Source organism: Frieseomelitta varia, unplaced genomic scaffold, assembly GCF_011392965.1.
Source record: "Frieseomelitta varia isolate USP_RPSP 00005682 unplaced genomic scaffold, Fvar_1.2 scaffold_365, whole genome shotgun sequence".
NCBI classification, from domain to species: Eukaryota; Metazoa; Arthropoda; class Insecta; order Hymenoptera; family Apidae; genus Frieseomelitta; species Frieseomelitta varia.
The window spans coordinates 189,857-261,945 of record NW_025110107.1 but is presented as its reverse complement, the minus strand read 5'-3'; the positions used below and the strand labels follow the sequence as shown (position 1 = coordinate 261,945).

The window sequence follows — 72,089 nt, the reverse complement described above, 5'->3', positions numbered from 1 at the left end:
ACCGATATTTGCTCCGATGTTATCGTACTATAACCGCTATATGGGAAATCGGTTTTAACACCGGTACAAGACGGTCATATCGGCATTTTCGTACGTATTTTATCGGTATCTGATGTCTACAACGGTAAAAATACTGAAATATATACCGGTACGGTACTGCTTTACCGACGAAAACACATGTTTCATTTTCTACGTACAGTGACTCTTGTTAATATTCGGACATCGTGCTATTCAAAATGTTGTTGTGGATTTCGATTGTTTATAATAGTAAATTTGAATTGATTTTTTGAATAATATAATAGAACATTCGTTATAGTTTATAGTAACGTAAATTTTATTTTTTTATTGCACATACTTTTCTTAATGTCAAACAATAAACTGAACTAAGTCGAAATGTAGCGTGGCAAAAATATTCGGACATTTGAAAAACTATAATATTTGAACCTGAAAATTGTTATACAACATAAANATACGTGTACAAGCGTCATCAAATTTACTATCGGCAGCTTTATGAAAACATTTGATCATTGTCTCCGTTTCCTTTTCTAATGTATTAATATTTTATTTACCGGTATTATACCGAAATACATCTACCGACCTAATATCGTTTTGATAGCATCATACCGGTATTCGCACCATTTCGGTTTCATCGAACGTAATCGAATACTAACCTAAAAATACCGATATTTTACCGGTATCCGTAATACCGATTCTGTGTCAAACAATCAACCAACCAAAGATCCTCTCTCTCTCTCTCTCTCTCTCTCTCTCTCTCTCTCTCTCTCTCTCTCTCTCTCTCTCTCTCTCTCTCTTTTCGTTCGTTCACGTTCCACCCTTTTCCCAGCTACTCGAACCCACTTCTCTGCCTACTACCCCTTTCTGTCGCGCCCCCCTCTCGCCGTTTTTGTCTCTCCTTTGGGCTTTCATCGACTCCGCCAAGCGAACGACTTCGCCGCTTTTATCGGCTCTCGTCCTTTCTTTTTTTCTTCTTCTCTCGTTTCTTTGGCGGGCGAGGGGAAGGGGCGAAGAGGGTAGTTTGTCGGGGTGACTTTGTCGTTTAATGGGCTGTTTAAGTGATATGTGAAATATCCGGCGCTGTTAATAATCGGCGACCAAGTGGCCAAGATGGTTAATGGACGTTACACGTTCCCCGTCAAGTGGGATCGCGTTGTGAAATTTTTCGTTCTGAAACTGAATTATTTTCAATCTTGCAATCAGTCAACGCGGTTGATTCCTCGAAGTCGAGCGTTCAACGATTATATATAGGGTGGGTCAAAAATTCTCATTAAAGGCCAAAAGTTTCTTCCCACCTATCTTTTTCTTTCAATCCTCTACACTCGTACCTGAATTTAGCTAACAGTTACAACTATAAAATTCTTTTATAATTGCCGATAACTATAACGAACGTAGGTACGGTGTTGTATGATATATGCGAGAGGAATAATAAAAGGCAGTTGACCACTCATTATCATCGATAATATAATCATCGAATTATTGTTCGAATCAACATTTCATTCAAACAGGATGATTGTTTCCAATGCTACATCATTTGATTTGAAGTGATACTTCACTCACTTATTTGGTAAATAAATTGCTGGTAAATGTTCCCGAGGACAAACAGTTAAAACATCAAAATATAAGAAAAAAAAACTAATTTTATTAACTTTATCAAATGTAAGTTCAAACACGATTTTGTTTTCTTTTTTTTTTTTGTGTGTTTAATCTGCAAAAAGAAAAAAGTTTTTTAAATACATAATAAAAAGAAATTACGGATTTATTTCAGTAGGAATTTTTGGCCCACCCTATATCAGCGAGTATTCAGCATTTCTTGCTCAATTTCGATATTAATCCAGTTAATTCCCTGCTATTTACGCTAAAGAGGGAGCTTTAAAATCTCCATCATTTCACGGAATTTTTCCATTTTTAATTAACCAGACGGAACTTACCGTGCGCGGCCACGCCACCTTAAGCCTTCTAGCAGCGTCGAGGTCGAAAAGCACTCCCAAGAGTACAGGCATCAAGTATATAATTAATCATACCGCCCGGCGAGTTTACAGTCGCAATAATTAAATTCCTAATTTCATTAACATATTACACCACCCTTTTCTCCTCTGTTTTATTCTCCAACGCCAGATCTACGTAATCCATCCGCAAATTGAACACTTCCCTCTCGGAAAATCTACGAAATTTAACTCTTCGATGCTTCGAAGTTTGTCGAATCGTTTTATATCGTCTTCCACGCCTTTTCAATTCGATTTCGAGTCGAGTTGAACTGGAACGCGCGCCAAATTTCATCATCTCTCGTCCTTTGTCACTGTTTCACTCGAGGCTGTTCGCGCAACAAACGAACCCCTGCGAATGTTCACTTCCAACACACAACTCAACTGCTCCGGCAAGTAAGATTCTCGGCCGCGTGTAGCCACGCAAGATTATAAACCCCAAGATCAACTCGATCCAACACCGCTCCACGGTGGTGTAACGACGCCCCAAGTGGAGACAACGAAGATTACAGTGTCCAAACAACAGCGGCGACGATCGTTTCGCCCCCCCTGTCCCTCCCCCTCGACGAATTTTCCTGTTAACCCTTTCCTTCCAGCTTAACTTAACCTCGGTAAACTTCGCCGAACGAAAGTTTTCACTTCTCTCCAGTGGTCTGCCAGTGAAACCGTGGAACATCCTTGCTTTACCGATTTTAATTCCGTTTGTTATTAATTAATTCCGCGCTATTGGTTTCGGCGCCAGTACCACCAGTGCAGTATCGGACAAAGAAAGACTGTCCTTTGTTTTTAGTTATCTTACGAAGGGAATATTACAAAAATTTTCTTAGTACAGTACCAAAGAGAAATATATTAAGTGTAAAGGCAGTGTGCATATATCATTCTTTATTAGTCCAACTAGTCTATGTATAGTATAAAGTTAGGTTATAAAGCGTGCAATGCTAGATGTAAGGGAAAAAGTAATAAGAGGAAACACTTGACAACTAAGGGAATTAAAAGGGAAAACAGAATGTAAAGAATAATGTAAGGTACTGAGGTCTATTTCTAGGCTGAAATAAAGATTCATTTATTCATACAAAAATTTTCTTTCAATATTGCAAGAGTTTTTTTCTTTTTAATATTACAGAAGATGTGATAAAAGTATAATTAAAATTATTTTGTGCGACGAAAGTTACTTTTCATTTTTCAGATAAGCAAATAATTTTGTTGTACTATATTTAGATAATTACCAGAAGGTAACAGTATATCTAAATGGCTCTGTTTTTGTACATTATCAACAAACTTATATCAAGCTTGAATATTTTGTGCTGCTTGTCGCGCAGTATCGGACGAGTTTAAAAAAAAATATTCTTTACGATTAAAAATAATTATTACAATTGTTTGAAAATGCTGCTCGCGATAAAATGACTGCTTGGCAGAGTTTTCTTAGCTCCAAGAAAATCATTTTTCTACTTGTGATATTTTTGTTGAACATTTGAGTAACAGTTTCGATCCACTTAAATATCTTTTTATTAATATTGTTAATTATGTAAACTTTAGAATCTAATTTTTATTTGAGTAGATATTATTTATTCGAATTATCTATCCTTACGATAAAATTTCAGGTCATTCTTGCTGCGATCGGGTCATTTTTCTTTTTTCTTAAAGTCTGATTTTTGCCAAGAAATGATCAAAAAGTTATAATTGAGAAACTTGGAGCACGACTTATACTTGTACGACTCTTCTCCTTAAATTACAATTACTTTTTGCAACTATTCTTGCTTCGTAGTTCTCCGCGATATTTGAGGCAATTTCTTCCAGTTTGCACGTTTTGTGCTTCCATTGTCGAACTGCTATAGCTGTGCGGACGTGTACGGTATCGTAAGATGGCAGATCTCTTTGTATCTCTGCTAGAAATTAATTACTTTTCGCCCGTCACTTTCAGCGCGATACATGTATATTATACAGGACCGTATACGCCAAAGCGAACTTCTTACTCGATGCCCATATATGCGCCAACAAGTGCTCAAAGGGTTAAAAAGTGTACGATAAAAGTCATTAAAGCGCCGGATTACATTACGTTGAAGTAACATTTCACTTTGCTCTTTGGAGCGCGCTCGCTTGCTCGGAGTAGCTTCAGTTCGCGTTTCCGCGCGGGAATTTCGATAATTTCGACTGACGGGAACGTCTTTATTTGGATTGTCAATAATTCTCGGCCACGATATTACGGACACCAACAGCAGGTAAAAAAAGATCGGGCCGTCGAATGGCGCTTGTCCGCAGCATTTCTCATTGGCTGTCGTCCCGTCAGCCGTTTTTTAATTATTTCGTAGCTCTTTCAATTAAGGTAACCGGAGAATTTCCTACGGCCGCTATCTCGTACACTCGTTTCACATCGATATAATTCCCTGCCTCGAATCTGAGATTATCGATTTTTAAATATATATATATATATATTCCTTCGCTTATTCGAGTTAACCGTACTTCGCAAATTGACATTTCCTGTTGATATTAAAAAAATTCCCTCAATTACGAGCAACGCAAGTCGAAGTTTGCACGCGTTTCGCCAAGTTTCGCCAACTTCGACTCGTCAACAGACTCGACCAGTTCCTCTTCCGATCCTGCGCGAAAGAGAAGGAAGAAGAAGAAGAAGAAGAAGAAGAAGAAGAAGAAGAAGAAGAAGAAGAAAAAAGACGAGATTGAGTTTGCCACTGACTGGGCAACGGAACAAGAAGAAAACTGGCGCACTTTGATAGCTCGCGTTGCAGACTCTTTTCACTGGCGGCCCCTGCCCGCGAAAAAGATCCTTTCTTCTTCAAGCTGGCCCTCTTCAGCGACCGCGAAAGCCGGAGATAAGTAGATAGCCCACTCGTGGTAATTACACGCTTCTCTCCCCGGTGGGCTCGGCCACATTTTATACTCTTTTTCTGCAAACACCGCTAATCCCAAAAGTGGGCAGTCGGCTGACGGCCGAGCGACTGGAACCGTCTCGTTTCGCGCATTCGATTAACCGATCGTCGTTCCCCGGGAGGGGAGAAAATATTCCTACGAGACGAGAATCATTATACCAAGCTGGCAGACGAAAAGACACCTTGCAAAATTACTGGGTTCTCTACGATAAATGCAAGCCAAGTCACGTTGTGCAATTTTCATTTCCATTGATTTCAACAAGAATGATACAATTTCACGTGAACGAAACCTACCTTTTTTTTCTTTTTTCAGTAAAACATCAAAATTTTTATTAATTTTCAATTGAATTTATCTTCAAACACGGTTTCTCTCGTTGCGTTTTAAAAATGATTTCTGTCAAACGTTCACCGGAGTCAGAGCGTTCGCAAATTTACGCTCGTTTCTTTTTTTTTTTTTTTTTTTAGAGGGATGTGATTTTTGACTCGTCCTGTAGTTTGTCACAGAGAGTCATTGTGTGTGCCTGCATCGGCAAATACAATAAAATCCTTTAAATAAATTTGTTGATTTACGAATTTAAAAATTAGTGATACACCGGGGGGGGGGGGGGGGGAGAAAGAAATTGAAATTCCACAGTTAATAGCAGAAACATTGAAGCAGCCTAAAAACAGTTGTTTTCTAGAATCATTGTAACTGTGGTGTATGAGAAAACTCGAAAAAATCTCAATCCTCGTAGAGGAGATAGCTCTTCTCGCCGCGAGCAGATTTTTCCCAGTGTTCTACTAGAAGAACAAGCAAACACAATTGCGACCATCGTCCTGCCTTTAGTTCCAAGTCTCGACGATTACGCACTCGATACTCACGCGCCTATTTTCAAGAGAGGACGTTATTTATATTGAGGAGCGTCGCCGCCGATGATCTTGATTCGAGCTACAAATTGTCCTTGCAAGGAACGGAACTGCAATCGCTCCCGTATTGTCGCACAATGCGCGTTCAGCGCTGAATGGGTATCAATGACAGTATCAGGGACCACAATTATCATATCTGTCTCCGTGAATGCTCGCTTCCGATACGACAATGGCGGATTGAATGTAATTGGAAGACGTCGCTGGATAGCGCTGCTCTGAATGATCGGGATCGAAAATGACGGTTCTTAGTTTCAGTAGTAGAGTTTGTTATTTAACGAATGAGGGAGAAATAATTCACGCGGATGCAGAAGCTTGGCGCGCACGCAAAAACACAAAATTAATTAAGATTTAATTAACCTTTCCGGCCAGTTGAAATCTCGATAATAAAAATGACGCGAGGCACCGGCAAGGACAAGCTTGGCGGCGAATAGTCAGCTTGTAAGCAAGCCACCGCGCGAGCGACGCGGAATTTAGCCGTCGACGTGGAATACCGTTCGCTAATTCACGCTAATCTAATTTGCTCGGAGTTGAAGTAGCGAAAGGTACGAACCGCGGATAAATAGTTGAACGCGTCGAGAAACGAGGAGAGAGAGAGAGAGAGAGAGAAGGTAAAGAGGTGTTTGCCAGGATTGAAACGCGCGCACGGGAATTTCCCAAAGTTCCATCAACTTTTTAGGAACTTTAATTATCAGTTACTAATTGCTTCGCATACTTTTCACGCTTCTCTACGTTTCCCCATCTTTTTTGCTCGCGCTGCGTTCACATTTCACTTTTCTCCGCCGTTTCGACGCGTGCGATCTACTTGAAATCTCGAGATTTCAAGCTCGAAGTGCATTTTGTCCGACGACTTTTTGTTACGGAGGACTCGTAGCTCGGAAACAAAAAANAAAAAAAAAAAAAAAAGAAAAAAATGGAGAAAAGAGAAAGAGGAAAGATGAAGCGGTGAATTTTACCTTTGTAATTCGTAGCCGCGTTAAAACGACAACGCGAGCTCAAGGCTCTGGCGGGCTGTGGCGGACCTTGTGCATTTTTCAAGCGGAACGTCGAGACTCCATTTACCGAGCTCCACAAATCTCGACGCCGGGCACCGTCGGTTATCGGGCGAAATTTTTTCGCGCGCGGATTCTAGTCCGGCTCATAAAGTCGTTCAATGGAATCCCGATGCAATCACGCTCGCCCCGGCGTAGGTTGCCGTCCCTTTCTCTAGAGGAGATCGCCGCGCTTCGCCTCGCCGCGCCGCTGCAGGCTAGAAGCGCCAAGCCATTTACCCAGGAAATGCAATAATTGCAAATTGTAACGGGACGGTGCTTCGAGCACCCGTGCCATTATCGCTATATCAACCATCCTCCGAACCCCACTCTCTCTCCTCCTCGTCATTCTTTCTCCCTCTCTAAATCCCTCCCTTAGCCACGTGTCTTTTCCCGGTTTCCTCTTGGAACCGCGTGCTGACGAAACACCTGCAACTCTCAAAATTCTCCAATTATCTCTCCTCTCGCGCGGGAACCGGCGTCGTTGCCACGCAGGGTTAACCTTTCGCGCTTAACCGGAAATGTGTCCGCGTGAAAGCGTTCCGGTGTAGGGGACAGTCACGCTGGCCTTTTTTGAGAGAAATTCGGAGTGACGTACGAATGCTTTCATTCATTGTTTTTTTTAAATAATGCCGAATCGATAACCTCTTGCGCTGGAATGACGTGTTTTTTTTTTTTTTTTTTTTTATTTTTTTGAAAAGTGGCAAAAAGGGAATCTTGAATATTTAACACCGCGTGCGTGCTAACAGCGACTTTATGCCGTGGATGTATATTGCGTAATTTTGCGTATTAGGTTTGTAACATTTGATTTGTTGTAGCTGTAGCATCAGCGTGAGTCTAAATAATTGAATGATAAAACTAACTGTTGACGTTATTCGAAATGCAAACATTACATCCACGCATCCAGAATCATAAAGTCGCTGTTAGAACGCACCCGTTCTGCGGTGTTAAATGATTAAGAAACTTTGTCATTTTCTAAAAGAACTATTTAAGTTGACGACTTGTGATTCCTTGGAATAGTTTCACCTTCGTGATGAGTAGAATACAATGCAAGAAAAAGAAATTTTTTGAGCTTGAAATTCAAGGTCAATTTTGCAACAGATATTTCCATCAAATCGAAGATATAGAAATTCATCTATGACAGCCACGGATGAACTTTTTTTCCATGCTGTGCAAATATTTATTGACTCGTGAAAAGTATTTCCCTTTTAACGCACGATTGATCGCCCAGTGACTTTGAAACACTTTGTGTAGTATTAATTTTCGTAAAGAATTAGTCTCGAAGCATTCTAAGATTTACGACACACATTTTACTTTCCACAAAAAATTTAATTCAAGACAACAAACTGTACATTTCTCAACGTTAAAAAAAAAAGAAAGAAAGAAAATTGCTGTTTGTTCATGACGAGTATATTCGTCATTCGTAGCCAAGAGGTTAAAACAAGTTGAACAAATAATAGTGTGCCACTTGATTAAATATTTTTGTAGTACGTGGGGTTTACGTAATCGTCGAGCAATTTCTTATTTTACTCTCCGAGGAGTAATCAAGTCTTTATTACTTACCTTTTATTTTTCTTTTTTTTTTTTCTCCGAGCGATAAGAAACGATGCACGACCATGTTGTATCGTTTTCGTTGATTCGTCGAGGCAACTAATTAACGTGGAACCTACTTCACGAGTGCTCGTGTGTTTGCCAACGCGCGCGACTGCACGGCGACAGCTGATAAAATATAAATACGGTCGAACGGTGACACGAAGCGGCCTTAATGTATTTCTCTTGGCCGCGGCGATGAATCTCGGCGAGTTTCCCGTGGAAATAACGCGTGCGATTGTTATGCAACGGGCGTGGCTGGCTGTAAAGATTGAAAAACAAAGGTAGCCTGGTCGGTAATTTGGGCTTCGTTGTTTTCTCGCTTAACAATTCTTTTTTTTTTTTTTTTTTTCACTTGACTCGATGCCTGCTCAAGCCAAAGTCATCCCAGATCAGGTCAATTGGCTCAAATTTAAACGAGTCGTTCGTCACCAGGTGTGAATGAATATTTTTGCAATTTCAAAGGAAAAGGAATTTCTAATCTCGCGAGTTAAATCGATAATTGACGTCGATGTACACTTTCTCTGCTTTGTCCTCGAACAATTAACCTCTTTAGAGTTATTTCCTCGTTTACGTAATCCTCGAGGTAGCCAGCAATTCGGTTTATCGTGAGTCTGAAACTTTTACGATTACTCCCCCCCCCCCCCTCTCTTCCGTTCAAGATTGAAATTTCCTCAAAGAGAAACCGAGCGTCGAGGCGGTCTTCGCGAAACTTCTTCGCGCCAACCTACGATATCCATCGGCAAACCGTGAGAAAATAAAACGCTATTATCGCGGCTCACGATTCCGTCATTAGTATTTTTTTTTTCTTCAAAAAGTAAATACGATCTAAACGACGCGTTTCATTATTTCCAAAGAAATGGAATGTCCAAGTAACTGTTTTTGCAGGGACGATGATCGACGCAGTTACTAACGTCGTTTGCTTATAATAGAATTTCACTATCGACTTTTATTTTAATATCATCTTCACGGACTGCGATATTTTCGCATGTGTATGTTCACCGATCGATGACCGACTAGTTTGTAATTGTATCGCATTTTATTGCAATAAAGGGGGTCTTTTGATAGACTAGATGCGAGGATTCCATTTCCTTCAGCGACGTCTTCCGTAATAAAATTCGTATTTCCCGCGCCTACGCCGGCCCATTCTCTCCTTTATGAACTTCAATAACATTTTATCGTGCTTTCCTGGCATTGACATCTATTTCCTGGCTACTACGTTTTATGTAGTATCGAACAACCACCGACGAAACAATGCGTGAGTAACGAAGATACCTGTTTAGCTTTATCGTGCCTGTCACATTCGAAAATTGTTGAAAAATTTCAGAGCGCGATTTTCTCTTTCTGCGTCGAAAGTTTCAAGCCTCGCTTCGGGACAAAAAGGTAGCACGAATCACGGATCGTATCATGATCCTTCAAATTTTGTCAATGGCGTTGCAAGCCATATATATTATAACATTGCAAAAAAAAAAAAAAAAGAAAACGAACTTTCATCGTTCGTTTTTATATTTATTAAGAAAATGTACCAACTGGATCAGCGAGGTAATAGCAAAAATTATTACGTTATGATATTACGTTTTCAAAATTATTATGTTTGTTGTCCATTAAGTTGAACAGAATATATAATACATCGTGTTATTTAATAATTGATCTTCTCTTATTTTCCACTATTCATGAGCATTAAAATTTTGGCAAAGAACAATATATAGAAACTATATTATATTATTCCACTCTTCCTTGAGACAATTTCAATTCAAATATTTACAAATTGTCCAACTTGACCAATTTTTCCGAAACTTAGTTTCCAATCATTATCAATTTATATCGGAGGAGCAAGAGGATGCTGGAAATAATGAAAAACCAGAGAGGATCGATACATTATTAAATAACTCAATGTATTGTACCGTTTGTACAATTTAATAAACAATAAATAATAATTTTGAAAACGGGCTATCATTTCGTCGATTCAGTTTGATAAATTCTCCTAATAAATGTGAAAACGAACGACAAAATTTCATTCTTTCTTACAAACGTTATATTGCTGCAATGTACGTACACATTCGCAAAATTTGGAGGTTATGTTTCTACTCATGGCACACGTGTGCTATTTCTTTTGTCCAAGAGTGTTACAAACTTTTTCTTGGAAATTAGTTGAGTAGTATTGAATAACTCAATGTACTGTGTAGTTAAATAAACAATAAACGTAATAATTTTGAAAACGTGCTACCATTTCACCGATATATTTTCTTAATAAGTGTGAAAACGAACGACAAAACTTGTTTTCTTCTTACAAACGTTGTAACGCTACAATGTACATACCATTCACAAAATTTGGAGGTTATGTTCCTGTTATGAGACTCTAACAATTGCACGCGTGTGGTATTTCTTTTGTCCAAAAGTGTTACAAACTTTTTCTTGGAAATTAGTCAACTAGTATTGAATAACTCAGTGTATTGTGCAATTAAATCAACAATAAACGCAATAATTTTAGAAACGTGCTACTCCATTTCACCGATATATTTCCTTAATAAGTGTGAAAACGAACGACAAAAGTTGTTTTCTTCTTACAAACGTTGTAACGCTACAATGTACATACCATTCACAAAATTTGGAGGTTATGTTCCTGTTGTGAGGCTCTAACAATGGCACGCGTGCGGTATTTCTTTTGTCCAAGAGTGTTACAAACTTTTTCTTGGAAATTAGTCGAGTAGTTAGAAATCGGTAGGCTTCTTAAAGGAAAATTGCGACTGTAAACACATTTTGAGCCAATGTATCGTCGACCGCTGTTTTTGTACAGGACAATCGGGTAACAACAGGCCGTAACGTCGCAGTTTACGAAGGGATCGGTAGTATCGTTCCGCGTCTCGCGTGCGTCGTTTCGTTCCAGTCGAACGGGTAAATTCGCCACGGAAAATTACAGCGCCCATCCACGTGAAATTCTCGACGGTACGTACTTTCGATTTCGGGAGAGTGTAGTGGAAATTATAGAGCAGCTGCGCGACTGTATCGCGAGAGATTTGCAAATCGCCACGCGATCGTTCGTAATCTCGAAACCTCGTGCTTGCCAAGGATATTTTCGATGACTGTGTAGCGGCCGTTGGCGGTCTTTGGAGCAAGATTTGCTGGATATTCGGCGGACTCGTCGAGAAACGAAGGTTAAATCTGAAGTCTCCACCTTGCACGACTACTAGCCGTACTATTCTTCTTCTTTGGTACGGAGTGAGTTTTATTTCAAGCATTTACATATGGAGTAGGTTGATCGGTCACGTAGAACAAAAATTAACTTTGATTGCATCACGAGTTCTTGATATACTCCGCAATGAATAATAATGAAGTGAACTCGTTGGAAAATCGTCGGAAGATTAGAATAGAAGATTAGAATAGAATCGTCGCTGATTTGATGTTTCTTTTTTTAATATCATCGTTTGTTCTACGCTTCATGATTATCAACGTTGATAATTCTATGTTATTTAGGATAGACTTTTCTTTAGAAGCGATTTAAGATTCTACGCGACACGATTGCCAGAATATCTGGTGCGTCTAGAAACGAACCGTATTGATTCGTTTCCCGACTCGTCAGTCATTTTCAGAAACTGCGCGACAAAATTGTCAACCTAATCTACTATCTATCAATCATTTACTTAATCTATATTCTACGTCCTCGATTGTATCACGTGTATATTTCTGTAGACTCTTCGAGATATATCTGTTTTTCTATATAATAGGACATCTGTCCGTCAGAATTCAAATGAAATAAAATAAAATATCTACCTAATCTACAATCTGTCAGTTATCTACTTAGTTTATGATTTATATTCTATGTTCTCATTTGTACACCATCGTGTAATATATTTTTCCTATATAATAGGAGACCTGTCCTTCAAATAAAATAAAATATCTAATCCACAATCTATCAATTATCTACTTAATCTACCAATCTATATTCTATGTCCTCATAATATATTTTTATTGACTCTTCGAGACATATTATCTCTTTTTCTGTATAATAGGGTCGTCAGAATTCAAATGAAATAAAATAAAATATCTACTTAATTTACAATCATCAGTTATCTACTTAGTTTATAATCTATATTCTATATCCTCATTTTCATAGTGTAATATATTTTTCTTATATAATAGGACACTTATTCTTCAAATGAAATAAAATAAAATATCTGTCTAATCCCCAATCTATCAATTATCTACTTAATCTACTAATCTATATTCTACGTCCTCATTTGTATACTATCATAATATGTTTTTGTAGACTCTTCGAGACATATTACTTCTTTTTCTGAATAATAGGGCCGTCAGAATTCAAATGAAAGAAAATAAAATATTTACTTAATTTACAATCTGTTAGTTATCTACTTAGTTTATAATCTATATTCTATGTTCTCATATATTACACCATCGTGTAATATATTTTTCTTATATAATAGGACACCTGTTCTTCAAATGAAATAAAATAAAATATCTACTTAGTCTAATCTATATTTTATGTTCTCATTTGTATACTATCATAATATATTTTTGTTGACTCTTCGAGACATATTACTTCTTTCCCTGAATAATAGGGCCGTCAGAATTCAAATGAAAGAAAATAAAATATTTACTTAATTTACAATCTGTTATCTACTTAGTTTATAATCTATATTCTATGTTCTCATATATTACATCATCGTGTAATATATTTTTCTTATATAATAGGACACCTGTTCTTCAAATGAAATAAAATAAAATATCTACTTAGTCTACTAATCTATATTTTATGTTCTCATTTGTATACTATCATAATATATTTTTGTTGACTCTTCGAGACATATTATCTCTTTTCCTGTATAATAGGGCCGTCAGAATTCAAATGAAATAAAATAGAATATCTACTCAATTCATAATCTATATTCTACGTCCTTGTATATTATCGTGTATATATTTTCATAGACTCTTCGAGACATGTTATTTCTTTTCCTACACAACAGGTTATTTCATTTCCTACGCAAATAAAACAAAATGAAACAAAAATTAAGTTATAGCAGCACGTGATCGAACCGTGTTTTACCGCTGATTGTGAAACCGTATTTCCATCGTTGATTGCAAAAAGCAAGTTCCTGATAGCTGGCGCGTTAGCGAATCACGCGAACAGTTAATTGTCATGAACAGGCGGGCAGGCAGTGTCTTTTTTTTCTTTTTTCTTTCTTTTCGAAAACGCGACGATTAATCCCGACTTAGCTCTAATTGCTGCGAGACAGTAGGATGTAATTAATCCATCGTCGGCGGTAATTCGGTTCTCGGGCAGGATTCTCGTTCGAGCTTTCGATAAATCGCGGCCGCCACTCTTGTGTTTTTTCTTTTTTTTCATCGATCGTCCGAAGACAAGCGAATACCGAACAGACGAACGGCGACGAGGGTATCCTTGTTAAAACCGACACACGCGCTACATGACGTGCATCGTTCCCACGCGCAATAAAATGTCCGAGGATTACGCAATGAAGCTTATGGCCGAGTCCGTCGTGCGCCGCGCAATTTCACATGTCGCGTAAAGTAAACTCCTCTCCCGCTCTCCAATAATGTATCATACTGCGAAAATACTACCCTATTCCATCGTCGCGTATTTTCCTTTTTACCTTTTTTCCTTCTCTGTCTGTCTCTCTCTCTCTCTCTCTCGAGTTTTCTCTTTCTTCATTTTATTTAGGTTTACCTAAAGGGAAAGGGTTGCAACGGTTCGCGTCGAATGTTTGAACATATTTCGAGGGATTGTTCGGAGCTTCGGCGAAATTCAGAGAGATCTTCGGAGAGATCGCGGAGAAACATATTGCGGAAAGTTTGAATCCGCGCGGAAGCTTCTCCTCTCTTTCCCTCTCTCGACGTTTTTACGGAGCAACGGGTGTTCGAAGGATTTAACACGTCGTATTTTCAACGATTCTTCTTTCGGACGAGATCCCGAACGGGCAATTGCCGATCGGTATATTCCTCGAGTCGAGTCGAGTGGCGTCGAAAACAAAAGAATTCACGCTCGATGGAAGTAATGATATTAATAAATATTTCACCATTTCCCCGTGAGCACGTACTCCGATCCTTGCCGATAAACCTTTCGCGTCCTGCCATTAATATTTCTTACAGTATGCTGTTGAACGCTCCTGTGTGACAGCCCGTATTTATCGGCAAGCTTTTTATCAACCCCGTTGCTCACTGTTCGTATACTGTCATTTAGCATACTCGGCCGCGTTATTTATTCTAATATCCGCGCGAGAGTACGAGGCAAACCCAGACGAAAGAGACTGGAAACGCAATAGCAATCAGGATCGTACGAAATTTAGCCAACGAAAGTACAACGAAGCTCGTTGAACCTTATGCTGATAATTATCTTAATTGATAATACTTGTTATTGCTTTACGTTTGACGAGTATTATCAATGTTTTAATAACATTCTACACTGCTTTTGACACTTGATTTTTAAGTACCGTCCTTTGGAAATTTTCCTCTGCTCGCCATCATTAAAATGAAACTCTGGACAAATTTTTATTCATTAAAAAATCGCGTATCTCTTCGCAGTAAATTAACGATCAGGATCGTTAATAATTTACATTGATAATATTCGTATTTTTTTTATTGCTTTACGCTCGAAAATTCAAAGTAAAATATTCTACGCTCTTGACACTTGGTTTTTAATTGCCATTCTTTGCAGATTTTCCAAAGTACGATTAAAACGAAACTTTCCCCAATATTAAATGTAGTGTAGATTTTTATTGGACAAATTATTATTCATTAATATTCAGGAAATTCAGGATCGATAATTTCCATTGATAATATTTGCGTTTCATTGCTTAATGCTCGATGGCTGAAAGTTTCCATCAAATTTTTCCACCTGTCGCGAATGTCCTTGAGTTTTAATCGCCACTCTTTGGAGATTTTCGCTTGCCCAACACCGTTAAAAGTAAAACTTCGTCCAATTTATTAAACGCGGCGTACACTTTGTCATTAAAGTAAGGAAATTTCAAAAGTTGGACGAATATCAGTCGGGATCGTGAGATATCTGTCTAAAAGAGGTTACAGTATCAACGTCCCCGTGGGGCACGAAACCAGACAGAAGAGACCCGCGATTTCTATCGTCGACGATAGTTACCACCGCAACGATAGATCTCGTGAGATCAACGCAGACACGACGAATTCTAAACCGTTTAATCTCGGTGCAACGTGATCTCTGTACTCGAGCAACGCGGTGTTTAATTCCCGCTCGTGCGTTTCGGCGTTTTGGCCTGGCAAATTCGCTGCGGAACGAGAACGATTCCAAAATCAGGAGTAGCGTAAATGTAAAAAACGCCGTGGAGATCGAAACGCGACGTATTTTCGAATCCTCGTAACTATCTTATCTCGACTTGTTTTCGAGAAATTTTTATACGACCGCTGTCAAATGTTACAAAATTCGTCAAACGCGACAAGTGGCTGGTTACGCAGGTCAATTTAGCAAAGTGTGAATGAATAACGAGAGTCTAAAAATGTCAGTTGGAAATAACTTGGGAAGCGAATTAATAGGCGGTATGTAATTAAATACCGGTGAATAATGTATACGATCGTTTTACGAAACCATGCCATTTAAAATAACACTTGAATTATACACGAGAGTGTCTTTGTACAACGGATTAAAAAAGTATCGACACACCTGGCCGTTTTCTTTTTTTCAATATTTTCGTAGAGACAAATGACAACGTTGGCAAAACCTGTTTCCATAGATAGCCTAGCGTATGGAAAAGTAATGCGCACGATAGCAATTTCCAATAATGAGTTGCTCGATAATAGAATCAGCTCGATAATAAAAATTGAAGAGGTAATGACGCACGAGAGAGTGTTTTTTTTTTTTTTCTTTCGGCTCTATCGCATACATATTTGAATATCCATATTGGTATGTCAAATATTTCATCCTTTTGACGCGATAAACATTCCAGTGTTTACGAAAGGATGTATCGCAATTTTTCTACCATTAAACGCGGATCAAGCACTGCAGTTACAAACGTGTCGATACTTTTATACTCGAAATTTCGTACTTTTTTCGTGCGTTTTTTCTACGATATATATCTCATTATTGAACATTCCTACCGTGATACAGATTTACTTTTTGTAGAAACAGATTTTGTTATAATACATCGTTTGCTCTTTTCACGAAGATACAAACGTGCCCGATACTTTCTCCACCCACCGCGTACGTCGAGTGAAATAATTTTACGCTCTTTGACGTCAAAGCTTATCGGGTTATTCGGAATTTTATAATGCGTTGAAAAAAAAAAAAAAAAGAAGAGAGATAGAGAGAAAAAAAGGAAAACTCGAAATTCATAGAAATAACATAGCGACATAATCGTAGGGGAAATTCAGCAAATAATCCGGATGAGCAAACACGTTAATTTCAGCGGTATGAAACGTACCAGTGACGATGCTCTCGCATCGGCGGATTAGTAATTAACGGCGGCGATAAAGTTATCGTTTCTCGAGCGTTGTCAACCCGACGGGCATTAAAGCGACATTCAACGGGAAAAATATTGGAGAGCACTTGGTCTGCAATTATATCGGCTCGCCGTGCTGCTCGTTTCTCTTCGCGATGAGACGTCCAGAGATTATAATTTTTTCGCACTATCGCGCTGTTATCGCGTTGTGTCCAACGATAAGATATTTCTTGTTGTTGAATCGTATTCCCTGTTACCGCCTACGTGTGCTTCATTGATAATCCTTTTAGTATACCTTACAATTTTTTTTTCTACACATATTTATATTTCTATATATTTTTCTTTTATGTATTTCTATATGTTTTCTACACATTTTTCTATATAGAACTCGTAGAAGAAACTGTAGAAACGGAACGTGTAGAAATGTCGGCAAAGCAGATTACTGTCGTTTCTTCTTTTTCCTAGAGACACTTTGTAAAACTACGGCGTCAGTAAAGAACAACCAAAGTGTCCGAACGTTCAATGTATTAAGGTTAAAATGAGACACACTGTGGTATTATAAAATAAGACCTTTATTATTTTAAATAAGACAGAAAACGCGGAGCGATAAGATATGTGTATCTCAAGGAATAAAGAATATTCGTACTAGTTCCTTTTTCAGCCGTGATTCAACGATATCATTAATTGACTTAAGCACGCCAGATACGACGACGCGAAAACGAATTCGTCGAAACGCGTTACGCAACGTTCTCTGCGATAATGTTCCGACGATTCTGATTTCGCATAACAGCAAAAAAAATATGTATATATATATATATATATATAAAATGTATCAATTGCCAATTGCCAATTGCCATTTACAATAGTCAAGAGTCATCTTTCTCTCCATCGAGGATTCCACGATTTTCTTTGGAATTATTGTCCCCAAATTGTCTTGTTAATCACATATTCAATCACCGTGATAGAATTTTCTAAGGGAAGGCTGTTTTTTTCTTGTTTCAGGTGAGTCCACGTGCACTTTGCTTCTCCACGTTAACCGTGTAAAACACCGACGTCGAGCCTTTGAACGTGAGTGACGAAATCAATTCTATTTTCACGCTGTTTCTCGGCACGGCCATTATTGTTATTGAACCAGCCGAGCCGCCCGCGCGTTGCAGCGATATGATAAAACGATGGAAAAAGAAGGAGAAGTAGAACCGGTCCCACACGAGTTCCACGGTGCTCAAGCACCGTCGTCGTTTAAACGGTCGATTTGCATTCAATGTCGGCCGACTCATTCTCCGTATTTAGCGTCATTGATGCGTCGCGTCGGATACGTGGGTGGTTCTCGCGAATTTTCGCCTACGGTCGATCGGCCGCGTTCCACGCTCAGATCGACCGGCCGATCCATTAACCTCGATTTAACCTGTTAAACGGCTGAAAATTTGAAAGGATCGAAGAATCACGCTCAATGAATCACGCTCGTTTAGTTCTAATCTGTATTTTTTATAAAAGCTTGACCTCGTTTATCGCTTGATTATGAATGTAAAGAACTCCCCTGTTGACCTTTTCTAACCCTCGAACGACAAAGTTCCATCTGAGCTGAAAACACCGAGCGAAGTTTGATGTAGTTTGATTAGGTAGGAGAAGAAACAGATACAAAAGTTCCGTAATTGCAAAATTTGAAAATAAACGTATTAAAAGGGAGAGTTGTACCTAAGTGAGAAATATCGAGCGAAGGTTGATGGTAGTTTGGCCAGGTTTGACAAGAAAAAGTACAAAAGTTTCTATGAAAAAAAAAATGACAATCGCGAAATTCGAAAAGGAATGTATTAAGAGATGAAGGGAGAGTTGGAAAATATCAAGCCAAGATTGATGTAGTTTGATTAGGTTTGAGGAAAAGGAGATACAAAATGATAATTGCAAAAAGGAACACATTAAGAGACAAAGGGAGATTTGTGATCTAAACGAGCGAAGGATATAGTTTGATAGTTTGATTAAGTTTGATTAAGTTTGATATAGTTTGATTAAGTTTGTGGAGAAAGAAGGTAAAAATAACAATTACAAAATTCCAAAGGAAACATATTGAAAGGTAAAGGGAGAAAAATACCGAGTAGGGATTGATGTAGTTTGGTCAGGTTTGAAGGAAAGAAGATACAGAATGGTAATTACAGAATTCAGAAAGAAATAAAGGGAAAGTTTTACCTAAATGAGCATATAGTTTGAGAAAAATATCCAAGGTTGATGTCAGTTTGGCTAGGTCTGAGAAAAAACAAAAATGTACGAAAGTTCTGTAAAAGAAGGATGACAGTTACAAGATTGAAGAAGAAACGTATCAAAGGACAAAGTGGAGAATAAATTAACTTAGCGAACGAGGATGTACGAGTGCCGTAGCGACAGGATACGACGCTATGCGGCAGAGTGTGCCATGCGGTGGAACGAGCCATGCAGCAGAGTATTCTGCACGCGCGCGGCCAATGGTTTTTCCTCCGTTCGTTCCTATTTCTGGCCAAGATAAAGAAGTACAAGCAAGGAGAATTAACAGTCCGAGCGACCAGTTAAGTAGTTTTTCTCGTTTAACGGATTAAACGAGCGACTATTTCTCTCGTGTACGAAGCTGCGCTCGCGTACGAATTCGATTGAACGTTGATTTCTCGAGGCATTCGATTTCTCTTCTGGCACTCGGTCGCGCCGATCGCGCAGTTGCAGCCTGGTTTACGGGCTTCGTTTGATCGTAAGTCGTACGGGAGATGATCGGTGCCGGCCAGAGAGTAGGCGAGGAGAATTAAAATGGAAAGAGAGAGGTAGAAGAAAATAAAAACGCCGGGAAGAACGGCGGGATTGATATCATCTCGGACGAAGGACGACCTTGCTGTTCGCCACGTAACTGCTGAGACGTCTCTTTCTCCTCTCGAGGGCGTGTTTTGCCCGCCTAAGGACGAGCGGGGCACGATTTTATCGAGTTAATTTATTAACTCGCGTTCGCCATTCGTGTTCGCCGAGGTATCGTGGCGTGGGAGGCCCACGTTTGCGTTTGATGTTTTAACGAGGATATCTTGTGGGATTTTCTTTCACCAAAGAGGGGAAAAGGGGGCGAAGGAAACGTGGATTCGTAAATTACAGAGGACGCGGAATCGGCTCGATAAGTTGGAACTTCAATTTTGTTTTCTTCGAAAACGGGCTCTGAGTTGTCGATCCTGTTTACAAAACAGAATAACACTGTTTTAATTACTTGTTTTTACTGCACAAAAGGAGAATTGCTTCGACGAAGCTCGCGTGTCCTTTGTGTCCAGTTTTAATTTGTTAAATGGAAAGTTTCATCGCGTTACAAAAAGTGCAGAATAGAGAAACAACGCCGGTTAATTTCGACCGAATTTATGAAATTAAGTAATTAATAATCGTTGTAGCACCACTTTCGGAGGTAGCTGTACCGAATGAACAAACGCGGCCATGTATCTTTCGCGAGCACGCTATTACGGACCTCGATCCGTACAGACACAACGGCTGAAATGAGTAAACTGGCAGACGACGGGAATCCAAGTGTTTCTATTTCGATCTGCGTATCTTTCTAAACTTCGCCACCGAACTTCGCTTCGAATTTCCGCGCTCTCGGTTTCGCCCTTTTGTCCAATTTCTCCTAAACGATTCGATTCGATTTCGCTTGCGCGCGAAAAGCAGCCGGCGGATCGGTAACCGACCGGAGCGGAAATAAAAAAAAAAAAAGAGAAAAGAGAAAAGCCAACGTTGCATTCCCTCCTGCGGACACGCGTAGCACCCATGGCATCCATAGTTCTCGGGGAAAAAGAAAAAAAAAAAAAAAGCTAAAAATCGATTCGAGGCCAGGGCCGTTGGTTGCAAACGCAAGCGAGATTAACCAGGAATCGAGGGAAGGATGACGGCGCCGCGTCCAACGCCGGGTCGCAATTACGAGCTCGTTATGCGAGTCGATACGAATCGCGTTATCGGTTCACCTTGATCCCCTTGTCGCGATAGATTTAATAGTTTCCCTCTGTTAATCTTCGAAAACTGAACCAACGGTGGCGGTGGCGGAAGTTGAGGACGATGATGGGGAGAGGTGGCTGTTCGCGCGGAAGAGAAGATCAGAGAGTGAGAGGGAGAGAGAGAGAGAGAGAGAGAGAGAAAGAGGAGCTGGATCAGGCTGGAAAATCGGGCGTAGGAAGAGGGAGAAGGGGCGGTGATGGACGAAAGGAAGGAGTTAGGGTTAGGGTCAGGAGTTGGGAGTTGGAGGAGCAATAAGGAATTATTGCGGTACGATCGACAAACGGCGAATACGTGGCTGCACTACGGAAGATTCTCGTTGACTTTTCTTCTTTTCTCTCCTCCTTTTCCTCTCCCTCCCACGCCTTTTCATCCTCTCAGTCGCGTTCTTTCTTTTCTGGCAGACCCGCAGACTCGTCAATATGTAATGTTCGCGGCCGCTGCCCCTCCCCCCCTTCCCCCCTCCTGAATATGTTCGTCATACCGCGTTACGTGGAATGGCGGATTCTTTCAAATATCCTGTATATTTCAGTGGATGCTAGACGAACGATGGCGCACCTCTGGCTTTTCCAAAGTCCGAGCGACGTTCGTGCCAATTCCACGGTTCAACGTCAAACATTGACGCGTCGGTCTTAAGCATCTCTCTAAACGCGCTAAACCATTCGCGTTTTCTTTTCTTCGAAATTAATTTCTTAGCTGTGCTGCCGTTTTTACAAATGTGTATCTACATTGTGTCGAATAGCTGTTACAAGGAGATAACACTAGTGTCTTTTTTTTTTTTTTTTTTGAAAAATCAATAATTTTATCATTAATACTTAATTGGTATTATTTACGACAACTTGAGCATTCGTAATTTTCTTGTTAAACAAAAGGGAAAAAATAGAAATTTAATTTGTTCTTTCGGAATGATGTTTGTTAGAGCTAGGTAATGGCACTTGGCACGTCGAGCACCAATATCTAGATTCTTTTCGTATATTATTTTTTGAACACGGCCAACATCTTCGTGTGGGTTTAGTTTTCGACGATGTGCTCGGTACGTAATCCGGGAAATGTTTCCCGATGAAACGTGTAAGTTTCAAGGTAGATTGCCGACCAACTGATACGTGTTGAATTTATATCTTCAGTTGACTGTAATTCAATTGGTTTTTTTTTTTTTTTTAATACATTTCAGCAGGAAATTATTTACACGCGTGAGTTTTCCATTATTCTTCCTTGTATAACAAGTAACGTCTAAAAGATGATTTTTGCAGTATGTGTATCTACCATTAACTTTCACACAATGCAATAATGTTACGCGAGATAAACAAGCGCACATAAACAAGAAAATATTCAGAGATGGAATCAACTCTAGTCTCAAAATGCCTAAAATTTACAAATACTTTTCATTTCCTACGAAGAATTCAATTCAAACAACAAATTCTAATTACATTCTCTAGAAAGTTGCCATTTCTTCGTGACGAGTATGCTCACTCACAGTCAAGAGGTTAAAAGATTACTTAGTCGTACTCACGTATACTTCTCGATATTTCCCAACTGCTTAATTATTTCCACTCAATTCCAGCGTTATGTGAGAGAGAAAAAACAGAAAGAAAACGATCGATCGATCGACGAGGATTTTCAAAAAAAAAAAAAAAAAAAAAAAAAATTACGATAGAGTATCGAAATTCCGAAGATAGATTTGCAAATGATAGAATATTAAGTTCGAGTTTCGCGTGTTTTCGAGTGTTTTCATCCGCTGTACATCATGACACCGGAAGCGGAGGTGCGTCAACGATATTTACCAGGGACGTGCTTGGCAAACGAGTGTTGCAGCAATTAGCAGCCGTTGGACGACCAATCATGAATCGATCTATCTGCATCGGTTACGCCTTATCACCGTTAATCCGATAAAAGGAAGGGCGGACGATCGTTAAACCCTGTCGATATTGGCGCGCGAGGTAATTAAATGAAGATTGTCGTAAATTTGATCAATAGCCGGACGTGGTTGCTTGCAACAACGTCCTGTCCTACGCGAAACCACGTGTTGTATCGGGCAATCTTTCTGGCATTCGAGAGCGCGCGAAAGTTCTTCTACGTGAAAATTATTATCACGTCCGCCGTCGTATTCAACTGCGAGACTTCAATGCGGTTTCAATGGAAATTCTTCCTTTATCTTCGATTTTTCGTTCTTCAACAAATTGGAGCAACGGTGTAGAAAGCGCGAGAGAGGAGAAAATGCATTGTAAGGAGAACGTATTGCGCCATAATAATGTACAAACTGGAGAACGAAAGTTTCATTGTGCTCTATGCAATTTATTATAATTATTTGCAAAAAATACATAGTTTGTAATACTTTTTTTTCGAAAACTACACGGTTAGTTTGCTCGGAGAAATAATTTTTCTTTACCACCTGACGTTATTTTATAGCACTTTTTTTGTTTGAAATACTGCCATAAAGAGAGAGAGAGAGAGAGAGAGAGAGAGAATAATTTAGCGGACGATAAAGTGGCTGGATAAATTAAAAATTTTGATTCTTCGAAAGTGTAGCGAACAAGTTGATAACCGAAGCGCCGTAATCTTTTTATATACGTGCTTCAAAGCGTGGAAATAAAGCCTGTATCTCGAATGATAAAAGCTGTAACTCATATGAAATTTCATTTAGCCGGTCGAACAATGGAACTCCTTTTGAACACGATTATTAATTTGCTGTGTTTAATTAACTGCATACAATGGCGCGATATTGTTTAATCGACAATCATATACGATCGTACGTGGCTTTTAATCTTTAATTACCCGTAGTATATGCATTCAATTTCTATGAGGCAAATTTGAAACATGCCAAACTGGAATGACCATGTATTAAAATTCCATTGTTGTCGAACGTAAATATCAATTATGCAATATTCGACACGAAGACGACATTTATTTGACGACAATTCTATATTTTTCTTATCCTTCTCGTCCGATTAGAATCTGTCGTAAATTTCCCTTTAGAACGCTTTGAAACACTTAACCTCCCTGCTTTGGTCTAACGATATTTCGAATATCCACTTACGTCGAATTTGTATTATTTATATTTGCATAAGTGAGAACGAGGGTTATATAGAGCACTCTTTCAACCGTGTCGGAGTCACAAAAGAAAGGATCGCACGTACTCTTAACGTGACCTGAATTTCGATAAGGCACTGTTACTAGTCAAACACGACTCAAAACGGGTCAATTTTTATTATGTCTTCTCTCTCTCTTTCCCCCTTTTTTTCTTCTTCCTTTTTTTTCTAACATTTTCAATTGTCGAATCGAAGAATTAAAATCGAATAGTTATCGCTCTTGAAAGAACTCATAAAATATATATATATATATATATATACACATATATATCGCCGAAAAGATACAAGAGTTCAATAGTCTTGGTTGCTTCGTAATTTGTAATTCGCGCAACGATTGTATTTTCAGTGTATGTTATTGAAAAATTAGCGCCCGATTGCGGAGATCGAGTTACTCCCCTTAGCAACCCTCTTTAGCCGCGACTGCTGCTGGCAACTGTTCTTAAATAATTCAATACGGACGTGACAGACGACGAGTAATTTCATTCGGATAAGAAGGGAATTTTCTTTAAAGTCCAGATGCTTCTTCCGACCGAATTAAACCGCGATTATCTTCTCAGAAATGACTTCTCGTCGTTGCCGAACGATGATTTCGTATTGTTAATCGCAGCACATTGTGCTGTACTTGTTGTGTTTGAGAAAAAAATCTAATTTCAGTCCGCCTAATGGTCCTATTTTTAGAGCCGGAGGGAAACCCGGTGCCCCGGCGCGCCAGTCAGAGAAATCCGAATTTAAAATCCGAATCAAAATGCCTCGTTCCACGGGACGGGAAGTTAGTCTGGATAATTGAAGCTTCGCGTGTCCGGATCGTCGGAGGTGCTGTTTAGCCGCTCGGAGCAATCGCGTACGATTTGATTGTGCAACTGAAATCGCATTGCGATTTATTTTTACTCGAATCAGTAGACGTCTCTGGAATTTCCTCTTGCTCGCGGGGGAAACTCGGCGAATTGTTCTTCTTCTTCTTCTATTTTTCTTTAATGTTGCATCGACAGCGAGGTCATTAGCGACGACGGTGCCATTAGATATGTGTGTAGTAGTTTATGTTTTTTGAGATATTTTAATACTCTTTGTATGTCATTTTGAGAAGTCAGGTTTATGTTTGCGTTGATTCCGTATTTTTCTGTCTTTGGATTTCTGTGGTGTGGCATTCGTGCAGTATGTGGATTATTGTTAGTGGATGGTTATTGCAATGAGTGCAGGTGGGTGGTGTAGTTTTTTTTTGAGTTTGTGTTCATGTGTCAGCTTGGTATGAACGGTTCTTAGGCGTGAGATAATTATTCCTTCTTTCCTGTTGGTAAGGTTTGGTGTTATTTGCGAATTGTTATTTGCCAGCGTTTGTGACAATGTGAACGAGATAATGATAACGATCGTATTACAAATTAAAAACACTTTGGTGCGTTAGACAGCCAGTTAGTTACATTGAACGTTGATTCCTTTTCAGATCGACGGCTGGTGAAAAGGAAATCGTTGCACCTCGGCGCACAAGTCGCGACGAACTTTTTGGGAAATTAACATGCCAGACACGTGACATCGAACGAATAGCTTTTGTATTGTACAATATTCGAGAACGAATTCTAGAGATACGGCGCACGAAGATTTTTAACTGCTATATTTACTATATGTACGTTTGTGATACGCAACTTTATGCCAAGAATGAAGCTGAAGCATCGGAGGAAATTGAATTGAAACACGTCGAAACGAATGTTCGCGATTAGAAACTGTGAGAGGAACGTTCCGAGTTTTTAAACGATCTCTGGTGGTTACGCATGATGCTTCAAGAGATGGAGATCGCTTTCGACAGAATGGTCAAAAATTTTACAAACACCTCGCACAACAACGAAACCCAGCGATTCATCGACGATTTCGATTATAGCTTCGATCGGCAACAAGTGGAGAAAATAGTGGTGGTCGTGGTGCCGATATTTTTTGGCATGATCGGTATACTCGGGCTCGTTGGGAATTCACTGGTCGTCATCGTGGTCGCCGCGAATCCCGGCATGAGATCGACCACCAACATCCTGATTATCAATCTGGCCGTGGCGGACCTATTGTTCGTCATTTTTTGTATACCATTCACCGCCACTGATTTCGTGCTACCGTTCTGGCCGTTTGGCAACTTTTGGTGCAAGATGGTTCAGTATCTCATCATCGTCACTGCCTACGCCAGTGTTTACACTTTAGTCCTCATGAGCCTCGACAGGTGAGTAAGTTGAAAAATTCTGAGAAAAGGAAAGAGACAATTTTTTTCATTCAAGTGGAAAAATTGAGAGAAGAAAGAATGATGAATGAAAATTATAGTCGCAACTCTCAAAATAACAAAAATTCTTGCGATAGCATAGAAATATAAAATCTACTTGGTCGTGCACATGATTTGATACAAATATTCGGAGGATGATTTTGTGACACATATTGGTCCGTAAATATCGACTGCTGTATTTCCATTTCGAGTGTACATGCAGACTACACTATGTGTCACGTGCGACATGTCTAGAGACGTCATACGTGCAAAAGAATCTCGACTTTCCTCTCGGAATGTACGAGGAATACGTTCGTTTTCTATTTCTCACGAGTGGTTTTTTGCGAGTTACGTTGCGCGATCAGATTTCTGAAATTTTTCAATTTCAATTTCAGCTCGTCTCCTGCGCTACGAATTGCATTTTCGTGGTTTCCAATGATCGTAAAATAAATGTGAATCGAATAATTTCTACGATCGACGGTTTTACTTAAATTGAGATTGACTCAGAGTCAAAAGAAAAAAAAAGAAAAAATTTTGTTTATTTAAACAAAGTAGCAAACAAAGCTATGCAAATTTGTTACAATTTCGCTTCGCACGATTCAATTCACGTAGAATCCACCGATAGATCGCGTAATTCGACTCGTTGGCTTTCGTCCAAGTCAGTTAGCGCATTGATTCGCTTTAGCGTATTACGTGGAAGACATTCTGAGAGATTTACACCAATTGTTAATAAATTCGATCGATGTGTTCATGACGGCGTGACACTTGCATCTCGATTGTTACAGATACTTGGCAGTGGTTCATCCCATTTCCTCGATGTCGTGGAGAACCGAGAACCACGCAATCATCGCCATCTGCATCGCCTGGGCGTTGATTTTCGCGATATCAACTCCTGCATTCTTCGTCCACGGCGAGGTAAATCATTTACAATTTATCTCTCGCATATAAATCTTATATAAACCATAATATCGCTAACAGTGTCCGTATTAATCGTGCACAATTATCGAACATTGAAATTGGAAATACAGTATGATATTCACTTCGTTTTGTTAATTGTCGAAACACGGAAAATTTTATTACGTGATGGTGACCTCTTTTACTTCATTTCGGTTAATTCGTTGTCGATTGCACGAACACCGTTCAATAACCAGATTTCGATGTCATAGTGCGTTCAAATCCGGTTGTTTGTCCGCCATTATAAAATGGATACGATAGTACAGGTCTTTCATTCGGTATTTAGCGGATCAATTTAACTCGAAAGAGGTCGAAAGAGCTGGGGGAAAAAAAGAGAAGTGGCAGGATTAAAATTTACGAGAAGGTAGATTAATCCTTTTCAAACAATAATCCGGCAATGGTATTGGAAAATTGAAGTGATTGGAAGGAGAGTTCGCCGATGCCCCCGATCTATTCGGTAATTTCTTTCCGAGTGTTCTTCTCCGGATAAATTCTTCTAATTAATTTCCGATGAAACGAACGCAATCGCCTGACAACTTGTAATCATATAACAGAACGTTTTACCCTCCGTGGGTATGAAATATTCTTTCGCGAATATTTACGCTTTTCTCGATCTGATTCAGCGAATGATCTGTGTTTTTCATATTGTCCGATACTTTACTTTTTAATCGTATTTCATTCGTGGTTGGAACGTACAACATATCAATAACATTGCATGTTATTTGAATGACATGATAAGGTGTGGATTTATGGGAAATTGGAAGTTGCAAAAATTTTCAAACCAATTTTTTTTTTTATACTTTATATTATTATTTACACGCAGTATTATATAATACACATAAAATATATCAAAATACCTAAGTATCCAAGATCGAATATATAATGGATGAAACAAATTTTTTTTACATTGTATTTCATTATAATCGCAAAGGTTACGTTGTGTTTCTATAATTGTAATTGTTGAAAATATTTTTAGATTCCGCCATGAGCGATGATCCTGTATACGCGTATTCGTGTCATCTTGATTGTGCAAATCTCTGTGCAAATTTCTCCAAACACGCAGCTCGTTATTATCGCGCGTTATGCGATTTTACGCGACTCTACGGAAATGGGGGGAAATGATCATTCTCCTATACGAGTTCGATGATTATAGCTCCACCGCGTTTTAGGTTTATGACGCGTGTGACGCATGCCGTTTCGACGTGGTGGTGAATTGCGAATCACAATGCGTCTCTCGTGCACGATTCAAATTTTCGATCGGATGACGATTTGTCCACCGTGTTAATTAGAATAATTATCTTGCCGTAAAACAATTAAATCGCCCTTTACAATAATAATTACCGATTGTCCTCCCTTCTTTTGTAATTGTATATTATATTTCCGCAATTTGTTTCAATATACTGCATCATTCATAGCCAGCATCTACAGTGAAATAATTATACATAGCAGACGTTGACATTCTAAGTTCTAAGTGACAACTTGTTACATAGAATTCCACACTGCGCATTATATTACATAGTGCACGCACGTTTCGAACATAGTCCCTATCACATAGAGGTAGGATTTAAATGCATTGCATTAACCCTTTGATCGTTAAATATTCCGCGCATGAACGTTTCCCATAGCCACGGACTATAGACGATAGGCGATGGCACTGGTCATTGCTTTGAGTGAGATCTATTATACACGCGTATGTTATAACTATTACTATTACTCGTTACTAAAAATAATCTTTAGTTTCATTGAAAGAAAACGTTCTTTCGACTTCTTTGGATTCCAAATTTCAAAAGGAAAATTTGCGTCGTTTTTTTTATGCCGGCACGATAGGCCTTGTCTATACCGATATCATAATCGCCACACGTTTTAGCGCATTTGAAAGGTTAAAAGCAATTTGCTCACCACAGCGGCGAGAGTATGTCACGTAGAATTCCCAAATTCTGCACCTCATACGACCCGACTATTTGTCCGTGCAAAAAATAAATAAAATATTCAAATAATAAATAAATAAATAAAATATTAAAAGAAGTTTAGTTATAAATTTGTTATAAATTCTTAATATATGAATAAATAAAAAAATATATTATGTTATATATAATTATAAGTGTAAAAGATATATATTATAAATGTTATAAATTATAAATTTAAAAGATATTACCCAACCGTATTCAAAAAATTGACGCCATCCCCTCTCTTAGAATAACGAATTCATCAAAATAATGATAGTATTATTAGTATCAAAAGTTTCATTTCATATTTACAACACACATGTGAATATCATTCGACCGATTTATTTACATTCTTAGGATGTGTATGAATATATTTTGATCAGTCTAATTTAATTATTCAAAGTGGAACGTTGCGAAGATGAAATTATGTCAGTTCTTATATTCATGATTGCGAAAACAGGTTTTCCAATTTTCTACAAAGTTACTTACTATTCAATTATTCATATAGATTGTGAGTTATTATTGACTATGAATCGAAAGATATTATTAACAGGTTGTTCAACTGTTTCATATGTTAGCCGCAATAAAAACTTACACAACCACTAAATGTCATTTAATAATTCATAATTATAAGGTTAAATTACCGTGTTTCGTACACTTCGTTTTATATTACGCGACCACGGCCAATAATTGCTCTCTCGCATATTGCGGACTCGCCTCAGTTTCAGGACATGGACGACTCATCGTCGGAGAATCTGACGGCCTGCCGGATCTTGCCGCAGTACAATTGGCCGTTGTTCCAGATGTCGTTCTTCCTGATGAGCTATCTGCTGCCGCTGATGCTGATATGCTTCTTTTACATTTGCATGCTCATCAGGCTCTGGCGCACGGACCGCGTCAGCGCCGAAAGCCGCCGCGGAAGGAAACGAGTCACCAGGCTGGTCTTCGTCGTCGTTGGCGTCTTCGCCTTCTGTTGGTGCCCTATACAGGTCAGTGTCACGTGATTTCTTTTATAGAGTTTGTGAGATTTTGTCTCGTCAGCGTTCGATATTTGTCTACAGATGCTTGTGACATTTTGTCATTAATTTCGCCACTGACCGATCGTAATTTTAATCGGTCAATTTAAATCCATTTACAGGTATTTTACTTATTTGCGAGTATGTTGCTTGAAAATATTTACGGCTTGACGAGATCAAAGGGTATCGCTGTTTTCTCTACCGCGTGACTCGTCTCGGATGTCAATCGGCAAACGGGTTGTTCAGAGAATCGAACGCGAGGTTCGTTCATTTCACACGATGGAATTTCGCCGGAAAGAATTGATGTGCGTTACCGGCAAAATGTAATTAACTGATGTACTAATGGAGATAGAAAATAAATCGTGGATGGACATTGGTCGCGGCGAAATTCGGCGATTCGACGTGGCTATTTTTACCTTTAATGAGTTTTGAGTCTGATTGGTGAACGAACCTGCCGTTGTGAGATTTCGTTGAATTTGACAGAAACTATTTCACTTTGTTCAAATTTGTTTGTCGAAACGTGAACGAAAAAAATGGGAAAGAAACGAAGTGGTTATAAAAAAATAATTACAGTTCAAATATGTCTGTCGGTTCTTTCTTTTTTTTTTTTTTTTTGTCATAGCGCCGCGTACGAAAATTGAAAATAAGGGAGGAAAAAATTCCATCAGAGTTATAAAAACACATTTAGCCGTGCACAGCTTTACATCGGCAAAATTTGCGTTTGGAATGCAATGATTTTTCGTTTACTTTCTTGTTTCGTAGCGATTGTTCTACGTATATCTCACGACTCTGCAACCACTATATCCATGAAAACTATGTTTATGTTTCGCTGAAAAATGTCCTTTCTCGAAAATGTGTTTGTCAAAACGTAACAGGAATTTGTCGATACGTTGTAGTTGTTAAAACAAATGGAACGTTTATTCATCAAATGAAAAAATATTGTTTTCGTAGAATGTACAAGTGTGCCCTGTTGATTGCAATTTACTTAGCCGATGAATTGACATCGCGTGAAATCATCGGTGACAGAAATTTACAAACAGAACGTTTATAACAATTTTTTTTTCAATTCCTACTTGCCAAAATGTAGGATGGGCCAAAAGTTTTTTTCCCCATCTATTTCTTTTTTTTTTTTTTTTTTTTTTTAACGAAACATCAAAATGCAAGGAAAGAACTAATTTTATTAATTTTAAATTAGATTTAAGTTCAAACATAATTTTTTCATCATGTTTTGAAAATTTCTTGTCCAGTAAATACAAAAGATATGTAATAAAAGAAATTACGGATTTATTTTACGATAGAAAGTGATTTTTGATCCACCCTATAATGTATATTTCATGTTATATTTAACGTTTGTTTCCGTGACGGTAGTTTAGGCGGGGCACGAAATCAACGAGTTGAAATTCGCTCAAAAAGTTGATAAGTTATTATTATCGTTCATTTTGGAACTTTTAGCGAAATAAGCTGTTGCTGGAATTACTTTTTGCCCTGGCAAAAAATAATTGCCCGGAAATTCCCACTGTAAGGCAGATTTTCCGTCGAATTTTCGCGAAAGGTTTCACCCGTTTATTCCGAGCATATTCAATCTGAAATAAACTAACTGAGAACTTTGTTTTGCCTATATTGAGAGTGTTTTTGCTTTAGTCTATTTCAAATATGCGGAGATTATAATAATGTTTTTTCTTTCATGTGTCCTTTGAAAAAGGTGATCCTGGTGACGAAATCGTTGGACGTGTACCCATTGACATCAGCGACGATAATGGTGCAGATAGCGAGTCATATTCTGGCGTACACCAACAGCTGCGTCAATCCTATTCTTTACGCTTTCCTCAGTGACAGCTTTCGAAAGGCTTTTCGGAAAATTATTTACTGCAGACCCCGACCAGATCAAAACAGACAACTGGGACCATTGACGAAAACCACGAGAGCTGCCAGCACCGGTGACATCCTTTAGGTGAGCAAGCATTCTTCTTCCGACATTAATCATTCCTACGCTCTTTCTTTTCTCTTAGCTTTTGAATTTCAACTTTTCAGTATTGATTAAAAAATAAGAACTGTTTGCTGCAGCTGTTTGAGCATTTTTAAATGTACAAGTACATTCAAAAATTAGAGAGTTCTATACTTATAAAAAGAAAATAATATAGTACATATAGTGTATAAAAAAAGTATACTATAGTATAATGTAGAAGTATAGAAATATACTATATAATATACATAATATACGTAGTATAAAAGTATAAAAATATATTATAGTTAATTCTATATGCTTGTTTGTTCTTGATAGATTTTTAAACATGCAAGTACATTCAAAAATTAGCGTTTTATACTTACAAAAAAAATATAATATATAATAAAGTATAGTAAAATATAGTAAAATATTGTATAAATAATGTATATAGTATAATATAGTATAACATAGAAGTGTAAAAATAAACTATAGTTAATTCTATACGCTTTTCTTGATAAAAGTTTTAGTTCTCGGACAGAGTGACAATCAAATTTCAATATTTTCAATTTTCTTTTGCAATTACAAAGTATTCAATAATTGTATGCATATGTGTGTGTGTGTGTGTGTGGGCGCGCGTGTAGTAGGATCATCATTTATAGAAATCTGTTCAACGAATAAAACTATAGTCCAACTATAGTCCAAGTTGGATCTTGAACTCCTGAGCAAACATCCGTCGATTTTGAACATCCTCTCGTTCTCACGTTTTTTCTCGTTTAAAATTCCACGATAGAATTAATTACTTCGTAGGTAATTAACTCTTCATAATGGCCGGGGAGAGTGAAACGCATCCTTTGCCTTAGACGCTTCTCGACCTTCCGGGAAAACCTTCCTTTGTTTTACGGACAAGCCAGGGGCTTTGAAAACACATTTTCTTCTTCTTCCTTTTTCCTTTCTTTTTTTTTTTCTCTCGTCTCTCTTCGCTTCTTTAGGCGCTACTTGTATCGCTGTAGGTGTAGATCTTCAGACCTTGAATATGCAAGGCCGCCGGCTCTCACCCAATTACGCTGGCCTCGCATCCAATTTCCCCATCTATTTTATCAAAAATATACTTTCTCTGGAAGATGAAATGAGCGATTGAAACGTTACGATCACGAAAGTTTATCACGTGCATGCTAAAGTACACCGCAAACATTTTTGCTCGGATATCCGTAAAAATATGCATCGGCAGACTTCGCTTTCTTTCTGTCCTGTCTTGCCCCTCATTCTTGCACTTGTTCCGCGGCAGAAGGAAATCTACGAGTAAAAATACTCGCGCTCTTCCTCAGGGAACTTGGAGTAAAAATATTCACGCTCTCGTTCCACGTGTCAATCGACGAATAAATCTTTCTTTCATCGAGAGAATTTCTTGCCTAATGTCGATCCCCGTGAAAGATTCCTCGCATAGTTGTTAGTAACTTTCAGCTTGACCACCGTCGGGACTTGGTAAAACGCGACAACAGCTTTGTTTCACTCTCTCCTCGCCAAGAGAAATAAACCCGAACGACTTGCCTCGTCCCCTTCTTCTTCTTCTTCTTCTTCTTTTTCTTTTTTTTTTTTTTCACTTAACTCTAGTCGCGCTCGTTCGCGTACAATCTTCATTCCTTAGTGATACTGCGCGACGTAACTTACATCGTAGAAGCCTGGAGGCTGCGAGAGAGAGTGTAGGTATCAGACGGTAAATCAGAGGAGCGTGCGCAACGTTCACGGGAGCGAACAGCTCCCGGTGGTTTTGCGGAATAAGGGTAGGACAGACAGGAGGACGAAACTGGGAATTGGCTGTGGCGTTAACATCCCCCAACGACGTGAACGTTCGGTGGAACGACGGGTCTTCTTATTCGACAAACAACTTCTTCGCTGTTATATTCATTTACGTCATGCCTTTGTTACTCGCCTCTTACCTCTTACCTTATCAGAGTTGATCTCGCGTGTCTTCCTGGCGTCGGTTGAATACCTAGACTCATCATCGTGTGATTTTCACAGCGAGAGAAAATTGGACCGTGCAAAATACTTTAATTCCGCAATTGATTAATTCGAAGTTGCAGAGTTCTTCCTATATTTAGTTCCTCGAGAAGCGCGTAGTTCCCTCGGGGGAAGTGTACTGGACGTCCGCGCTATCGATCTCAGCTTTTTCAAATTAAGGAGACCAGGGAGGGACTTTGTTTTCCATTGGACCGCGGGACGATCATTTATGGGGTATCTGACTTTCGTCAAAGGAGGAAGATATGCTAAATTCCCGCCGACTTAATTAATCTCTGAGAGGAGATACTGGGAACGTGTTCCACGTACTGATAGGGCAGCGAAGGTGAAGAGGAAAATAACCGTCCGTGTTTGACGAGAAATCCCTCACGACGAAGTTCACAGAAAAAGAGATTCATTATCAAGTTTCAAGCCACGGCCCACGGTTTTTCCCTCTCGTTAATTAGATAGAATAATAATAAGCTTCGAGCAAGGACGCTTCAAACTTCTTCTTCTTCTTCTTCTTCTTTGAAATTGGTTTAATTCGCGACTTTTAAAGCGTTCTTGTTTTTTTTTTTTTTTTTTTTTTAAATAGACGTGGCGTTTTACGCGACGAGAGCTGCAGAAGCAAAGCTCGCGAAACGTATCCGTATTATATCAGATAAGAGTATGTAAAATCGGAAATGGGGGAGATTGTGCCTTCCGAGAGATTTCACACGGTGGAGAGATACACGTTTCTCTCCTTTTCTTCCCGCATCCGGTAAAAAACGTCCTTAAGCAGAAAATTCTCAAATATTTGTACCGCGCGGTTGCAGATAACCAGGTGGGTGGAGACTCGTCGGGCGCGAAGTGGAAATGGAAAGGCTGGAAAATCAGATCGCGATTTGCCAAAGCGGCCAGGAAGGAACGAGCCTCGGCCATAAATCAGGATGAGCACAGCCACTCGGAATTAGATTCCGCTTGGAAAATGTGTAAACTGATAGGTGATTATTTTAAAGCGGCGAATTACGTCTCGAATCTCGTATCGAGGCTTCCTCGCGAAGCGATCCGAAAATCGCAAGTATATCTCCGTTCAGTTCTCTCGAGTGTTTTCGATCGAGAGACTGATACTATTTCGTATCAAGAGGATTTCGTTCATCGCAGAATTAACGTATACTTCCCACTTAGTTTTGAAAAAAAATTTTAATATTTTTACATGAATTTTTTATACATTTAAAACTTTATGTGTAATTATAAAAATCACGTATAGATATCGTGTACACCGCGTGTATTCTGTCTGTTAAGATGAAATCAATTTGATGAGAAGACGCTGTAGAATTTGTTATCAAAATAATTTTAAAGTAAATATTACTAGTATTTGGTATCATTGCATAGCATTATATAATTTATATAATTATTATATTTATATAATAATTTATATAATGAGTATTCCGAGTACAGTATTATATAATTTATTATTATTTAGTACCCGAACAAATAACGCTGAGAATATTTGGAATAAAATGTATTGTTTTAAATTAATTTTGACATGGTTAAAAGATTTCCAAAGTTTGTTCAAATAATATCTGAAAAATTAAATTTCCTGCTTCGTTCTGCGATGCATCTTAAACTCTAAACACTTTTTTTAGTTTCATATTATAATTTTAGTTTTTGCACTATTATGAAAATTGCAAGACATACTTCAGAAGCAAAGTCGACTGGTGTTAACCGAACGTTCGTGAACGTGCATTTCTCTTTTTTATCGTTGAATTTTCAAAGAAAGACGCGATTTATATGGAAACAATTTACGCGATTTATATTAAAACAATTTACACTCGAATCTACGTGATTTATGTTATTTAATGCAATTTTAAACGACGCGAACATATGGACATTTTGATTTTCGTTTCATTCGTACTTTGCCACGCGTTTAATGAGATTTCCTTTGAGACCGTTCGACCAAAATCGATACGCCTTGGTTTTCCTCGCACAGCCTCAAAGTCGGAAGATTGATGTAGTCGTTGGCGCACCAAGTACACCGGAGCATTAATAAGATTTTAAAGACGAGGTCGTTTCCACATTTTGTTCATGGAATAATTAAACTTTGGTGCAGCGCGAAGCAACGAGCTGGAAATTTCTCTCTCTCTCTCCCTCTATTGAAATTCGATTTGCCGCGAATATTGCGTTTAAGAAGGATCGAAGGGAAGCAGAATCGAATAAAATTGAAAATGATAGATAAATCGACGTTTCGTACAATCGGATAGCAATTTTTTTTATCCTGAGTTACTATTCGATAGGATTCTCGTCGTCGGAACAAAACGGTTCCATGCGACGTAACAGCATCGGCGTCGAATCGAAACGCTTTTCTCGTATTTTCTATTACTGAATTACGTTTAGTAACGAAGAATCAAAGAAAAAGATTCGTCACGTAACCGAAGCGAGGCGATCGGACCGAGTGAAGAGGGGAGAACGAGACGAGAATAAAGTACAGAGATAGCACGATGACTTTTAGAATGGTAGAAAGATTACTTGCTTGATCATCCTCGGGGTGGAAAAAACTCGCAGTCTATCTGTCCGGGGGTTAAACTCATTTTTCACGTGATTTCGTCAATTTTCATCCAATCTCCGATCTATGAGGATTTTACCTCGCAAACGTTCTCCGTCAGTTTCTGATCGAGCGCCCTGGCATTTAATTTAATATCACAGACAAATACTCTCCCCTTCTTGCGTCGTATCGTGAAACGTCAGTTCGGGCGGTTCAAATTCTTTCCCGGGACGTTCTTCAAAATCATCTTTAAAATAATCTGTTTTCTATCCACGTAACAGTTTGTGCTCGTGTAACGTAATTGTCTTGGACGGATTCCCTTAGGAGAAAAGGAAAGTGGAAATTTCCCTCCGTCATAGATCATTTTGAAAGGGGGGGAAGAAAAAAACGATTATGAGGTACGTGTCATCTGGAAAGATTAATAGAACGCGTCGACACACTATGAATACCTAATTTCTTGATTTCCGAACCGGTAGATCGATTCCTTTCGACCCACGATATTAACGCCGCTCGTATATCACTTGCACCTGAGGAATATCGGAAAACTGAAATACACTGGCGGAAGCAATATCGTTGTTCCTTTATCAGATCTTATTAAACCGTTGTGATTGATCGCGCGAGATGAACAGAAATTGGGGAGGGGGAGAGAGATGGCACGAGTGGCCACGATTTCCCGTGGATCGTCGAGAAGTAGAAGCAGCGTTGCACCACGAGATAGACCAGGTCAAACTTCTGTAATCCTACTTTTGAATCCACGGCTAAGAGATAATAAGCCCTGGCGAAGAGGAACGGAACCAGGGCGAAGGGAGGAGAGAGAGAGAGAGAGAGAGAAAGAGAGAATGGCACTAATTTTAGAAGTACCGTGTTCGTTGCTGGGATCTTGGACTTTTCACGGAAAGGAACGCGAAAGAGAGAGAGAGAGAGAGAGAGAGAGAGAGAGAGAGAGTCCATCTATTCGTTTCCGTCTGATCTTTTTTTATCTGTCGCTGCACTCATTTCCGTTCGAACGAAACGTTTTGGCCGTTTCCACTGCGACGTTTCTTTATTAACTTGTCAATCGCTACAAAAATAAATAATAGTTTGTCGCAGCTTGAAAGCATAAATGAGTAAAATTTACAACTCTCCAATATGAAATTATATTCTCGTCGGAGATTTTTCGTCAGTTTTACGTCGTCGTCACGTTACGTAGGGGAATTCGACAGGCTAGGCGGAATATTAGTCGCTCTCGCTACTTGCGGATACAACAGCGGCATGTTTACGAGGGTGGAGTACACCTGGTGCCTACTTAGCATAGCGCAGTTCTCGTGAAACGTGTACACAGCCTCGCGTATTACGACGAAGTTAGACAGACAGTTAGAAGTCGTACACGCGGTTCTCGGAATTCTAACGTCAAAGTTCGAATCGCGACGCGTTCATCGAAATAATGTTGTAAATACATTCGAACGAAACGGCCAGTGAAAAGTTGAGTATGATCTTTGCTGTTTGTTTCTTTAACTCTTTCGCTACGACAGACGCTGATACGTATAACATACGGCAGAAATTCGTTCGCAACCTACACCGAGAACGACGATATTTTCTCAGAAAGTATAGCGAAATAATCAAAACACTGAATTGCACTGCATTCAACTGATATTATTTGTTCGTTCGTATTTTGTGTTGAATTTTCGTCGTGTGGTATTGATTTTCAGGCGTGTTCTTTCAATGATTTACGTCTCTTCCTCCAAACAAGATTGCTGGTCTTCAGGATAATTTGTCAACGTTGTTGAAAATGTTAAAGATCGTTACTGTCGCCGTCGAAATAAATATACGTGATATAAGAGAAAAGAACTCATGTACTGACTTTTGTGAAAAAAAAACGAAATGCCTTCAAAAATATAATTTTATATATATATAATAAAATTATATTTTTAAACGCATTTTTATTATATTCTTATTTATATTTTTTATTATATTTTATTTATATTATATTTATATTTTATTATATTATATTTTTAATTATATTTTATTATATTTTTAAACGCAATTTTATTATATATATATATATATATATAATAAAATTATATTTTTAAACACATTTCGTTTTTTTCACAAAAATCAATACATAAGTTCTTTTCTCCTATATCCTGTATATTTATTCCTATATTTCTATATTTGTTTATTATATATATATAATTATAAAAAATACCAATTTGAATCTGGCTGATTCGGCGGAAAGGTAACATGTTAACTTTTCATTCTGAACACTAAAACTACCAAAATCACTAAAACTACTAGATTTATAATTTTTTTAGAATAATTTCGTGAACTTACAACGTCGCTTTTTTTTTTAGCGATTCAAATGACTTTTGTAAAATATATATATATAAAATTTCGTATCGTACAAACCTTTTTCCTTTCATTCTAATTCCTTTGATTCAGTTTTTATACTTTGGTCCTCGGTTTTTAGTTTTAGCTTTGAGATCCACGGGCGCTATTAAGTCTATGAGATATTGCTCCATTTTGAAGTCCGAACGGAAGCGAAATCGCTGGAGTCAGGTTGCACGGTGACGTTCAGGGCCGTAATATCGGATATTCTTAGCCGTTCGGGAAAAATTTGTCAGAGGGACGACTCGTGCGTGGCAGAGACAGCACGGATTTGGCTGCAAGCTTTGTTACGTGATACGTGCATCGTTTTATCTTCGCTGGTTTCCTCTCCCAATAAACTTCTAATCGCGCGCGCGCGCCGGACTTTTCAAACGTCACGGCGAATTTCTCTTTGTAGCGCAAATGTTTATGTCATAATAAGCTACACCGTTCGTTAATTCGCCGTTAAGTCGACTCGAAGAATTGCCAGAGATAACGCGAGCCTCGCTGCGTGCCATACTTAATTCCTCTCGGTTTCAAACCCGCGAAGCGAGTCTCCTTCTTCGTCACAAATGAGATTTAAGAGAGATGAAAAATGAAACGAGGAAACGATTTTTTAATCCATTAAATCTCCCCGTTCCCGATCAAAGATTTCCCTTCCGGGGAGGAAGCAGCTTTTCTCTTTCTCGTCTATCGACTTCATTGTTTATCTTTCAACAGGGGCCAAAAAGAGTTTAAGACGGAATTAAAGCGAGAATGAGACGATTTCTGTATCGTGGTCGAGAGGAGGAAGAAGTGAAATTAGTCGATTTAATTAATTTAGTTAAAAAACTTCTGAATTACTCGGCGAGTTAACTTGAATATGTCCCGTCGTTTATTTATTATTACATATATTAGACTCTGTTTCCTTGTGTAACTGGAACGTTTGCCTCGGTGATTCTCGGTCAAAGCCAACGCGACTCAGCGAAGCGTACCGTCGGTAAATCACGGTTGTCCGAAAACGAAAACCACAATTTTTCTCTGCGATCGACAGCTGTTGTTTTATTGCGTTGCGTTTATGACTTAATATAACTTCGACTCGTGCAGTATATCACGCGGTGTCGATAAATTAGCACGAAAATCTGGCCTGGTTCTTTTGTTCACGTGTCCTCGCTCCTTCGTCCGTGTAGTTTCATCTCGTGCTTCGACCACCACAGATAATCCAACCCTCCGATAAATAGTCGGCTAACTACTACGCCTCTTCGTCGTTTCGTTCTCGGCTAAATAATTGCGAAACTTTGCGGAACCTTCGTTTGTATAGTTTCAGCGAGTCGTTACGTCGCATTACGTACACTTAAAATTAGCAGAAATGTTAGAAATTATTTTGTCACGAATGACACGGTGATGTGAATTTAGAAAATAAATGCACGTTTTTCGTTAACGGGACATTGGAAAATAGAAAAATTGACGTAGATACTATCTGTATGAATTTATCGTACTTTTCGTCTCGATGCAAATCTCTGGATCGTAGTTACTTTCGGTGGTTCTCGGTGTTGCTCAAGATGGAGAAATTGTGTGACGGTCCTCACTCTCCCCTCCACTCAAATCGACAGACTACAATGGAGGGGATAGCGCTAGCGGCCAAGAAAGTGGGGGCAAAGGCCCGAGCGGGCCGCCAGTTAGCACACTCTGATGTAAATCATCGTAGAACGCTGTAAGTTTCACGTTCGCGCGTACCTGTCTACTTTCGTTGCTCCTCTAAACTTACCGTCTCCTTCTCGAAATAACTTCCCCCTGTTACAGAGAACATTCCAACTCGACACTCGTGTTTTACGCGTGTATCTGCTCTTCGGATTGTTTTGATCGAACAATTCGATTCGCCTGCCTCGGGAAACAGAGAAGCAGAAATAGAGTTGCAAAGTTACTCGATCGTCCTATCCGCGGCGAGGTATATTTTCGACCACTGTCCACGGGTTCACGACTATTTTTATGTTTGATTTATGTATTTGGTTCGCCAACCAGAAACAAACTGTCGACTCTGTGTCTTCCAAGTAACTCAACAAAACAACATGAAATACTCGAAGCGAGATGACACCGTATTTATAATATATAAACGATGCGGTATTAACTATTTCCATGCAGATCAGTTCCATTCGTAGACGTGTAAATTTACAACTGAACGTATATGAGAAAATTTGAAATTACCACGCTATCGCGCAAGTTGGAATATATAGTCAGCGTGAAACGTGGGCGATAAAAAGTGATCCGTTTGTTGCAACAGCGTCTTTAAATCGCCGATAAAGCTGCACGATTCGATCAATTGCGAATTTGCACGCGTTGCACGCCTTTGTCGAAATTACACGGCCAAACAGGCAGCCCCGTGGTTCAATCAAAACCCGCATCGAGTAATCTGAAATGTGTCGCGAATCGATAATCTCAGCACTAGACGCGACGCTAACCAAAAAAACTTTCAGTATATTTTTTTCTTTTAAAGTGACGGTATTCCATCGACTCGAGTTTTTTTAAAGCGAGAAATTTCAACACGCTCCGAAGGAACTCCATTTTCTTTTTTTTTTTTTTTTTTTGACATATGTATCTGTGTTTTGTTTGATGCACGGTGGACTGTCCTCGCTTTTGCGTTTTCCAAAGAACAATATTGTTAGAGGGTATCGACATGTGCGCAGTATCGATTGCGATCTGTGAAACTACGTATGTGTGCACGTGCGTACCACGACTGATCATTATTTTCTCTTTTCTCACCGTCGTCCGTCAACTTTCCATCAACGGGATCCACGGTGAGCCACTGATCAATGACAAAAGCGCGATTAGCCTCGATTGAGTTTGCTCCCGGCTTGTGTCTTACCGCGCCGATGTTCGAATTTCAGTATAATCGATCACTGCGACGTAGCCAGAGATCTTGTGTCTTCTTTCGTTTTGTATCAGCTTCGATTAGACCTCCGCGTGTCTCCTCTAGAAAGCTTCCCTAATAATAATAACGGGCAAATAATTTTGTTTGGCAATTAAATCGACACTCTGTCACTTACTCCCATCGAGTTTCACAATTACCATAGTCTCGCGCTTCTACGTCTTTTAGCTGATAACCGAAGTTTGCTGTTGGTTTTCAACTTTGGCTCGCGGGCAACTTTCACGAAGCAGCGGGTACGTGTTACGCGGGTAAATTCAAAGTAGAAGTCGTCGTTTCGCAAGCGTTTGATACTCCGGAGCTTTTTGCTCAAAAAAAGAGAGAGACATGAATCTCTAGTTCTTCCTCGTCGAGTGAGTCAGCATTCCATCGTATCCTCTGCTACGCAATATTCCGAGCGCCGGATAAAAAAAACGTTAATGAAAAAGAACAAGGGGGGAAAAAACACATTACGGATGCCCTTAGTTCCAGAATTCTTGGTGAAATGATCGTGAATCGTGTTGCTTAATTTTTTTTCCCTCGCAGCTTCTCCCATGGCAACCGTGTTAACACAGAGATCGTAAGAATGAATTATAACGTGATCCTGCCGTCTGAGCTGGATCTGGAGAACATATTACGCAGTAATACGAAAGTTGCATCTTCTAAAACAAACGTCTCGCTTTTTATGGTTTATTTCTAGTACGACTGCGAATGCATTTTGCTAAATGGAAGCGGAATAATAAACCCGGGGCTCGCGGATGTTCCATTGCATTCTTGAATCTCGGGTCGAACTGGATCTTCTCTCCGTCGATTTCCATGTTTCGTTTTACACGCTTTGCATTGTAAATTGGCCCTTTTGCGTTATAAGTTGACCCTTTTGCCAATCACGCTCACCTTTTTTGCGAGTCAAATTCACCCTTTCACCGAATCGAATTTGCTTTCTGTAGGTTATTGTGATAATAACAAAATTCTGTGTAAATATGTTAAGTGTCAAATACCAGTATATTTAAATATCATACGTGATAAAAATGAAATCCTACGTTTTATCACGTGTATGTAATAATACCTGAACAGGAAACACAAAATGGTTCTACAGGTAAGGATAGTTTTATGTACAATCTATGTGGAGTTGAAAGTATTTCGAAAAGTTATGGGGACCGGACAGTGTGAAATTTTCAAAAAATCGATTTTTTTGTTTTAGAGTAGTTTGAAGTCTTAGAAATGAGATCTTAGTAGTTTGAAATCTTAGAAATGAGATACAAAAGGTTCTAGCCTTTAAAACGACTTGTTTTGAGGTAGTAATAAATAAGTAATAATAATGAGTAATAATAAATCCGTGGATAGAGAATAATTGAATTTGTATCACTGTTTACAACTTTAAGCAGTATTATAAAGTGTAAATCGTGTGATTTAAATATTGCTTTCGGTGAATCGAATATTAGAGGACTTGGATTCAATTTAATTGTGAATTGTAAGAACTGTAAGCCGCGATGAATAAGAAAAAAAAGTAAGTAAAGGATACATATGAAAAATGACGTTCTGAAACTTTAAACGCGTTTCTCTCGAAACTAGGTTTTTAGAAACGGTGTGCAAGATATCTCGGTATCTAACCAATCGATTACTGTGAAACTTGGTGCGTATCTTTAGTGTAACATTTACTAGGGATTGACGATCGAACATTTTTTAATTTTCAACAATTTCGAAAAATATAAACAAAAAAAAAACGTAGAAATTTTTGGCACAAATTCGATACATCAAAAACAAATAGCTGTTATTTTCATAATTTTCACAGAAATGAAAATGTTGGATCGTCAATCCCTAGAGAATATTGCTTACTTTTGAACTTTTCTTGCCTTTTTGTTGCAACTAATCCTGTTTGGCTGGAATCATGCACACCGATAATGATAGGCAATGTAAAAAAAAGTTGTGCTGTTGAAAAGCTAAATAAGAGCCCTCTTTTTTTCTCTTTTAATGTTGCTTTTTATAGTTCATAATGTGTTAGAATAAACCACAAAAGCTCATGACAAATATGTAGTTTTTTTTTTTTACTAGCCCTTTAAAGTATACGTAATTTTTAGTCCCGTCACACTGTCCTGCCCTCTTAAAAGAGAAAAATATTTCTTGCGCGGAATGTAATTTTTGAAAACTTCTGCGTCATTGGAGAACATGGTGTGGCGGAAATGGTAAAGTTTGAATCACTCGCGCGGTGAATTTGATTCGCGAAAGGAATAGCTTTGGTCTGTGAAAGGGTGAATTTTATTTGTAGATGGGTGAAAAGAGTTGATTTGGCGCGCAGAACCTGTATCTCGCAAGGAAATGTACTTTGACAAAGAGGAAGCATCGTCTCCCAGGAAAAGTTACGACAGCTCCGAGCACAGCGGCGAGCTTTTTTTTTTTTCGTGCCGTTTTGTGTCTCGAAATTGTGTTTGTGTTTCTGTTCGAGAAGTTTCGAATTTCACTGACAACGTCGGATCAGTTTTTTCACTTTGACATCCAATGTGATATCCTGTTGGATTGGCAAGTTTCTTACTCGACCAAAGTTTGATCCAATTTCACGTTGCATTGTCGACGTCACCGTCAGGAAACCGAAGGCAGCATTTGTCTTTTAAATTGCTGGCATTGCCAACGGTTAAAGAATGGCTCGAAATCAATTTCGATCGGTCGGATGTTTTCGTTAGTAAAGCCAGGGAGCATGGTTCACAATCGTGATTTCTTAGCCCTCGATCATCAGTCTTCCGACTAGCGCAATAATTCGAGATTTGGTATTTTTTTTTTTTTTAATAAAGTCTCTCGGTGTAACAGAATTTATTAATTTAAATTTACAAATAATAATATAATATATATAGTAATATTAATATATATATATATATAATATTATATATATTAATATTTATTATAATTAATATAATAATAATAATAATAATATTAATATATATAATAATGTATAATTTTATAATAAAATTTAATTGACGAAATTTCGGGAAAAAGACGGAAAGATTTCTTGCATATTTTGAATATATCTCCTTCTTCATCTCGAGTCACGTTCCTCTTTCCGAAAGTGAAAATGTATTCGGTATTTTGATCGCGTACTCCTCCATTCTCTACGTGTGTTAATAAGTTCTTGATGCTTAGAAGGATTTGCAATTCTCTGCCATTAATTCTCCCCAACTATATTATTTGCAGAACGACTCGGTCTGTTCCTAGTAATTAACGTGCAACAGTAGCGGGTTGCTAGTTTCGTTACGACGTAACGCGAATAAATTGAACTTGTGGATTCGTTCGAAGATCGAATATTCGAAGAAGGAAACGGCAGAAATTATGAACGTTTTCTATAAAAAAAAACTTACAGAAAAGATGGACGCGTGGATGCAATGTTTATATTTCGAATAATGTCAACAGTCAGCCTTATTATTTGATAATTTTGATTCACACCGATGCTACAACTGTGATAAATCAAATGTTAGTGAAAGCTAATCCTGAATCGTAAATAATTGAGAAACTTTTTTTAAGGGAATTATAAAGCACGTTGCAATCTTGCAAAAGTTTCATCTTCACGATGAGTAGAATAAAATGCAAAAAAAAAAAAAATATTTTTGACAATTTTGCGACAGCTCCTTTACCATATGGTATTTTCTTCAAATCGAAGGTGTAGAATTCTGTGACAAAATCATGGACAAACTTTTCTTTCCACCCTGTATCTCGGTGGAACCAAACAAGCCAAATGAAATTTTCTTCGAACCTATTTGTTTCTGCATGTATTTTGTCCGTCTGAGAATCTCAAGAAAAGTCTTCTCGATAGACATTCTTCGCGTGGGAGTAATCAAAATAGTCGAAACGAACAATCCACGATTATTCAAAGAAACTTTATGGATTTACAGTCCGTAGATTTTCATCTCTCGTCTCGAGATATCCTCGAAGGATCGTCGTGTGATCAATAATGGTGTTCCGAGACAATCTCGGAATCTCTCCTGACGGGACCATTCTCCTTTCGTTTCCAGAAACGTTTCTGCACGCGGTTACGCAATCAGTCGGAATGATTTTACTATGAACTGGAGGACTGTTCCGAAAGTTTCTGCACCGGGGATCAGAAAATTCTTAAAGTATAAAATTTGATTGCGCGAAAGTCTCCGGAAGACAGAGATTATTCACGGAACGTCGAATTAATCCTTCTCTCTGTTTGACTTTGCGAGAGCAAGTTAGATGAAATATCGTAGGAAATAAAATGTAGATGAAGTTGATTTAGAGAGAGACAGAGGGGGGGGGGAAGGGGAACGACGATGGAAAATATTTCCAGTACCTGAAAGCGACCGTTTGATACATCAGCGTCGTATTGTGATGCCGTTAATGGAATTATGATATTGGTTTTTCACAGTTCGCTGGCTTGCTTCGCGACCTTTCGCTCAACGAAAAATTACTTCCACGCCAAGTTTTGCTGGAGTGGACGTTGAAATTTGATTACGGTTGTTGTAAAAGTCGATGCACGTGTCCTAATGCGCGAGACGTGTCGCTTGTCGATGATAAATCAGATTTCCGCTGCATGAATGAACGGCCAGTAATTCGCGTATTCGGTGTGTCATGCAAATGTCGTTCCCTGGTATCAGCTACTGTCTTTGGCTTTACGCAAATACTGATTTATCTTGTAGCTATGCGTTATCAGTTCTACCGACTTGCATCGCTGTCGAATCCCTTGGCTGATATATATCACTAGCGGATGTAAATTACGAGGTAAAGAGGTGTACGTAAGGTGTTCATGAACATCTCGTAGCGAAAATTTCGCTTCCTAAAACGGTATTCTGGTAATCCGGCTAGAAAAAATTGACTTTTCGATTTTTTTCTAAGGAAACAATGATACATTTTGGTACGCAGTTTTCGCACACAGATTTATTCATACTTAAAGAGTATTTACCATTTTTCTCTTTTAACGAAATTAATGAAAGTTGTGGAAATTATATAGCCTTAGGTAAAGCATGTTTTTAAAAACGGGTTCGAATGACTGACGTGATTCTGGTCCACCTGGTTATTCGAAACTAAAAAAACCAAATTACATCTTAATTAGTATAAATATGGCTATCGTATGAACCACGGAAACAGCGAAATTTCGAAAATTAAAAAATGGCAGCATTTTGAAGTTTAAATATCGATTTTTCTCGTGCTTTTTATCCTTTGAGTGCTAAAAAAAAAATAGAAAAGAACATCAGATTTTGAAATCCGTGGTTCATGCGATAAAGGTACATCCGGCGAAGATCTCCTCCAAATTTCAAGTCAATCGGTCAACTAAAACGTGAGATATCCCGTCAGCCAATTCAAAAGGTATGGATTTGAGAAAAACACGTTTGAAGTTTCTGTTACTCGTTGTACAAAAATATTCATACTTACAATTAGTCGAGCAGTACAAAAAATAAAGTATTATAAAATAATAACAATATAAAAATAAATAATAATAATAATAATATAATGAATAATAATATTATAGATAATATTATATATAATAATAATATAATAATAATAAATAATAATATTATAGAATACAATATTTTTTGAGAAAAACATATTTGAAGTTTTTGTTATACGTTGTACAAAAATATTCATACTTACGTTGCGAGCAGTACACCGTTTCCTTTAAACGTCTATAACTTTGCTAATTTTACGAATTCAAACAAATTCTTTTACATCGACGTTTTCGAAAGCATATACTTTGAGAAAATTAAAAAAAAAAATCGATCTTTTTTAAGCCGGATTACCAGAATACTCCCTTAGATTGTACAAAAATTTTTCAAATGAAATATCGACGAGCTTTGCCCTTTGTTTTGCTAGTTTTTCTTGTTGCAGTAGTGAAGCTGTGCTCGGCAGAAACGTGTGACGAACGAAATTAGCCCTATTCTCCGAGAGTCGAATCATCTCGAATTACTTGCAGCTTTCCAAACGTTCTAAATCTTCATCTGCTAGAGCGTCTTTGTTTAGAGCAAATAGAATTCGGGCGGAGAGTGAATGCCGTAAGGGTAAACGAATTCACGTGGAATTAAGGTTGAACACGGAGAACTGGGGTGACGCTTAATGGAAAGTACTTGTACTTAGCTCGCCCGTAAAGTGAGTCATCGACGACACCTAAAAATAGATTAAAGCGTTCAGCTTGCCTTTCCAACTTCCGGGGAGAGGTTGTTCCTCTAGTTCGAGTCATCATTTTCTCTTTTTTTTTGGAATTCTTAATTTAGAGAAGCTTAATTTAGAGAAGCTTAAAAAGCAAAAAAATCTCTGTTAATTAATTGACGTTCTTTGACGTTAGGTAGCAAGAAATACTAGAGCTGCGAGTGAGAAAAAATAATTAAGAAAAATTACCCAACCCTTGATATTGTTTTTCATCAAGCAAAAAAAAAAAAAAGAAAAAGAAAAGGAAAAAAAAGACAATTGAAAGTACTTTCAGTATTTCGCAAAAGCTTGCAATATCAATCTCTGAAAATGATTTTTAAACCGTTTCCACTCTTTCCCGATTAATTCTCTTCAAATAGCACGGTGTTTTTACATTTACATTTTTTGTTGCGTTGATTTGAACAACAGAACGTTGACACAAGGATCGTGAGACTCGTCTATTTGGGATTAAAAATCACTCTGACCTTTCCAATTGAACGAACGTATTTGTACAGAGTGGAAAGAAAAGTTTGTTCGTGGCTATCACAGATGAATTCTACACCATCGATTTGATGGTGTTTTCATTCCATTTGGTGGCTTCAACAAATTTTTTTTCTTGGATTATACTCATCACGAAAGTGAAACTCATCCAACGAAGAGTTCTCTTGAAAAATGGCAAAATAGTTTCTCAATCATTTAACATCGCGGACGCGTGCATTCTAACAGCGACTATATGGTTCTGGATCAGGTTTCACTGACATTTGATTTATCATAGTTGTAGCACGAGAGTCCAAGTAATCAAAATTAACATTAATTCGATATACAAAAGTTACGTCCACATGTCCAGAACTATAAATTCGCTGTTAGAATTCACGCATTCACAGTGTTGAGTGATTGAAAAACTTTTTTTGCCATTTTTCGATAAAACTATCTGGTTACGACCTATGATTTCTTGGAAAAGTTTTATCTTTGTGATAAGTAAAATGCAGTGCAAGAAAAAAAAATTGTTTCGATCTTGAAATTCTAGATCAAGGTCAATTTGTATTTCCATCAAATCGAAGGTGTAGAATTCATCTATGATAGCCACGGAACAACTTTTCTCTCCACCTTGTACGTACTTGATCGAAATTTATACGAAACACGTGTTACGAATGCTCGTAGCTTTTGTTGACTTGATTGTCACTTCGCTCGACAAGTCCGTTTCAATCGGGTATTAATTAAAAAGAAATGTTTAGGCGCACGGCCGCGAACAACGGCGGCGTTCTCGTGTCATTCGACCGAAACTTTTGCGATGCTTCCACATTATAATTCTGGGTTACGAGGCTCGCCAAAGTAGGCCGAGCCGTGAAACCGGCGGAAAACTTCACTCGTCGAGTAAGAGAGTAGCTGTGTGCCACTCTCTCTTTTACCTTCTCGTATCCTTGCCTCCACTCTTTTCTTCTCTTTTTTTTTTTTCTCCGCGTCTTTGACTCTTCCCTCTAGGCTTGTCTTTCTTGCACTTTTCCCTCACTTTCCCTCGTCGTCATCGATCTGTGTACGCGTCATTGAGTCCCACTCCACTTACAAACTATCAAATACTTCCGTGAACGTACGTACACGGTCGGCGAAAATGGTCGTTTAATCCCTTGGTTGCGCGGACCATAACGAGTGACCGAACCGTATACAATAAACTCGTCGCTTTCTTTTCCTGTTGAACTCGTCGGTATGACATCACTGGATAGAAATTATTAAGAAGTAATAAACTTATCATATGTGTTGCCTAGGTTGAAAATTTATTTACATTATATAATAAAAATATTTTTAAAATTATGATTTTAACATTAATTAATTATTGAAACAATTTTATAATTTATTATTTTATATTTAAAAATTTATTTAAATATATATATATATAAAACATATATATAATTATTAAAAAAAAATTTTTTTTAATTATATAAATTAAGATATAATGATTAAATTAGTAGTATTATTATATAAATTATATTTAATAATATATAATATATATATAAATATAAGGATTTAGGCAAAATAAATATTACCTTTATCTAAATATATTTAAAACTGAGAAAATGTTGCAATTTGGGACAAAAAATTCTTGACGTACGTGGCACGTCATTCTAGAGGTTAATAAAGTAAGAAGAAATTAAGCAAAAATTAATAAATAGCATTCAACAGTAGTACCTTTGAACATAACAGAGTATTTTAAACGGTACTCTAACAAGCAGTTTCAACATTTTGATTCAAGGAAGAATCTAATAGAAGCCATCAGACTTATTACACAAATTCGAAGAAAATAGTCTACACCAACCATAGTTGTTCATTTTTCACAAGTGAATGGTCCTTCGAATGTATAAATTTTTGGCAAAGTGTACAAAATATCTTTCTGCAGCTTCTATTTCTAAAAATTATATTCTACTTTTTAAATTGCATTTTCAACAGTAAAAACTTGCACAAAAGTCGGCTGTGTTCAAAATGCGGACTTTGTCCATTGATTTTGGACAGAATTGGGCAAATCTAATTAACGATTGAAGATTACGATTAACGTGAGATCATTAGTTCCAAAGAATATACCAGTTCTGATTGTCCGTAACGTTTATTAATCGAAATTTGTTAACAGATGCAACGAGACTCGTGATGGTTCGTGTCATTTAAAGACGGGCTAAGTCGAATAATTCCAAATTAGTTTTCAACTCTTTCGTACGGTAAATGATAGTACCATGATAGAACAGTGTTTCGCGATTTTTCCAATTTTCCGTGAAATTTATCAAACAAAGACTCCGAGCGGCGTGTGTTACGTGTACGCATGGAAATTTAATTTTCATTGCCAAGAATACCATTTCATTTTCATTTCGGGAAGCAATCACGTCTAACCAGACGCGGAATTTTGCCAATCTCTTCTTTGTTGTCACGTTATTACTGTTGCAGGTCACCGACGCCTCGATGCCGGATTCGTCCACACTAACAACTGCTAATTGCGCCGATTTCACGTTGTGAAATGAAAGGGTGTCGGTGGTATCCGGTGGTACTCGATGTCACACGCGCCGTGTGAACTCGAGCGTTTAGCGTCCGTGTCGTTTGAGCGTGACGACCGTATCACGGGACAATTGCAACAGTGACGTATCTTTAATCTTCCTAATTAACTCGACGACCGCGTTGGTCGCGTGACGTTGCTCGATTTTTAGAGCGGCTCTACCGTTTGTCCAGTGTTTCCGTGGTTTCGTAATCGAGCGTGTCTCGTTTTTTTTTTTTTTTTTCTTTTTTCACCTCCGTGTCTGCTGAAGGTAATGAAACCTATTTTATACAATACAGCCTGCACGGCGAACGTGAACCCTGTATGTACATAGTAAGGTGGTCGTGAGAGTACGTAATAAAAAAAAAAATAAGTGATAACGTTAAAGTTGCTCGACGATGTTGGTTACTAATCTAGAATAGGTTTAGAAAAGGGTACAGCTTGTTGTTTGTCCTGTGTAAAGAGATATTGAAGTGGGAAGAAACGAAAAGAGCTTAATGACGCCGTTGATCGAGAGATGATCGTTTAAATCGTTTATTGGATTCCTGTGTAACTAGCTTCGGCGAAGGTTCGCGGAGTCGCGGCAGATGAGCCCCTGCCCGTCCGCGAGTCAGCCGAAGTCGAGAAAATTGCGATACGCACCTCGAAAGTAATTTTAATCGACGTTGTGATGATTTTCATTTCTTTTTCGCCGGTAGATTCTAAGAGCCGTAGGTTTAAGGATTATCCTACGTGATTTGATGGACAATTGTTCTGTGGCACAAACTGTAAATTACGTGTAATACAATAATAAAGCCGCTGATGTAATACAAAGAGGAGATTGAACTTCGTAACGATCTCTCTTGTTCGGCTTTTCCCTCCCTCCCTTCACGAGAAAATGCTTCCTTTGTTCCTGTGCTTTTCAGATCCTGTTGTTCACGAAAATCCCGATTTTACGCGCGGACCTTCATTTATTTGATTCGTTAATTTGTAATTCCCTTTCAACGTTGTATTTTTACACGCCTTTCAGTGCAGATCTTTATTTACTTCATTTGTTAATTTATTTATTCTTACTTGTCAATTCACTCCCGCAGCATTGTGTTTCTACATGCGTGTTCTGGACTTTTTCCAGATCTTTATTTATTTTATTTTTGTTAATTTGTAATTCTTTCAACGTTGTTGCTTTTACACGTGCTTCAGGGGCGGATCTTTATTTATTTGTCAAGTTGTTAAAGTGATTTTATTTGTTACTACCTTCAGCACTGTGTTTTTACACGCGTTTTAGTACAGACTTTCATTTATTTTACCTGTGAATTTGTAATTCTCGTTTCAAACTGTTTCACATTCACTTGAATGCAATTTCTCTTTCAATTTTGCTCATTCTGTTCATTTCATGCCGACTGTTGTTTGAATCAATTGGTCCCTACCGAATTCAGCAAAGGAGAACGTTCTGTAAATTTCAGAGTCTGAGTTGCAAGTTTTTGCTCGACAAAGAAGGCGATGGATTTCAACTCGTGGAAGGATACGTTTATTACGTTTCAACGTTTCACGATTGCGGCGAACGCAATGAGACTCTTAAGTACAAAGGATTGAATGGAGATACCATTTCATCTGTGGTCGCAGGAAGTTTTAAACTTAATATTTTACGAGGAATTCCCTTTTATCACTTTTCAGGAGTCACTGTCTCGGCGGAGATAACGACCACGTTCTAATTTTCGCAATAAAAGCGCGATTCGCCGGAAATTCTCGCACGGGGTAAGTAGTACGAGTCAATGATTAACAACCACCGAGCCAACGACTCGTTCGCTATCGCCCCGTTTTATATCAGACCATCACGTTTTATTACAAACATTTATCTCCATTCTTTAATCTACCTCGTGAATCGAACCAATTTTAATTTAATTCTCGTTATCGCAGTTTGAACGTGTCTTCGTTTAATTCGAATCCCATGATCAATTTAATACGTCAAAATCGTTCGACTCGGTCGAATTATCAATGATCATCGTCGTTCCATCGAACAAATCCCATCGTGAATTTCGTCATTAGGGAGAGTACGAGGTCTGTTTTTTTTTTTTTTTTTTTTTTTTAATCGAACTCGCTTCCCCCGATTGCTTCTCGTTTCCCCGAGATCGAAACGAAAGAGAGAGAGAGAGAGAAAAGGAAAGGTATGCGCGCGTGCACGTGTTCGGTGAATCATGCGGCGTCGTTCGACGGATTACACGAGCGACGTTCGATTTGCAACGGTGGAAAGTCATTTTACGCGTGATTCGACAAATGTTCCCACGACTCGCAGGGGAGGGGGGAGAGTTTGCCGACACATAATCCGGAAGAGATTACCCCGGCTCGGTATCGTCGGCTCGTATCCGTCGAAATGATGGACGATCGAGCAAGAAACCCAGGCTGGTTTTCATTGCTCCGGTGTCCCGGGGCGATGCATCGTCGCAGGCGACGTAATATCCACGCGGAAGCTCGATAGACGAGCGCGCGACTTAACGACAACGTTCCACCGGCAAGAGACTAACGATCGGTGGACGACCGGCCGGTGAAATTATTTTCGAAGAAGGCTAATGCTCCGGGAGAAATGTGAGATTGTCACGAGACGCTGGCCACTCTGGCGATATTAACCTCTTAGCTACTGAATCCCACTATAACGCTGTATACCACCTTTTTTTTTCAACTTTTCTCGCCACTGTATTGGCTTTCGTACGTGTCATCTTTTTTAATGGCAACGATAAGTATAATCACTGCAGTCGCTCACTTGTTTCTTACGAGAGAATATACTAAAGTGTCGGTCACCGATTTTTGACGAAATTTGGCACGAAAAAATATTTGACACGTGTCTTTCCTTTTTATCAACAATTGTTGATGTTTTGTTAAATATCTTACGGTTTACGTGTAAATTGATGAAATCGGTGTTTTTCAATCGACTAAGAGTCGACTATCGTCAGCCGAAGAGAACTGTTATGATTTTTCAAACTCCAATCTATTCTATAGGTTTCTCAATTTTTCAAAACTATAGTGGCTCACTTGTTTTTTAGTCGAAGTTGTTCACACTGTTACGATTTTTCAAATTCTCTGTAAAACAGACTTCAATCTATTGATTTTTTTTTTTCAATTTGAAAACTATAGTGGTTCACTTGTTTCTCAGTCGAGAAAAAGAGCTGTTACGATGTTATGATTTTTCAAACTCTTTGTAAAACAAACTTCAATCTATTCGTGTTTTCAGTTTAAAATTTCTTTATTCAAAAGAAGATTGTCTCGAGTAAAATTTTTTGTTCCAACGTAACTTAATAAGTGTAGTGTAAAGTAGTAGTGGTAATAGCGTAAAGCACCGTCGGTTATAAATTTCATCGTTTTTGCATCGTTTTGTACACTTTGGGCTCTGCCTTGCAGAAGTATAGGTTCGCGAGGCTAGCGAGGTTAAGCCAGGCTTTCGATGATAGCTTCCATCAAACTACTCAACCAACTCACTCTCGCAAGAGAAAAAAAAGAAAAAAAAAACCAACGAAAGATCGACGTCGTTAGCGTCGGTTAATCGTCAACCTCCCAGCCTCTCGTTCATTGTTCGCTGCGCCAAGCAGGCTGGTTCGACCAGAGTTATTGCTGTCGCTTAGATTAGCCTTGTACTACGGCCGCAACGGGAGAACATAATGTGGCATTGAATATGCATCAGGGTCACTGAATATTAACGACGTCACTGATAGTCACATCACTATTTTCGCTAAACAATAGCGTTTAGCGCGTGCAAGGAGGTGTGATTTTATTGTCTTTATCGGCTGAATTTGTCTTCCGCGATCTCGCGCTAAATTTTTCACTAGTTTACGAGTTTTACGCGAAGTCTACAGGTTGCTTTTTGAGAGAAACGGTACAACACAATTTAGAACAGCAAACACCAAACCTTACCAACAGAAAAGAAGAAATAATCATCACACGCCTAAGAACCGGTCATACCAAGCTGACACATGAACACAAAGTCCAAAATACTTTTACTCACCACCCACCTGCACTCATTGCAATAACCATCCAATAACCCACATACTGCACGAATGCCACACCACAGAAATCCAAAGACAGAAATACGGAATCAACGCAAACATAAACCTGACTTTTCAAAATGACATACAAAGAGTACTAAAATACCTCAAAAACATAAACTACTACACATATATCTAATGGCACCGTCATCGCTAATGACCTCGCTGTCGATGCGACATTAAAGAAAAAAATAGAAGAAGAAGAAGAAGAAGAAGAAGACAATTTAGAACAATTAACGAATATCAAGGAAACATTTTCGCTAAGCAATGACGTTTAACGTGTGCACGAAGAAAGTGTCGTTTCATTGGCCTTTGGAAGAAGGAGAGAAACAAGTATTTTCATACGCAGAAATTTCAGCATGTGATACTCGATGATAATCGTCGAAGATATTTACTTTTAACTAGAAAGGATGGAAAAGTCTGTGGCTCGTGATCGCGTCGATATTCCGTACAAAAGTCGATGTATTCCAGAACCATGAGGGCACATACGGTCACACACTCCTCTGTTACAAGGCTAGCACGAACAGAGAATTTTGAAGCACTGCGGTAAACCGGCATAAATCGTCCTGAATCGCAGGATGAACGATATACTGCTGCTGGAATACTAATGCGCTGCCTGTCGATAAGTAACGACCTTTTTTCTCCGTGACACGACAGCTCTCCGCGGTTTGAAATCAATCTCTCAAGGTTCACATCCGGCAGCGGGATTCTTATTTCATTCATCCGTGTTCTTGGCACGTTATGGAAGCAACAACTGGGCTTTTCGCTTGCGCGAAAGGAAAAAAACAACCTGGCTTTTCGAGCTTTTACGGCTGGTGTAATTTGTCTTTGCGGTAGTTTCGTCTTGCTTGTCATATTCTTTTTATTGAACGTTTCGTTGTGGAAGACAGTTGTCGCACGGTACTTGCAATCTCTCTGTGCCTCGCTTTCTATATAATAAGAATCTCTTGTAAAGCGCATCAAGGTGAGTTTCGCGATAGTAAACTGGAATTACAGTATAGTAAATATTATATAAGTAATATCTTATAAGTAAGAAATATATATATATATATATATATTATAAGTAATATATTATATTATATTATAAATAATATTATAATTTATTATATTACAAATAATATATATACATAATATAAGTAAGAAATATATTATAGTAAATTGAAATTAGATTATAATCGAACGTAAATTACGTAGAAATTCACAGTTGAAGAAACAATTAATTAACCATTTATAATTCCGAGTAATTTGCAACAGTTGGCTTAGAAATTTATCGTTTAATTCCAAGGGATACTTATTTAATGCCAACGGTATTTCAGCTCGTTCAATCTGCCGAATTTGACGAGTCGTTGGGACGACAAACGCGTCGTTACTACTTATATCCTCGGAACTATTTAAAATTATTTACAACTGAAACTGGCGGATCGCGTATGTATCTTAGCGATTCCATCGCAGTAATGGCACCATGAAAACACTATCAGATATTAAATCTCGACGGCCCGCCATCTCACAAACAAGCGGCGGGACGTGTACTGTCTCAGCGGGCTGGCTGGTATCGATCCCCCCTCCCCGTCTTCGATCGATCGGAACCCGATCGGAACCTGCTCCGAGCTCGGCGGGGATGATCGAACGAACGAGAACGGGATGGAGAAAGGAGGTTGGATGGCCAATAATAACGCGTGTCCCAGAGGGAGGATAAGAAAGAAAAAGGGAAGAGAAGGAGATGGAGAACGAGCTGAAATACCCGGAAGCGTTTTCTCCTGCAGAGGAGAAGAATGCCGCCCGTCGTGATAAGACTTTTCTGCTTTGTCGAGAGATCGATCAACTTTGTCCTCGTGGCAGTGACAAAGGGAGAAACACAGGGGTGGGCTTGGATGCTGGCGTGGCCAAGGGTGGAAAGCAACAAGCGGCAACTCGGAACCGGAAAAGAAACAAGACGAGATTTGCCCGTCGGGAGCAATTACTCTTGCGTATCGTGTTCATGTGGGTACGCGTAATTTATTCATCAACTACGCGCGCGTACATGTTACCTGTTTGTTTTCTTTTTTTCTTTTTTTTCTTTTTCTTTTTCTCTTCCTCCACGGAACATCCTGGATACCAAATATTCGAACCGGGTAGTAAACTAACCTAGTCTCGCGGAATATTTTAATGCGACGAGTAAGGAGGTAATGTAGTTTAATGGAATCTCGTTTGAACCTCTTTCCCATGCAAATGGGGACGGCCAGCGTCCTTGAGATCATGCTGTTAACGGTGGATGCGTATCCGTTTATCGTTTTGATTGAAAAACGCGGCGCGTCTTCCGGTAATAACGAAATTCTTTCCTCCTCGTCGAAAAATGTACGCTCAATTACGAAGATAAAGTTCAGTTCTCGCACGAGTCAGATAAATTAAACGAGAGAGTTATAAAACGCAGAACGAAAAGTTAAAGGTGAAGCGCTTCGAGAAAAGAGTCGACGCGTGTTATTTTATTACTGGGCTTTTGTACTTTGCCATGGATCGCTGCGGCGACACTGGTGATATGCAAATTCGATTTTTCGTTGAATTTTGAATTTTTTTTCTTTTTCTTTTCGCGAAAGCAACCGAGAGCAACGAGTTGATGCATGTTCTTCAAGTGGCGAAGAATAACGGCGGGAAAAAAAAAAGTAGGAGAGGTCGAGGAAGAAAATTGAAAAGTCTTGCGCGGAATGGGGAATGCTTGTGATTAAACAAGCAACAGTTTTCACGGTGAAAATGCAAGAATGGTATTCGAGTAAGTCTCATTTTACATATACGCTGGTAACTGCGAATTGTAGAAAAGGTAGAAAAGGCAAAAACCGTGGATCAAAAGCAGAGTTTAATACCTCGTCGCGATTGTACGTACGAGAATATTCGGTAACGAAAACGCGAACGTTCGTAATAACGTTACATTTGTTCGTACGTTAATTAAAATACGCGATGGAATACGCGTATAAATATCTTTTGATTTTATATTGTTCGTTAGCAACCACGATTATTCATTGTGTGTGTAAACCGTGACGCAGCACTTCAAAATACACGAATAAATTTCACGCTCGCGAGATCTCGGGATCATCTCCTTCGAGTTCTCACTTATTACCGCTGCTATTTCGAAGTACATTCCCAAGTTGTTACACGGTAATCCCGACGACGAGTTCCTTAATTCTCCGCCTAAGCGGCGATAGAGCAAGCGGATGTAAGCGGATTTAAGTACGTGCCGGGCGAGACGGTTTGAGAAATTAAGTTCTCTCCTTCCTCCGGGTCAACGTGACAGGTTACTTGTGCAATTTTTATTCCTCCGTGTTCGCGTGCCTCAAAGTTCGCAGCCGTTTATAATTGCAATTATAAAATGCAGTAGCACGATTTCTCTCGGACACGGTTTTCCCGCCGGCGGAGGGAAAACATGATGTTTCATAATTGACGCTCGTTTGTTCTTGCCATCGATGATTCGCTCGAACTGCGTTCCGCTTCCGCGTTACGGATTTTTATCCCAACGTTTCGTCAAATATTTTAACAAACAGTCGGAAATTTTCGCGGAAATGTGTTTCCATGGGAAAAAAAGGTACTTTATGGAAATACATCACGAGTGACGAGATGTACCAACTGCTAATACGATACCAGCAGAGTTGGAGAGTATATTGTTTACACTACCTGGAATTAATCGAGAAAAATATGTTCCATTCGTCCGTGTTGCTGCATTCCGCAATCATTTCTGGCAAAATATTGTACGTGATGATATACGAAAAATTTGTGCATTATTATTATTATTATTTTTTTATCGCTGTAGTAAAAAGTAACAAATAAGCGTGATGTATGTTGATTTTCGAGCGTTACTATTGCTCTCCTTTTTGAATTACGTATCCACCAGTATCTAGAATAAAATCGACCATAATTACACTATTCAATGCTTGAAACAACATAGTGATTTAAAAATAAAAACATCGTAGGCATTTCCTTCTTATCGAAAGTTAGCAAGTGTTTCGATTTAAGTTTTCCATTCAAAACAATCTTAAGAGTATCGAACGTAACACGCGTCTGACGACAGACTGCCTTTCTCTCCTTGTTTCTTCAAACATCGCCCCTGGCTCACGTTTCAATCTCTCAGTTCGATCGCAAATCGTTCGCGGCGCTTCCACCTTTTCGATCAAACTCAACGAGATTTACAAACTCGTACACCTCAAATTCGCCTTTAGATTCGCTCGAGATTCTCAAACTTCCACGGCCTTTGTCGTAGTTGTAAAGCATCGCTCGTTGCCGTGATTCACGAAGAAGCGTTCCACAAGCGTGAAATTTACTCGCGAGAGATATTTTACTCGCCGTTCTTCTTCCATGGACGGATATCAAAATTTCTGAGACCGATTCTCGCGTCGTTGCGAATGGAATTTCACGGTGATGTTGCGCTTCACGACGAGAAGCTAACAAAACGACGCGCGATACAATACGAGTGCGGTGCGGGACTGTCTGTCAAACGATGAAACCTGGTTGCCGAGGTTTCGTCGGTAAACCGGATCGAAAGAGGACTCCACGTGAATTTCGACGCGGAGCATCGCCGTGTACGATTCGACACGCGCGTCGACCGGATATATGAGCTGCCCGTTTCACCAGCGATGAAGAAACGGTGGATGGTAAAAAGAAAAAAAAGAAAAAAAGAAAAAGAGAACGAAAAAAGAAATGAGAGTAAAACGCTCGAGAGTTGAGCGGCGCAGTGAAAGGTTATGGTCGCCCGACTGGTATAATACCACGGCTTTCTACCACTGGCCTGGTATCATTTGACGAAACGAGACCCCACCTGCTTCATATCTGCCGTTTCTCGCGCGAATACGGCTTCCCTAACGTACCACAGATTCAGCAAGATCTCCCGTCTGACCATAGAACTTTCGTGGTTTCATTATAGCCACGTGGATTATCCTTGGAATTGTCTGTCGGACCTTCTGCGCGCACCCCAAATTTCCAATCCTTGAAACGTTCTTTCACATTCTTCAGCACCTTCATTCTCTTCCAGTCCTGTTACTGCGTTGGTCGATCGGTTTGTACCGAGGTATTTTGAAATCGTGAAGTGAGAATCGAGGGGAGGGAATTTTGATGAATATTAACCGCCGTGCCACTGCTTAGTATTCTCTTTCATCTGCCGTGTTTCTTTTTTGTAAATTTACTTCGTCTCGGGGCAAAGCCGGTGATTACTTCCGAGTTCAAAATTCAAATTAACAAGAGTCGAGGATTAAAGAAGAGATAAAATGTAATAACGTAAAAGTTTTCTCTTCCTTCTTTTTTTTTAAAGCAACTAGAGAGAGAGAGAGAGAGACTATCAACGAGACTATCTCTTGCTGATCGCCGAGTTTCAAACGAAGAACGCGAGGTGACCTTAATTCGTCTCAAATATAATGCACCCCGAGTTGATCGATGTTCAAGTACACACCCAGTCCCAGGAAAGCATAATTTACCTCGCGGCATGCTCGAATTATTCTATGGGACCCCCAATGTGCGACGGGTCACGCGACGCCTGGCGGCCTTGAAATTTGTACCACGCAAATGATACTGTTTGTGGGAAGAAGTTGCACGAAGGGCAGATAAATCGCATTACGACGAAACTACGGTAGAGCAGTCGACCGTCTGAGGTAATCGTTACACGCGAAATTCCACTGGTGTGTGTGTGTGTGTGTGTGTGTGTGTGTGTTACGCCAGTTGTTGGTTGTTCTTTCGATTCTGTTCGACTGCTAATTACCCGTGAGAAAAAGTTCCTCCAAGTTTCTCGGATGTTTCTCGTTTCATTTACCTTTATGCATCAGACGCTTGATTCTGAACCCGTTGTTCAGTTTCGACTACACCCTTAGGAAATCGCGTGACAAAAATTTTACGAGTTATTACACTGTGCTGTGATATGATGACATGTTCCTACGAGTTGTAATCTCGTTAGATTTTCATCGCTGGTGGAAAGTGAAACGAAGTAGTTCGTTTGAAAAGAACATTCATTAAGCTACTCATTCATGAAACTACTTTAAAACTACAATTATCCTTTCTTTTCACTTACAGCGGCAATTAGTCGGAAGTACTTTGATCTGAAGTAGTTTGAATGTTCGTGACGGTAATTAAAAGAAAATTGCCGAGTAATTATCATCATTGCGTAACAGCTTTCGGTTCATTCTTCGTTATCGACGATGCGTCATTGTAACTGTGCGAAACTATGATTTAATATGGTTTGATTGCAGTTGCAAATGATCTACGTACCTGTTCGTACCAGTTCATTATGCTCCGTTCGTGAAACTAAATAGTTGACGCGTACGCAGATGCGGAACAACCAAATGGCGTGTCATAACGTAAAAACCGATTCAATTAGCTTCCGCTACATTAAATCAAATCGAATCTTGGTAGTGGTGATATTTAACATAACTGTTTGCGTGTCAAAATTTGCCCGAATATTAATACATAATAAAGAGTACATTGGCAGAAAATTAATCCAGTAAATAAATTGTTTTTAATTTTTATAATTGCAACGTTAACGGCGGAACGTTGATATTAAAAGCAGATTTATATGTGATTTTACCGTTCAAAACTTGTTATTTCCATTGCTGTATCAGCCGAAATTTTACGCGCAGAAATAACACAAGTGTGTGTGTGTGAGAGAGAGAGAGAGGCGAAATTCTGCCGTATTTTCGTGATTATCAGAATGAATTTCAGAGTCCGTGGCAAACATGACCAGCTAAGAACCAATGTTAATAGAGGACACGAAATGAAAGAGAATGATAAAGGGTTGAATCAACAACGATGAAAATGTTTATAGAGAGGAAAATAGCTGTAGTCGTGATGAAATGCTCTTGCGGGCCGTAGTTCTTTTCTGCTAGATAAATTCAAACGCGTGGGATTCTTCATTAGAGCCGGGCAAACAGAAAGGAAAAAAAAAAATAAAATAAAATGCGGCCTCACCGCCAAATTAAATCAATGAAAGTAAAATAATCTCGTTACGTGCCAAGCGTACGATTTAAACAAACACATCTCGCCAGCGTTGCCATTAATCTGCCCGGCCTCTAAAGGTATTAAGAGGCAATATTTATTATCGTCGTTGTTGGGGATTTACTGCCGTCGTAAAATATTCGCGACGAAAAAGTTGCAGGCGACTCGTGTGTTGGCGATGCTGATGTTCAAATCAATTTCGACAAATTGATTCTTTATCCGATGGTAATCACAGTCGAGAGATTACGCAGTTATTTATTCCCGAGACAAGGAAATGAACCATATCCCCATCGCGGGTTAATGTCATTTCGGGACAATTTTGTTTATCCCATGCATTATAGCAATTAGGCGAAATATTATTACTGGCTGGCTACGCTGATAACAAATACCGCGCGAAAGCATCAGTCGTTGTCAATATTATAGAATTTGCGTTGCTATGAAAATTACCGCGTAACGGATTGGATTTAAAGTGTATTTTACGCGGTGAGCTCCATTAAAAGTCTTAATGTTAACTATTGGCTTTTAATTATCGGTATGGGAATTGAGTTGATATTTTCGTTGATTAGTCACTCTGTGTTTAACAGACTCGCGAGTGGCCAACACTCGTTTGCCTGTCGTAAATTTTGATCAACTTACGGCTCATCGTTCCGCTAAATTCATGATGGATACAGAGGTTGCAAATATTTCATTTTAAAATTACGCGCGCTGCATAATAACACACATTCAATTATTAATGTACAATATTGGAGATGTAACTCGCGTATAATACAATGTCAGATGTTGACCAGCTAATATCGTTGTAATTACGTGTCATATTTTGCAACAAGAGGATTATTTAGATCCAGGGGGATATATACGACATCGCTGTGATGCTCCTCTTGGCGCGTCCGTTATTCTTTCGAGAAGTATAATTCGAATTCGACGTGTAATATACTCACGTTATAAACACACCAAGTGGAAAACTTTCGATCAATTTTTGGTTCATATTTACTGCTGCTTTCACGGCAAGTAATTTTTTACAATTACTAAAGAAACATCAATTATACAGAAGCATTGTTCCCGATGGATATGTTCTAAATCGTTCAATTGTAAAAAAAAAAAGAAATTTGAGAATAATAAAAGTCTTCTTTTTTTATGAAATTTGCCCGCCGATCGTAAAAAAAGCGTTTAAAAAAAGAAGATTGTTCACTTCAGACGGAACGTGACGAGACCGAATATCGCTGGATTGTTAATTTCTTTCCTTCTCCTTTTCGGTTTTACGTAAATGCTACTTGAGAAATTGCGGAAACGAGCTTAAACGTTTCTTTTCGAGATTTATAAAGAGAGTTTAAAAGATTTCCCTTCGAATGAAATATCTGTCAAAATGTAGGAATATCTCATTTCATCGCTACGATATTCATTCTAACAGTCGATTAAAAAATCCATTTGGAAGAACTTCTCGCAGAAATTGCAATCTATTCGTAGAAGAATATAGGAAAATAACGTCAAAATCATTTCATAAAAATTCAATTTAGCCTCAGATAATATCCAATTTTGCATTCTTTGTTACTTCTTTGCACAAACATGCAAGCCGTTCAAGTTCTAGTTTTCCAAGAGACAATGAAAAAATAATTCTTCACTGTCACCCGGCTTCAACTTCCCCGGAGAAATCCATTTCTCCGCTCTTTCAAATCCAGTTACAATAAAGTCCATCAATTCGTAGTAACTGAAAATTAACTTTTTTACGTCGAAATTTACTTTTTCACGTCGACAATTAACTTTCCTCATGTTACGGAGCAACTTTTTTTTTCTTTCTTTTTTTACTGTTTCTATGTTTTCTTTTTTCAACGAAAGTAGCACAATTTTTACTGCATTAGTATCAATCGATAATCCTCCAATCAAGCAATTCACCACATTTACGAAGACATCGGTGAAACGTTAAGCTTGTAATTTGCCATTCTTAAGCCATTCTTGCTACTCGAAGTCGAAACAAAAGCAAGTAATGAATCTGATTCTTCGATCGTTTTATAACCATTCACGTTAAAACATCGTAATTCATCTGAAAACGAAATACCAGAACATTCGACACGGAATGAAAAAAGTGAACCAGGTATTTCCTTGAAATGCAAAACACTTGTTATGCATGTGATGTCGGCAAATTAACATTTTTGTCGCGCGATTGTTGTGTTTCGTGGTGATTGTTCTGTAAAGAGTGACGAAAAATCTACGACTCTCGGGTTTATAACACGCCTAATTTTCAAGCTTCGAAATCATCTGGATGAATTCGGTGTGACAGTCAGCGAAAATTGTTGTTTCAATGCGAAATGTGCGAATTTGCAGCGCTGAAGCAGTTGTTGATTGTCGTTCGTTATCATCCTACTGTTACACGAGAGATGGGATTATTCGTCTGAGCAGAAGTGACGTCTGTTCTTGATCATGTAATCATTAGTGGGGTGATTAAATGACTTCTACTCTATTGAGCTTCGACGTCGTCCGGCTGCTATTTCGAAATCAAGGTATAGAGATCGAAATGGAAGGATGAAAAATGGCAGATTGCATAAGCGTTTCACAGTGATTTATTTAGAATGTTCCGTAATCGGTAGAACGTGCTTCGTTTTTTGCTGCAAATTGACTCGTTTGATTTTTTTTTCATTCGTCAATAATATTAGAAAGTCTATTCATATTATCGAAAGATCACAATTTCTTAATTACACGAACGTTTTTTCCTATTTCTTGTTACCCGAGAAAATAAATCAGAGACATAGAAAAATTATTACTTAACTGGAAGAACTGCAATAAGAAAGAAATATACTTCCTTCGTTAATTAACTTTTCCTACGTTGAAGTAATTTTTGCTTCCTTTCTTTTCTGTTAATGGACATTTGCGCGTTACATGTATATATATCACATACTGCTCCGAGGAAATTTACCTTCGAAGTTTAATTTTATATAATTAAAAATGATGATAAAAAAATTGTACTAACAAATCTTTCTCATATTTATTATGTAATTTAATGTCAACATAGAAAGAAAATTTATATTTTTTTAAGTTTTTTAAATTCGTTATTAATTTTAACTTTAAAAACAAATTTTCATTAATTATTCATACTGTTTATTCATTACTAAGTACAATGAGAATTAATAATACTCTCATGAGAATAAAAATCTTTCGATGAAATAATAATTTCTTGTGAAAATCAAACGCAATTTATAAAAGTATATTTATGGAAATATACAGTACAGTTTTCAATAATTAACTATTTTTCGCAACATACCGCTTTATGTCGAATCATTTCCAACAGTTAAAATTATTAATTCTGTGCACCGTATAAAATAAATTCATGATCAATGATGATTAAATTAAATAACAATTGTAAGATTGCATGTAACAACATAGTGGTACTATTTAAACGGATATTTATAATAACTGAAGAAAGAAAGGTACATATTTGAAAAGAATGAACATAATTTTTCATTTCAAAGCACTGATTTTTTGAGAAAAAATTGATGAATTATTCATAAATCATATATTTTTAATAGTATGTTCGTGCAAGGTACAAGTAGATGGAATAATTAAATTTCTCTTTGACCTTCTTTTTCGAATCTTTTCAATTACAATTTTATAATGAGAGAAAATATCGGGGACATTCAAATTTCAATTTGGCGCGCGGTGTTGGATAGAGGGCGCTGCGAGGGCCCCACCAATCAGAAACTCGGAAAGTGACGTGCGCGCCATTTCCGTGTGAAACGTCGTCGCCAGTGCGTCGGTGGCGTCGATTTTTCGTTTTTATTGTCATTTACGTGTCGTAATTAACATTATTTCATTAATATACGTTTACTTTATCGTTTATTGAACACTGTGATACCAAAAATGAAGTAGTTGTTCTTTTACTCATTTGTTCTCAATCATTTACTTGGCCTTGAGAGTTGCCGGTAGCTTGTGTTGTCAGCGTCTAAGACAGAACATAAGGTTAGTTATTGCTTTATTTCAATATAATTACTATTGATTTTATTGATTTCGTTGGTTTCCTTATTGTTGGTTCTGATTGTTGATTAATCGCGGAGATGTCATGAAAGAAATCGATACACACACGCAAATTAATTAGAGAAATTGAAATAATTATTGCGTTTTGGAGGCAACACTCTGTAATGGCATCACACGTAAATAATTTTTTTTGCGGTAATTCAGAAACACGTCCAAACACGTTTCACTGTACGCGCATTATTGACATGCGCCCCAAGGCATGTTTGGCCTTGAAATTTTGGTTCTTCCCAGCGAATTCCTATTTGCGAATATATATATATATATTTACAACACGCGATTTAAATTATTACGAGCACGGTGTTTCATAATTTGGTAATAAACATTCATACATTGTAATTCTTTAAAATGAATTCTGTTATATTTACGATGTTTTTCGATATTTGCAATCAATTAATAATTTATGAATTATGATGAATGAATTCAGTATTTTAATGTAAATTATAAATATTTTAATATTTATAATGCTTTTGAATAATGACGTAAATAACGTCCGCATAGTAATTAAGAAACATCGATGAAATATGAAAATACATTTTACTTCAGTTTATCTTTTTCCTCTGTTAATTGAACTTTTATTTTCAGAGAATTTTTTTGATCGCGCGCAATGCGATCGGTAGAATCAGTGCTTGTTGCGCAGTAGATTCCCAAATATTTTTCAGAACGTATCTAATTGATTATCATACGCGAAAGTAGAGTTGTGAGATTTAAGTAAATTGCGCGCGAAATTAGAGCCAGTGTTTGTTCGTCGATTATAATTTAAACGCGCGCGTTTGTGGTATTTTATTTTTCTTTCTTACATATATGTATATCTCTTTAAATGTTCGTTTTCGGGATTAGAGCCAGTGCGCAAGAGGACAGAGCTTCTCTAGGACTCAAAAATCTGTAAGTTACATACTTATTGTGTTAATTGCTCACATACTTATTGTGTTAATTGCTCACATTGCGCTTTCCAAGAACAAGTTGTTCTAACATTTCATTTTTTCTTACAGACTGTTCGTGTGTGCTCTCTGCTTCTCATCTTCAGGAAAGAACCTAGCAATGCTTCAAAAGTTAAAAATGTAAATATCCTTATTTAAATGTAAATATCTATCTGTATTCTAGTTTCAAATTGTATTTCATTATCAAGCTTTTCCAACAGTTATTGTCGTGTCTGTACGAATAAATTCTTTTACATTTTGTGTTATAGATGGTTCGTAGCCTCCACTTCTTCGTATCCTCTGGAGAGAGTGTATACGTGTAATGGTGCTTCAGAAGTCAATAATGTAAGTATCTTTGTAACTATCTTCCGTCTCCATTGTCTGGGTCTCACTCACGTGTCCAGGTGCTATTTGAGTTGGTGAAAGACGATAGTTTATAGTCTAATTGCAATTTATTAGCGTCTGACAATTTACTGGTGTATCGTGCACGACGCATTTTCCATACGTATGTGTGCGTGTAATTATGTAGTAGAATTGCGGCGTTTCAACTTCTACTTCACTTACGATAATTAAAATACTACAGCAGATTCGCAAATAATAATCCAATTGCAATAATGCAATATTCCATAAAAGCATCAAATATCATACTATTTGTTTCTGCAAAGCTCTTTCAATTATGAATATTAATAATTACAATAAAGATTTATACATGTTTCTTTTTTATTAGATTTCTTGCAATGGTCATTTTTGTTATAGAAATGGGATTTCAGAAAAGTGTTATGTAAGAGTACTTGTGCGAAAAACTCAGGGTATCAGAGATTTCTCCAGTGTGAATCTTAAACCCGAATAGTATGTGTGGTGTTAGTGTGTCTGCTCTGCTATTTTTTAAATATAGGACTAGGTAGCGTGCTTTCTGGTGTGAATGTGAATTAGTTTTAATATTTATGAGTGAAGGGATTTTAAGAGATTCATTGCGATATCCCTTCGCTCTCACTTGTTATAATTAGACTATATAGAATATTATATAAGATAATTCGTATATATTCGAATAATTTAGATTTATTGCTAGGTAGGAATAAATTTATGGCTAGGAAGGATGCTTTAAAATTAAGCTAGGTGTATAATTAGTCTTAGATTAGGAATTTTTGGTTAAGATCTTTGCATATAAGTGGCTGTTTGAGTTAAGATGTATTTAGTAATATGGTAGTAAGTATGATAGTAAGTGTATGTGATGTGAAATGGCTGATATTTATTTTATATTTAATAAAACATATTTAATTTTCTCTCTTTCATATTATCCTTCTTGACTCAATTATTGTATAATTTTCTTAGTAACATATGAAAGAGTGTTTCGCACAATTACACAATTAGGTTTCTGTTTATTCTTGAGATCTTTATCTTCCGCGTCGTTTTCCTTTAAAGCTCTTTTTATTGCGTGTTTTGCATAACGAGATCTTTCTACAAACACACGTCGAGGGAAATGTTTGTTTGTGTACTAATGCTTTAAATTTAACAGGTTAGTTTACCGTGTGTAGCAACCTTTACGTAGTGAGACCTGAACAATCATTATTATTTGATACACTGTTACTAATTACAATTTCCCTTCGTCAAACTTATCAACATAATTTTATGAAATACTAATATTATCGTCCATCTTTGCAATTTCATGTTGTTGCATTTGATAGAAAATTTGTTTTGTGCATATAATAGCCATGATAAAAATTTCATGGCAGATAATGTTCAACGAGGCAATTGATTGTGACCGCGATTATAATTTTATGCGCCATTAGACTTCAAAATTATTTAAGTAAGCATTACAGGGCATGAATATTAAATCAATATGCTAATTAGCTTCGTTTAACGCTTCCTGTTTGATGAGATGCAAGTAATATCGTGTATACGTATGTATAATGCGAAAATGACGAACAATAACTTTCCTCCTGGAAATTTATAATTTACTAAGTTCTGCACTCGGCGCAAATCGGTTCAAGGGACTAATGAACGAGTTCCGTCAAATTAGTTCCCCTCAATTGTACCGAGATAAATAGAGACCATGCATAATTATACAATTACGTTGAAATAATACAGCTTCTGGGCGTATAAACTTTAATTACTTTTCCTGCTTTATGTTAATTAACAATCCTTCTGTGGAACACGTTCGAAACTGGTTTGGAAGGTTTTCTTCTTTCCGTTAATTAACGATGAAACTAATCGTTCGAAAATTCATTGCTCCTTCTACGTGATTTGTTCCGCGAAAGCCTCGATTAATTCGAATTTCCATCAAATTCCATTTCATTACTTCTTTCATTCGAAATGAAAAAGAAAATTATTCAAATTGGAAATTATCAGTTTAAGTATATTTAAAATACCATGGAACGATAAATCTCGTAAGACCGAATTTACCGAAGAATCAAATCTACCACGGAATGTAAACGTTTCGAGATCTCTCCACGTGAGCGCCAGAATTTAATGGAAAGAAAGGCGAGCAGATAGTACATAGAGTCGGCAAGAAACAAATCGTGTTTCAGATTTATCATATTCGCGAAGGAGGATACCGCGGGGACAAGCAAATGTGCTCCGCGGAACTGGAATGATATTTCTCGTGGTCTCGTATTTATTTCCACGCTTTAAAGCAATTCCATCTCAGCCAGCGTGAGCAAACAAGGAAATAGAAGAGGAGGAGGAAGCCCGATTTTATATACGCGAAACGCGATTCGTTCGCTTGTACGTGTGCCTATGTGGAACAGATTCTTTCGCCTCCGTTAGGACGAAAGGGCAGATTCTCGCTTTGCGAAAGTCGAGCAAAAATCTAAATTCGAAGCGAAAGGGAAAATCGTCCCGAAATCCGATTTCACGAATGGCCGGCCGGTAACGCGATGTCAAAATAAGTCGCGTGTCCCGTTAGAATGACAAAAGACAGAAGAGCTGGCTTTTAATTTGGGAGAGACGGAGCGCGAGCGATAAGCGTCCGATTGGCAAAAATGTTCGCACCTGGTTGGATTGGCGAGATTGGTCAATTTAGGGCTCCCTTTTATCAAGCTAAATCGCAGACGGTAGATATGGAAATTCAGGTTTAGGAGAATGTGCGATTGTCAAGTAATCTGCATGTTTTCGATATTGGTAAAAGTTCAGACACAGTCGAGAGGAGATTTTCTTCTGTTAAAGTAATTGAAATTTTCATCGAAACATACATTTCCGTTCCTTCATTTATACGGAGTATCCTTTCCACGTGGATTTAATTCTACGCGAACGAAATAGAGTCTGTCAGTATGAAAGAAAACAAAATATTGGGGAAAAAAAGCTAGTTATAGAAATACATGTTTATTTCACATGGGTTAACCAAAAAAAAATTATATATATATATAAAATATATAAAATATATATATAATATTATTTTATATATATATATTACTGCTATAAAACAATCAACCTTTTCTTTTTAATTAACATCCATTGAAACTCATTGTCCCCGTCACTTGAAATATTTGCAAGTTCGACTTCATTTTCATTGTTAATGTAAATTTTTTTCTGACGATTCGCTTTCAAACTTTTTGCCAAACTCTCATAAATTTGCCGATAGTCGCTGCAACGTTAATTTAAATCTTTAAATCTCGTTGAAACTTTGAGGCTCGTTGAACGTATTTTCTGGCCATGTAAGCGGAGGGACGGGTGTAATTAGAATCATGAGTGTCAAGATCTAAGGAAGATCCAAGATTCATTAATCTTGGTTTGTTCGAACTGGCACGATTAATCCTTCGCCACACGTTCGATATTCGAAATTTTCGCAGTATTCTTTTATCATTCGTCGTGTGAATTAGTAAACACAAATATCGAAGTTTGGAGAAACGCGCGATGTGAATATCGAAGCTGGGAAAACAGCTCGTTGGAACTGGTCCAGCTCGTAACCTACGGGCAACATCGGGTCTTGTGTATTTCGGCTGAACGCGCGCGAATCGTGTCACTGGCCAATGGAAAATTCATGAAGCGCGGCGGTAAATGGTAAGAAAGGACCGAGGAGGAAATAACAACTGAAGAAACTGGGAAAAGTGACAAAGGAAACGCGAGACAGTGAAAAGTGGTAGGGGGGAAGAAAATTCCAAAAGACAAGTTTGTACGGTCGGTTACTGGGAAAACACGAATAGCAGAGTCAGGAAGTTCTGAAATTCCAACCAGAGTTTAACTTGTTCCAAGATTCAAACGAGGCTTGATGGGAATTTTGATTTTGGCAAGCGTGTAGCGAGAGAACGGCTCCTTTGGATTCGAAGGAAGCTGCTGAATGCAAGTTTCTCTTGCGCCGAGTGGATCTTTAACTGCATGGAATGGCAATGGTGATTCTAACACTGGAATTACCAAAATGGCCAATTTGTAATTTTTGTTGGATATCTCATACAGACGTAAAACAATGTGTTTTTAGAGATTTGATCGAATGATTTTTCGTAAAATATAATAAATAAAAGATTATATACTTCATTGTAAAATAAAAGATTATATACTTCATTGTATTATAAAGTTATTTTTTTTTTTTTACTTTGACATCGTTGATGAAAATTTTACGTTTCAATCGCCGGTAGTTGTAGCGTTAGTATCTTCTGAAATGACGGTACTTTTGTCTAGATTCGACGTAGGATTTGAAAGTATCCCCAGTCATTGGTTTAAACATCAGTGGAAAATAATTCGACTCGAAATGTAAACACGTGACAAATTAAATCAGAATTGGCTAACGAGTCGAAGAAATAATTATAGCATAAAGCTGTAACTGCAGTTTCACTGGTTGCCCGTTCGTTATAAATTTACATTATCGTGCATTTTAACTAATGGCAATTCAGCGAGGGACAATCGCGAGGCGGGGTTAAAATATGCACGGTTTAATTATGGTTGTCGGTGATTAGTTAATCCAAATGAAGTAGCAGCCGGAAACAATTCGTGTTTCAAATTGAAATTGATCATGATTCGCAAATTGAAATTGGTTAATTTGCGATACGAAATGCGATCCCGAGCTCCTTCCCTCGAAACGCGAGATACCGTGCGATAGTAAAATCCACGGCCTTGTCGATTAATTCACGGAACTTCTCGAATACGCCCCCGAAACTTGGAGAATTTGCCGATCTCGGTGACATCTCTCCCTCGTTCGTCATTGCACAGCTTTCAGCTCTCGGATCGCGTCGTCGAAATTCTTGAATAATTGTCGGCTGCTCTCGTTCGCAGAATAGGAATTTCAGGGGAAACGTGAACGTCGTGAGCGTATGAACTTTTAATAGAGATCTATCGAATACCGTGAAGCGTCTCTGTCTGTGTCTATATTTGCTCCGC

At 38.2% G+C, this 72,089-nt stretch overlaps 1 protein-coding gene across 4 annotated transcripts; it reads left to right on the top strand.

Moving 5' to 3' along the window:
* Positions 1-22,431: 22,431 nt before the first annotated feature.
* On the top strand, positions 22,432-51,700 carry LOC122530938 (allatostatin-A receptor-like). 4 transcript variants are annotated; one of them, XR_006307143.1, is made up of 7 exons: positions 22,432-22,762; positions 25,350-26,108; positions 26,930-27,059; positions 29,767-30,033; positions 31,763-32,011; positions 47,578-47,835; positions 50,803-51,700. XR_006307143.1 is itself a non-coding variant. In XM_043658376.1 (6 exons), exons 2-5 carry the CDS (start codon positions 25,675-25,677, stop codon positions 32,009-32,011), a joined length of 1,074 nt encoding a protein of 357 aa, XP_043514311.1. In that variant the 5' UTR covers positions 22,432-22,762; positions 25,350-25,674; the 3' UTR covers positions 50,803-51,700. The 4 variants fall into 4 exon arrangements, 3 of the variants coding, with proteins under 3 accessions (XP_043514311.1, XP_043514308.1, XP_043514310.1); XM_043658376.1 differs by lacking the exon at positions 47,578-47,835 and having other exon boundaries at positions 29,773-30,033; XM_043658373.1 differs by lacking the exon at positions 47,578-47,835 and having other exon boundaries at positions 22,434-22,762.
* The last annotated feature ends 20,389 nt before the right edge of the window (positions 51,701-72,089 follow it).

Bases quoted from the DNA above. Each gene is read 5' to 3' on its own strand.
- LOC122530938 (XM_043658373.1), top strand. From the start codon at position 25,675: ATGATGCTTCAAGAGATGGAGATCGCTTTCGACAGAATGGTCAAAAAT. The intron at 27,060-29,766 runs GTAAATCATTTA...GACTCGCCTCAG, and splicing joins CATTCTTCGTCCACGGCGAG to TTTCAGGACATGGACGACTC. The intron at 30,034-31,762 runs GTCAGTGTCACG...CCTTTGAAAAAG, and splicing joins TCTGTTGGTGCCCTATACAG to GTGATCCTGGTGACGAAATC.